General features: G+C 41.4%; 2 protein-coding genes across 8 annotated transcripts in view; both read right to left on the minus strand.

Moving 5' to 3' along the window:
- LOC129089342 (uncharacterized) overlaps positions 1–10876 on the minus strand; it is a 15320-nt gene extending 4444 nt beyond the window's left edge. The window contains exons 1-2 of the mRNA XM_054596755.1: positions 10771–10876; positions 9472–9599 (exon numbers count right to left, since the gene is read on the minus strand). Of these exons, the coding sequence (XP_054452730.1) occupies positions 9472–9599; positions 10771–10876 (234 nt within the window). The remainder of the gene's footprint in view (positions 1–9471; positions 9600–10770) is intronic.
- A 6730-nt stretch (positions 10877–17606) lies between these two features.
- On the minus strand, positions 17607–59761 carry st3gal3b (ST3 beta-galactoside alpha-2,3-sialyltransferase 3b). 7 transcript variants are annotated; one of them, XM_054623446.1, is made up of 14 exons: positions 59524–59761; positions 57293–57400; positions 52978–53125; positions 46698–46760; positions 46168–46209; positions 44854–44896; positions 43425–43517; positions 40055–40149; positions 35718–35781; positions 35530–35625; positions 35103–35289; positions 26393–26539; positions 24461–24607; positions 17607–21148 (listed from the first exon to the last, which is right to left on the minus strand). In XM_054623446.1, exons 3-14 carry the CDS (start codon positions 53084–53086, stop codon positions 21059–21061), a joined length of 1176 nt encoding a protein of 391 aa, XP_054479421.1. In that variant the 5' UTR covers positions 53087–53125; positions 57293–57400; positions 59524–59761; the 3' UTR covers positions 17607–21058. The 7 variants fall into 7 exon arrangements, with proteins under 7 accessions (XP_054479421.1, XP_054479418.1, XP_054479423.1 ...); XM_054623443.1 differs by having other exon boundaries at positions 57293–57466; XM_054623448.1 differs by lacking the exon at positions 57293–57400.
- Between the last annotated feature and the right edge of the window lie 1187 nt (positions 59762–60948).

Here is a 60948-nt window from a genome sequence, read left to right on the forward strand (position 1 = left end):
GGCATGCATGCGCATGTTTCTACGTGTTTAGAAAGCCCAGTGTGTGTGCCTTCCTTGTTTGGCTGATTAAAGCCTTTGGTTTGTCCATCAGGCTGGATGTCTGCAGCGCGGAGAGTTCTTGTCTCCTTCCATTCGCATTGTTGGTCCTCCGCGCTCCAGTTGTTCTTCACAGTCAGTTGAGTGGGAAAGCCCTCCTGAAGCAAGTACAACCCATAAAGCCAGAGCTAGCCACTATTTCCAGAGTTCATTCTGCTGCTCTGAATTGCTTTTACAAATACTGTTTAAGTGCTTGGAGATGATGGATGTGGATTTAGTTTGAGGGATATTAAAACAAAGATTGCCAGCACAAAAGTAACACGAGTTCACAGAATATCTTGAACACCGAGCAGCAGTTTTAACTAAAGCAGGGATGGTTTAGAAGAGAGTTTTTATCATCATTGCCAGCATTTGGACCTTCATCTTAAGCAGTTATTACATATTTGGTCAAAATTGAGAGCCAAATCAGATTTTCTGAAAATCATCTAGAATATACAGTATATGTGGTAGAAATGTGTGATTTTTTCAAACCGGGTGTCCAGAGTCCCTTCAAATGTCTGTGGAACATGCAAGTGTCCCCGTTTTCAACATTCACTCCCATTTAATCTCGTTTTTTTTTTACCAAAATTGATATAATTTTAAAATATTTGTTTTCAGCGGGATAAACACAGATGAGAGCTATCTGAAACGGGTGACTCAGGAGCAGTCTTTATTATATCCTATAAATGTATTTATAGTCCCAAGAGAGATCTGTACCAGTTTGCTTTAAGAATAATAGTTTGCAGAGAATCAGTCACAAGTCGGCGATACTTTTGTACCTGACACACAACTTCAGGCTTCCTGCAATAAAAAAAAGAAGATCCTCCAAAATAGCGATTCAAGTTGTTTACACCACATTTTATTAACCAACTGCTGAAGACTAGCAGCAGTACCTGCCGTCTCTGCAGCCTCTGACTCCAGTGATATTCCCATGATTTGTTGTGGTTATGCTTTATTCAGTCAAAAAAATTAATTTAAGATTTACTTATTAAACTAGCTTATTAGTCCAAAAACACATGTGTAGTTGTACCTTGTGCACTTTAGACTGTCCAATCTAAAAGTAAAGTCTGTCACAATGATTAATAATCAGCCTTAAATGTATCTTATTAAGGTCTTATAACTTATATATCTGTTACATGTTACTGTTCAAACTGTTGTTCTCAACTTCACAAGTGACTGCCTTTGTAAGTCTGTATCAATAATGCATTAATTCCATGTATATTACTTTCAAAGATGTAATTCAGACTGTTATTAATTTTGCTATTTTTAACAGAGACACATCTTTGCTACAAAAAGAAGCAGGGTGAATTAAGAAAAGTGTTTCTGATTAGTGATCTCAGTGCTTACTGTATACTATTACATCCTCAGACTACAGCTTTGCCCACACAGCCTCCATAAACCTCTCACGTTGTAAAGAAAAATGCAGAAAGAAAGAAAGAAAGAAAGAAAGAAAGAAAGAAAGAAAGAAAGAAAGAAAGAAAGAATGCTCCGAGCTCTCCTGTGTTTCGCCTCCCTCTAAAAGCCAAACTTCTCTGATAATGACCTACTATTAGAGACACACTCTGTTCTCTGCGGTGAGCGCGTGCACGTACGTGAAATGATCTGACCTCCAGCTTTAACCTGTCACTACCGCGCTGCCTGATTGCAGGAGCGAGGAGAAAAACAAGAGAACAGTAAATCACCTCTGGCTCAATAAAAGACACCTGCAATGTAAGAGGAGATGCAGGAGAGAAAGGCAGAACACCAGGAGAGCCGTCTGATCACTACCAGACACGGAGAAACCTGCGGAGGTCCCACAAAACGTGATGATATCTGCTGTACTTACATGTGCCCCAAAGCTCTGCATATATATGCATCCAGAGTAGTGTGAAAATGTGTTGTGTAACTTTGCTTTAATCTTGCATGCGAAGTTCCACTGATAGTGGTGGATTCAGTGTGTAACCCAGAGTCCTGGAATTCTGACTTGAAAACACTTTTTTTTCATTGTGGTTATAGACTGTTTTAGACATGAAAATTATGTTAAGGACTCATGTTCTCCTGCACTTTTGCTTTAATCTAATCCCCTCCTACTGTTTCTCATTTCTATCATGCTTCATTTAAAGCTTCATATACATTGAACGTCTTTTTCTCTTGTTAAATTTGCTCTCTTCCCCTTTCCCACTAAAGAAATTTCACTCTCCAACGGTTAACGACAGCCCTAACTTTTTAACCACAAAGTCAAAGGAGAAAAAGCTTGAGTAAGAGCGATAGAAAGAATGAGATAATAATAACTTTAAAAAATCACAAGATAAGAGTAAGGAGAATTTAAAAAAAGAAAATGGGTTATTGTCCAAGGGAAAAGAAAAAAGAGAAAAAGATAATTGAACCACTGAATGGGAGAAGTGTAAAGGCAGAGATAAGGTGAACAAAGCGAAGCGAGGGAATGACAAAATGAGAGTGGAGAAAGAGAGCGCAGACTGAAGCCCGGTCAGTCAGTAATCCCATAATCCCTGGCAGGCAGGCAGGCAGGATGTAATTGCTCGTTAGTGCCAGTTTCCACTCTTAGGCCTGTCACTGCTTTAAAACCACAGAGCGCGGTCGAAATGAGAAACAGATAGCAGGTCCCATGCCTCGGTTCAGATAGGTGGGGAGGCCCCCCACCCAAACACCCACATATGTGCACACATATGCTTTTCCTGTCAGTCGCTCCCTTTTCTGCTTCCTTTTTTCTCATAATCCGTTCTCACAAAAACACACAAGGTACACAACATCTTTGTCAGTTTCTCACACTTATTCACGCACACGCACACACACACACACACACACACACACACACACACACACACACACACACACACACACACACACACACACACACACACACACACACACACGTAGAGAGGGCTAATCAGAGGTGTGGACACTACACAGCCTGGAGGAGGATGGTGAAGAGAGGATCGGACCTGTATGACGTCATTCCTCTCGGTGTTTCTCCCACCAAGAGGTTTTTATTAACCGACTGACGGCATCTGAACCTGGAGGTGTCTGAGATCAATTTTGAGAGGAATAGTCTTTAAGGAGCAGGGTGACAGACAGATTGGTATTATTAGAATAACATGGGCCGGGCTGAGCTGGGTTTGACTCCATCTATTGATGACAATCTGTCGGTTGACTCGCTGCTTTGGTCCAGACAGAAATATCTCAGCGACTATTGGACAGATTGCCTTGAAATTTTGCACAGATGGTCAAAGTCCCCAGAGGATAAATCCTACTGACCTCTGTGATCCCCTGACTTCTCGTCTGTCTATCACCACCATCAGGTCAACATTTCAATCTGTCTCATATTTTAGTTTATAATCAAACACCTGCAAAATAAAAAATAAACAACAATTTCACACACCGCTGATCCTACATTCAGCCTCAGAGTCGCTAGCATGGCTGTAGAATCTTAGTCTTATTGTTGGGACTAATGCGCAAGTCAGACGGCAGTAAATTGCCAATGATTTTTATAATCAATTAAACGTTTAATTCATGTATCAACCAATAATGTGTCAAGTGTTCCACTTACAGTTTATAAATGAGAGGATTGGCTGCTTTAAAATAATCTAAATGACAAATGATATATATAAATGTAATATAAATGTTTTGGACAGTCTCGATTTAATGATTAGTACAAACTGTAGTAGTACAGTACATTATTGTATAAGTGTGAGCCATGCATCATTCACATAACCAGATTCAATTTTATTAATATTAAAAGATGCTGTATTTGTATATAAACCATATATCAAATGACTACAAGTAATGCGAAAGAGGGAGAAAGATCCCCTCAGCTTTACGGAGCGTTTTAATGTCTTTTAGCACATTGATTTGGTTTCACCTTCCTACTGTTCTGGTTCCTTCTCTCCGCTCTCATCAGGCTTTTTTTGGGCTGCAGCAGGCAGCTGTTTTTAACGATCGGACATAGGTAGAAACTAGCTGGTGAACATAATGGAGCATTTAGCAGCTAAAGACCAAGATATTTCCCTCATGAGGAGACGAAGACCAAAATAGAGCAAAAGGAGAGTAAATATTGAACCTACATTCATCAGGTAGACCGACACACAACTCCAAATGACATGTTCACCATATCAACTTTATGACATGATAAGATGTCGATGATGTACTTACAGCTTGTTGCTCCCAGGAAGCCAAACAAAGAAATACAATAAATACAGCTTTAAGATATATTCTTCAATATTATGGTAATTATTTTGCTGATTATCAGCTTGTGCAGGGATAGTTGGCCACATGTTATGGAGAACAATAGATCTTTCAAGCCTGCCCTGTAGGGTTAAACAGTCCAAACCTGGACCTCATTAAAACTACCTATTAGTGGTAAACTTATTGGTTGCCGAATGATAAACCTGAGTGATCAGTGATTTATCCGGCTGACTCTGCAGCTTTCTCTCCACACTAAATAGAGGAGCTCCAGAGAAACGTGTCTAATGGGTCTTTAGTGGGATAAAGGAAGCGCTTTTAGTGGGGAACATCGCGTTTGAAGAGTAACAGTTCTGGATTAACGCCCCTCACGCGTGAAAGTCCAAGTCGCCAAAAGGTGCTTTAGAGAGTTACTGCAGGTCATCAAAGCGCCGGGATCAGCGGGTCACAACAAGCTCGGTAAAATACGAGTTTCCGCGAGGCATTAAAGTGTCATCTGTGTCCAGCACATTAACCTCCAACTGCAACCCTGATGGCATTATTACTGCAACAGAGAGAGCAAGAGAAAGAGAGAAAGACCTGCTGTCTTCATCTCAGCCGCTAAAGGAAACAAGTTCTCACTATGAAGCTGCTGTAGATAAACCCCAGAGGGCTGAGGAGGAAATTGAATGACATACAGAACTACAGGGCTAGCCATGCATTTGGCAAATGGAGTTGGGAGTCCTGAAATGATAGTGTTTTGATTTATCTGCTCAGATATCTCAGACACTCCCCTGATGTTTCCAGTTAGCTGGTTTCAGATATGCAAATCAAACTCTTCCTTTGTGTTTATACATTTCTGTTCTTCTACATTCCTTAGCCTACTAACCATTATTTACTTGGTAAATTTGCCAAATAATAGCTGTTACTGCTGTTGGCAGATACTCTGACAACTCCTGCCAGGAGCTCTGGCTTCCCTCTATTCCTCCCATGACTGTTTCCATCAACCTGTCGATAACATTTCAATTAGACAAAAGTAAAACTGAACTACAATCATTCTTCCGACGGTGCATGACTCTAACTGGGCTAGAGTCACTGTAACCTCATAATTTATATAGATACTTATGTGATTGGCTTGTTTTTTTATATTGCCACATATAAAGATGAATGTGAGATATTTCAGCCGCTACTGATTTATATTACAGTATTACAGTATGAACAGCTGTAGTTAAAGCATTTGTTTTACTTATTTGTATAGATTACTAATAATATGTTTCTTACTGGTTATTGCGTGTAAATTAGTATATAGCAAAATTGCTAAAACAAAAAACAAAAAACAAAAAACAGAAAAATCTCAGATTATTTAAACCAGTATAATCTATTATTGTACTGCAAAACTGCATAAAACTATTGTACTGTCAAAAATGGTAAATTCAGCTAGCTCCAGAATTTGTTCTAAAGCTCCGCTAATCAATATCTTTATATTAACAATGGATCAAAGGACTAAATGTAAAGCATAAGGGTCGCTCGTAGTGACTGACCCTCAGAGAGTTACGACCCGACTCTGAAGTTCCCCCCTCAGCTCCATACTGAACATTTTACCGTCTTTTATATAACTATTTTGGGTTCTATTAACGCTCTCATCAGCCTCATTTAACAGTCTGCAGCTGTTATTCTGTTCTACCTGCTCAACACCAAATGGCAGACAAACTTTGTTACTAGCTGGTGAACATAGTGGAGCAATTTGCAGCTGCAGAGACAGAAATTTCTGTCAGGAGTTGGTGGAGACAAAAAACAGAGCAAAAAGGAGAACGAATACTGGATTTACATTTGTCATTTTTACACAAACATGACTTCTAAAGCTCTGCTTCTGCTGGATAGGTAGCCAATTGGTTCCTAACAAGGTTGCGAAAAATACGAGTGGTTATAAACTACAATTATGCTTGAATGCAAACTGAAAGCAAGCAGTGATAGATGTTTCTAATATGAAGTGTAATGACCCCGCTGTAGATTTTCCACATCAGCAGTACCTTCCCCAATGCACAAAGACCTCTACAAGATTAAGCGTACAGGGTCAGTGGAAAGTTTACCTAAAGTGCAGTTAGCACTAATTAGCCGCACAGGAACCCACAGTGCAACAGAGTTATAAGAGTCTTGTGACCCAATCAGCTAAATTCGACGGGGCACCACCATCAGTTTTCCCATGAGTGCTGAGACAAAGACAGCTTCCTGATGCGACACATCTGTGTCCTCACCGTCCCGCTCTTCCTCACTAAGGCAGTTTCCCCAGCGTCCCTGACCCTAATAACCCAAATTCCTGCCTGATTAAGTTGGTTTTAAAAGCCACGCCACACAGAGAGCGCTTGGGTGAGCCTCACCTTAAATGGGAACACATTTTAGCCGTGTTGGAGCGATGGTCAGAGGGTAGGATTTCACTTTCCGGTGTTTGTTAAAAGCAACGGCGCTTTAAAGGCCGCAGAGACGACAGAGGGAAAGAATGGAGAGAGAGATGAAGAGGGATAGATAGAAAACACACATCAAACACAGGAAAACTCTTAGTTACTGCCTTTCTTTCTCTTCCTGCCTATTTATTTCAAACACACTTTGTAAAACTAACGTACACATAACATATTGGCTTTCCACACGCACACGCATGCACAAAGAACCCCTCACCTTTGGTACAAAACCACATACACACAGTCATCCACTGAAATACGCTCTCCCACCCTGGCGACCTTTTCTTGCTCCCATCTTGTGTTGTTATTTCTCCAAATTAAGCCCACACTGAGCCCAGAGTAGCACTCAGAAACATGGCCATCTGTGACACACACACACACACACACACACACACACACACACACACTGGTCATTATTAGCGTGTTTTGTGGGTGAACCAGCGCTCTCCAAAGTGTTTCCGTGTCGCCCGCTCGCGCCCCAGACAGACTGGGTTTAATGACCTGGCCTGATAGTTCAAAGCAGCCCTCAGACGCTATGATTAATGAATCCAAACTGCTAATTTCAGAAGAATACAGCTTATTGTATTAAAGAACGCTCTCACAGACACAAACACAGCGCTGGGCTAGTTAACATTCTTCAGCGTTTTTTGGGAAAAAGTTGTTCCAAGGAGGGAGATTTTGCGATAAGGACAGGAGTTCGCTTTACGTTTCATCAGCGGCTCCAACAGTATTAACTGCAGCTTTGGTCCAAATAATTTAAGTTGTTTGAACTTGAAGAAGCCAAAATGATTAACAACAACAAAACAATTCAAGATCAGAGACTGAAATAATTCCCTCTGCGTACTTACACAAAATTGTCCACCGCTACAAAAAGCAAGGACCTAGAAAACGTAAGTAGCATGGGAGACATTTGTCTGAAGGAATACATCTAACAAATTGAAATTCCTTTTTGTCAGATCATGCCTCCTTCAATTTGCCCTGCAGGAATCACTGTGGTTCGCTGCGTACTCTAAGCACTTCCAGATTGGAGTTGCCCTGTGGCACTTCAGGTTGCATAATCAATCTCTCTCACTGCACTCTCTCCATTAGTGCTGGGACAAAACAACCAGAGTAACGTTACACACCGAGGCTGAGACACAGCTGAGGACGAGGCTCCCTGCGCAGCGCACACGTCTGTCTTTTAATGACAGATCTCCACTAATCTGAAAGGATCGTGCCCTCCTCTAACCGGGGAATATTTCAGGAGCAAAAGCGCTTGAATCTGTTGCTTACAGAATTGAAACCTGTCACTGTGTCTGATGATGTGCCTTCTACTTCTTCTTTTGGCCCACTTATTTTTTCTTTGTTGTTTTCTTTTACAGAGTAATTACAGTTATATTACAATATTCAGTACTTAATCTGATGTATCTTGTCTCGTAACAATCTTTAAGGTGGTATGAGAATGACTGATCCTGAAATGTACACACAATGCATTGTCAGATAAAGGTGCTCTCTGCCTTTCTTACTAAATGCATGTGTTGTGGGTGTTGAAAATGTTTTAGCCATCCATCTTTCTACAGTAGCCCATAAAGGACACACCAAACACTGGATTCAGAAAGCCATTCATGTTTCCTTGTTTTTGGGTAAGCCCCTGTGGTTTTCCTACACGCTCGGCACGCAAGAGAAGTTTCAGTTTGTTGCAATCTGTAAACCTCCCCGCTAGAAGCCGCCAAATCCTAGACATTCCTCTGTGAATGAAATACTTGACAAATTAAAAGTACTGAGAATTTCCTCATTTAAGTAAGAACTGAAGTGCAAAACTGACTATGTTTGTATTCACAAATACACAGTATTCAGATTAACACAACAATTAGATTTCCAGGGGTATCCCCAAGAGCAGAACTCTTTGGTGTACGATAAAGATAAATTAATAATTGAATGATTGAATGATTGAATGAATCCTGTGCATTACTGTCCTAAAACACTATTTACAATTTATTCTAACCAACAATTGGGTTCCAAGAGGACCTCTCCACATTATCCTCCACCACTAATGCACTATTGCTTGCCAGTTTAAGTCCAGTTTGATAATTGCATTAAACTGAGAGGTAATGTAAGTGTGATGTAAAAACAAAACCAGACTCTTCAAATGATATTCCCTCAAAATATGAATTGAATGAATTGAAAAATGGCAACATGATACTTTCTCAAATCAAGACATTGTGAATTTAGTTACAGGAAAACAAAGTCAGTCGAAAGATACATTATTATTTAGTCTTAAATATTGTTCTTTATCGTTTTTGGACTATCTGATGAGCTCTAAAAAAGTGTTTTTGTCCAATTAATTTCGCTTGGTCATAGGGTGATGTACAAGTTGCGTTTTTCTTGGAAAATTTGATGAGAAAGATGCAATCTCCAGGGTTTTATTTTTATTATGGCTCAGCGTCTTTAAGGAAACACATGAAAGTAATATTTGAAAGCTTAGTGTGTAATGAAGACCACTGGACGAGGAAGCCTTTGTTGTGTGTTCACAGCCACATTGGCTCTAAACATCTTTATGAGGATGTTTCTGTGTGAATGAGTGGCTATAAGGATAACTTATTTTGTCATTTTAATCACGAGTGGTCATCCGACTCTCTGAGCGTCTGACTAGCAACACAGAACGCCATGAGAGCAAGAAAGAGTTAAACCCATAACACCAGCAAACAGCACGCTAGCTCTCGTAAAACCACATGCCAGTTAAAACAAACCAGACCACACATCAGGAGGCCGCTGGTAAAGAGAACACGCTGGCCCGCTGTACCTGACCCTGGGCCGGGCCGCTGACCCCGTGACCTTTGACTGGAGGAAGTGAAAGCTGTGGCAGCGTGACGGGGGAGTGCGAGATGCCTGAAGCAGAGTCGGTGCTCTCATGTTCAGCCTGAGAACAAACTGGCAATTTTGAACGACACGAGTAAAAAATAACAAGGTTGTTTCACGGCATGTTTTCGCACAGATAAAAAGCAGGATTCAACTCTGAACATCAGAGGCCTGTCGTCCTCTGACTGAGCCTCGTCTGCGTGCATGAGTGACATTGTATGTACATGACTCAGTGAGTCAGTGGGCCTTTGAGTCAGAGCGAAGGCATGAAAGTTCACCGATGCATCATGCAGTTTCATTTACATCTTTTTGGGGACATTTTGGGAAGGAAAGTACAGAAAACTGGAGCTGTGAGTGTGCCAAACCCAGAGTTCAGAGTGTGTTCATGTTCACAACGCTGAACTAATTAACTGTTTAATTTGAAACTGAAAAGAAATGTGCCTGACTTCCAGCACGTCCAAACACCTGAAGATTAAAAGACTTGATCTGCCCCTGATTCCCTCAGAGGTATTTTAGAGGATAGAGATGGATGCAGCTAAATGTGTGTGTGTGTGTGTGTGTGTGTGTGTGTGTGTGTGTGTGTGTGTGTGTGTGTGTGTGTGTGTGTGTGTGTGTGTGTGTGTCCAGCACTTTGGTATTTAGATTTGCAGCCCACCACAGAGGAGGGTCACACTGGAAGATTTCCCGACTGCCACCGTTTCCTCCTCATCCATAAGAGAGCGCACACACACACACACACACACACACACACACACACACACACACACACACACACACACACACACACACACACACACACACACACACACACACACACACACACACAGCATCACTGTCACTTTGATTTATATTGTTCCACAATTCAGAGTCACCTCCCGGCACCTTGTAAAGACGTCAGACTATGAATCATAAAACTTCACTCAACCATGCCAACCCAGACTGCATTTCACAAAACGCTCCAGATAAACACTTCATTAACTCCAACACTGAGTCCGGGTCACAATGACACCCGGAGTCAGAGGAGCCCAAAAAACAGCTGGCAGGTGCGTGCATGGAGGTCTGGAGCTCAGCAACAAACAAAAAAAAGTGAAAAGAAATTCAAAGATCAAACAGCCATTTCCAGTGTTGTCACAGCAAACAGAAAGACAAGAAGAGAGCAGGTCTGCTTTCACCAGCAACGCATACAGATACCCAACAACATTCTCCTGAAAGGTATTGTCTTATATCTCTATAGACAACTTACCAGCCTTACCAGCTGTCCTGTGCGCTCCGGAGGGGACAGGAGCGCTTCTTCTTCCCCGCTGGACGCAGCTCATGTTTCTGGCTATCCATAGGCTGCGATGTGCCATGTTTTACACCTCACTGCCACGGCTCCTGGGTGTTCAGAGCAGGCTGTCTCCACTGAGGCTGAAGCAAACATGAAGAATCCATCTAAAGCTGTTCTGCTTCAACGCGAGAGGCGCCTCCTCCTCCTCCTCCTGGTTTTTTTTTTTTTTTTTTTTTTTTTTTTTTTTTTTTTTTTTATGTGGCCAAAAATGCTTTTTTTCTCTGGCCGGTCTCCTGTCACAGCTCCATGCAGAGTGTCAGCAGCCTGGACAAGAACAGAGAGTGGTGAATACAGACTGATGGCCTGCGAGCTAAAGTCATCTTATCCATCCCTCATGTTTTGTTATAACGGGTCTTTAAGTTTGATTTAAAGCTTGAGTGGAATATTTTAAAACAAATGTCCAACACATTTCCTGAAGCAAGTGTTTAACAAACCCGATGCTTCAGTGTGAAATGAATCATAGCTCTTTTCTTCATCCTTCACTTGTTATGTTGTTTCTCAAAAAAAAACAAAAAAAAACTGAATCATATCCAAATCTATTCTGGCAGTTAATGAAGTTCTTCAGTTTTTCAAATATATGTGTATTTTAAGAAAGAATATGAGACCAAGTGACTGTTTTAAGATGGACATTTTTTGCAGACGGAAGGCAATCCAGGTCGAGGGAATAAACTTTACAACTGAAGCCTGAATAACAGCTAGTTAGGTACAAGTTTGTTTGCGGTGTCATAAACACTGCAACACGGCCACCGAGAGAGAAGGAGAGACAGACAAACAGTCAGAAGTGTAAAAAATGTGTGTCCTCAATTCTGTCTCCCGGCTGACTCACGTCCAACCATCGTTTAATGAAATGAAGCCAGTTTTTCAGGCATGACTCCACTCTCCCTACCTCCAGTAACCTGTTCGGTCTTGCCTCCAAACAGCTTGTATGGTTAATGAGTAAATAAGTCAAGTCAAGGTCGAGAGAGCGTCAGGACGTCAGAGGAGAGAGACTCTGCACTGTCTCCTCATTTAGGACCAAAGTCTTGTATCCTTCGTCTTTTACGCGCCAGCTGGTGTTAAGAGGATTTAAACGTGGGGTTCAAAATGAAAAAAAAAAAAAAAAAAAAAAACGCAGCTATGTCGGTAACATGAAATCAAAATATGCTTCTTAAACATACAAGTCCATGCGGCACGCCTTTTACGCAGCTGCAGTCCGCGTCTCCAAGCCTTCTGCTTCTGGGTTTTTTTGTCCTTTTTTGTCGTAAATTCTCTTACTTTGGACTCAGGTATCCAGTTATCAGAGACTGTGCCGCTCCGGTGTCTTCTCAGGAGTCTACTGCTCAGAGACTCAGTGCCTCTCAGGACTGGAGGCTATGCGTAAAAGCAGCGCCGCCTGCCAGATACTTTGTGAAACCGGAGCACGGTGGCGGCTGTACAAAGTGCTGTGGATTTGTCTTCCCCATCCACAGAGCTCGGATGTCTTTTTGTTCCTGCGCTGGGAGGAGGGAGGGAGGGAGGGAGGGAGGGAAGGGAGTGATTGTCACACAGGACGGTCATGCAGCGTTTCTGGAAAAGTGTTCCAGTGGAAGAACATCTGTCCTCCAGTGAAACACACTCCCTGACTCATGAATATCGAGGATTTCACTGTATTCCACTTGTAGGTGCACACACACACACACACACACACACACACACACACACACACACACACACACACACACACACACACACACACACACACACACACACACACACACACACACACACACACACACACACACACACACACACACACACACACATGGATGGATTATGAGAAAATGGGCCCCTGGGTGCAGACTGAAAGAGATACAGAACGACAACAAAAGACTCTTTGTTGCCAATTTGTATCTCTTTGTAGTTTTTTTTTTTGGTGTCAATTTGTCATCGTTTAGTTTGTCTTTGGAGTCGTTTTGTGTCTCTTTATTGATTGACTTTCCAACAAGAAATATTATTAGTCACGTCAAACACAGGCTCTGGTCCAGTGGGTCACTGACCCCTTGGGCCCCTGGGCTTGGGCACAGTAGGCCCATGTGCACATGTATGATTGATTGATTGATTGCACTCACCTGTATGCCTACACACAAACACACACACACACACACACACACACACACACACACACACACACACACACACACACAACACACACACACACACACACACACACACACACACACACACACACACACACACACACTCATGTGTGTTTGCCACCCTGCTCCATATGTTTGCCCAGTCAGTCCTGCCCTGACCTCTTTACCAGAATGTGTCACCTGCTGTCGACCTTGAAGGATGGGCAAAGTGACTACTGGTGTATGTGAAGGTCTCCTCTGTCAAACCACAGACCCCAGCACCAGAGACCAGGAAAACCACTCTCCACCCTTCCACTTTGCAGGTTTGTCCAGTTTTGTTCTGCCACCCCACTCCACTCCACCCACCCACCCCTCGGCGCACGGAAAGGCCCTCCGGCTGAGGCACTCCCTGCAGGGCAAACACTGAGGCCCGCCAAGCACAAAGGCTGGGTAAACAGCTCCTTAGCTTTCCTCTCTGGGCCCACTCTTCGTACCGAGGCAGAGACAAATACAGGGAGGATCCCTGGTCTCTGCCTCGGGGCTATTAATAGTAGAGACCAACAATGCACACAGCTGAGGTGCATGAAGTGCAGGAATGTACCGTGAGATAATAAGTATGAGCTAAATAACAGCAGGAGGGAATCTTAAATATCTAAAATGTGTGAGGTGCTGAAATCCAAAATTAGTGAAAGAAGGCAACCTTTTTTTTCTCTCGTATTACCCAGAACAAGGAGTGATATAGACTCCTTAAACACACATTACCACACAGATCAAACCGACAAAAGTATCAGTCCTCTTAAAAAGATCGGATAATAACCTCCAGCGATAAAAATGTCCTTCAATAAAATGAATCACTGTGTAAACTAGAAGTCAGCAGGCAAGTGCCAGAGTTTCAGAGGACGGCGCCGCAGTTTAAAGGGAGCCACAAATTTAACAAGTGAGCCTACATCATCCATCATTGTGAGCAATGGCGATGAATTTGTTTGGCATTGTGAGAGGGATTTGCAGCATGACACTGTTTGTACACCCACAGTTAAACCCCATGCAAGCACAACACGCATATATCTTTAGTGCACACACACACACACACACACACATCGTTTGGTCTCTGGCGAGCTGAAGGAACATGATGGCTGTTGTTAGAATATTGTTAGAATATAGAACTGAATATATGACCACATTTTTCAGCAAGAAGATATAAAATGTTTCCATTTGTATCATTTGTTTGTGTCTGGTTAAAGTCAACTATCTTTCTTAAGGATGTACACATCTGTTTCAATGGATACAGAGTGCTGGCTTTGGACTGCTGGGAGCTGCTGAGTCCATCCCAGTTCAGGACCAGATGGGGGAATGGGTGGGTGGTTTTCATTTTGGGTGGCGAAACTAATGGTAGAAGGGAGAAACAGTAAGGGGAGTGACTGTTCCAGATGTGATTGACAGCTGAGGGGTATTTTAAAATCCCTCCAAGGTTTCTCCGGTTTCTTCTGGAGGCAACGGTCACAGCCCCTTCTTTTCCATCTCTTCTATCTCTTCTGTGCTCTCTACATCTAAAAGGTGCTTTTCTCGTCCTGGGCCTGCTCCAGTTTAAAACTTTTGTTTTCATTTTTCAAGTGGGAACTCCCTTCATCCAGCACACCAAATCTGTGGGACAAAGTCATACTGTAGCAGCAAAACAGTGAACTCCATAACAACGCGTTTCCACATTAGCTCAAAGGAGTGAATGAAGCGCAAATAAATCTGCAGTAATTTACATTTCATCAGAGTATTTCAAAGCTGCATGCGTTCCTGCCGGTGTCCTCCAGATTTGTTGTATAACTGTTCATACAAACAAATCATAAAGCAAAGTGTCGGCATGTGGCTTGATTAGAGGCGTTATTATGTGGATGGATGGAGGGTGAGCAGAGTACACAACAGGGAGCTACAACAGCGTGCTCTGGGGAAACTTCAGTGTGTCTCTCTGGCTTCAGCGTTATCTCAAGGAAGTACAGCTAAAAAAATAAATAAGTTGAATGATCCGAAATGATTCAGCGACATTCTGATAATCACTAAATCATTTAAGTATATATTAAGCAACAAGACAAAGACTCTACAGCCATAGTGGCTCTGTGAGGCTAAATTGAGGCAAAGCTACGTGCTAACGTTAGCATATATTTGCTGGCTAAGACAAAATTCAAAGTATAGCTGAGGATGATGAGAATTTAATTAGATATTTAGTCATAAACAACAGCATTGGACCCGCTGAACTTTTGACCTGATGGTGGCAGTAAATAAAAAGTTAGTACAATTCATCCAGACAGGGACATGAACGTCTGAATCAAAGTTGTCGTCTCGTCGTGACGCATCCCTAAAAGTTAGAGGATCACTGGTTCCAGCTTTTGCATGTGAGATTTTCTGCTTTTTGCTGTTTTATATCAATTAAAAATAAAATTTGGTCGACAATCATCTCACCGGAACGGTTAGTTTAGGAGCTGTTCTGGAGCTTTCAGTCTAACCAATGATCTTCTTCAAAAGATGGAGTTTGCCCAGTTATCATGGACATGTAGAATTTAAAATCAATTATTTTGGGAAACAGCTATTGACAAAGTATTTATACCATTTAGTGGCAAACTCCATCTGCTGAAGAAGTTCATGTTATATTATCAAAAAGCTCCAGAACAGCAGCTACCAAGGCCAAAAACTTTACATCTCACTTTGAATACAAACATGAACGAGAAGCCCTTGATGTCCAATTCCATGGCAACTGGAGAAACTGCATTTCCTGATGAATATAAGTGATACGAATGAAAGCTTGGTCTTTCGGTTTAGGATCAATTTGAAGATGTTACTTTGGGTTCTGGGAAGTTGTACTTTTTTCTGACATTTCTAGACTGAAAAGATGAATTAATTGTTCAGTCAATTAAAATAATAATTGACAGATGTAATATATTTAAGAATATAATAGTTAGTTGTAGACAAAGTTGTCAGATGGCTACATTTTATTTTATTGCTGTTTTTAGAGCAAGGTGTTGCAAAATGCGCCCTGCCAAAGTTGAATTTTTTTTTTTATTGGTATGTCCTCCTCATACTTCATCCTAAAGGCCACACATCTGACTGAGAAGTGTTTTCCAACACACAGATGTTTCTGTAAGTCTTCCCTCTGAGCCGTGTGAGTGCGTTTCCATCGTAGCAGGAAAGTCAATCATAAACACTGAAAACAAGGTCTTGTTATCTTGTTATGCCCCATTCTGAAACTACTTTTATTGATATTCACTAGTGATCATTGCACACTACAGTTAAGAGGCTGATGGGAAAGATCAAAACACTTCAGTGGTACAGGTGCATGACAGGCCTGTAGGTGTGTTACAACCACAGACAAAAGTAAACTGACAGAGTGTGGGACGCAGTGGAAAGAAGGGAATGTTGTTTTCCCTCATCTCAGCTGACCCGACATTAAGTAAACAGAGGGGAACAAATGGGTGCCTGAATGGGTGTTTTCTCTCCCCATTCCAACTCTTTTTACGAGGAGTTTGAATTTCAGGCCCCGGAGGTCGCGGCCCCTCCGTTCCAATCCTACTGAGAGGAGGTGGGGCGGGGAACCTGTCGCGGAGAATAAAAGGCCCGTAGGCTGAAGAGGTGCAGGCGTGCTCATACCCCTGTCTGCCGGATGAACAGGAATGACCGCCTCCAACCGGCCGACCCGTCCAGCTGCCTCGGAGAGATCCCAGGTGGCAAATATCCTCCTGCTGCGAAGGAGTGAGCTTTCAATCCGACCCTGTGGAGGTCAGGGAAATCTGTGGAGTCAGAGCAGCCAGAGAAAAGTGGTTTTGGTGATCGGCGAGGCGTGACTTGCGGGGGCCGAAAGTTTCTGGCACCCCATTAACAGCAGGATGGGACAGTCCAGCGGCGCTTTAAGGGCCTTCAGCGTCTCGTCCTCTTTCACCTCTGACCAATACCAAGACTTACAGCAGCCACAGCTGGACGGCCCGCTCTCACTTCTTCTCAGCAAAGCTCCTCTGGTTTAATTCTGGTTTATTGTGATGTCGTGGTGTGTGAAACTGAGTGAGAGATTCACGGCTTCAGCTGAATAGCTTGTGTGTTTATTGTGTGTGCGCGCAACAGGTCTCTAATGGGTCCCTCAAGGCTACAGCAATGAAACAAGATCTGCCTCAGAGTTGAGCAGGTGAAGAGAAAGAAATACACGGAATAGAGATGGGAACACGCGGCAAAAGGGGAAGAATGAGGAGAGAGGAGTGAGTGAGGGGAGCTTGGGAGAAAAGTGAGAGTCGGAGAAGGACACGGAGTGGGACAGATATAAACACAAAAAAAGGAGAGTACATTAGGGAGGAAGTCCGGTGGATGGAGGATTGAAAAATGATTTCCTCTGGCTCTGCAGGTACGAGATACTGAGTTCAGAGAAGGAGAGGAAATCCCCTTCTTCACACTCCTCCGTTTCATCCCTCCTTCGTCTTTATTGTGAGTTTGTAACCTCTCTAAGTGACAACCAGACAGTATAGTACCAGATGTGCGCTGCATAACATGAGGCCCTCCTCAACTATATGTGGCATCGAAGGCCACACTGGGCTTAGAAAAGCCATGTGCAAAGATGTTTAGGCCACCTGCTGTCACATTTTGTCTGTTGAGATAAAACAGAGACCAAATACATCAAAAATATTTACTATAGATAATGAAAATTCACAGTGTACAGAAATATGTATATACAAAAAAAGACAAATACAAAAAAGCACCAATCTGTCAAAAGATGGAAATGACATGCACAGGCAGATCTCCATTACAAACATATTTATTGAGTTGCAGAAAGCCATTTATAACTGTATATAAAAAAATTAAAACAGCAACACTTCATCTCTATGACTTCCTTGTGATGATGGTGAAATGTAAAACAGAAAAAAAAAAAAGTTTATAAATATGATGAATGGCAAAAGCGAATACATTCTGCTTTAACATGAACAGGTTATGAATAAGAGGCGATTTGGGTCCAATCCCTTTGAACTCCTCCAGCATGCGTACAAATTCAAAACCTAGAAGAAGAAATTAAAAAGTAAAAAAAGTCTCATAGCTTTAAAGACCATACTGGTGGTTTGGCGTGTTTTAGCCTGCTGACTACACGTTTTACTAAATGAATGACCATTTTCCAAAACATACAATGAGATTTTAGATTGATTTCCTGCTTTTCGAGCAGTCACTTTTTTCCAATGAATTCAGCACGCTATAAATCTACCCTCTTTGCTATAGATAATCTACTGCAGCCTCCTTTGTTTGTATTATTCGTTGTAGTTGTATGACCCCGCGGCAGACAGCAGGGACCAGTTTGCATTCAAGAATGTTCTAACATTTAAGCATTAAAGAGGTGGTCCAGTGATTTGGAATTGCACTTGCATAAAAATGGGTTTAAAATCAAATCTGAACTTCATGTGTCAAATCAGTGGAGTGCCCATTTCATAGCACGCTGCCAAAAACCATAGTATTGATAAGCAATGTTGCAGAAAAACAATGGGCAACCATGGACGAAGAAAAAAAAAAAAAAAAAAAAAAAAGGTAATTTTGGTAATTTCTTGTGTTGTAAAAACTGCTGTTAGTAGCAACATTTAACATACACTTGAGTATTTAGTTTATGGGTTAAAACACACAAAACAACCAGTATGGGGCTTCAGGTCTTCCTGAACTATATGCTCTACATACAGCACAGATATGAAACAGACTGGTCCCACTTCAGAGAAATGAGATGTGAGCTGTCCTGACCCGGAGCTGATCTTACATTCTGGATCAGCTGCGGTTACTTTCTCACGTTAAACTCCTTGCTACAGTTTTCAGGTGATGAGGTGTAAGGCACTGAGAGAGCCTCATGGTAGTGCAATGGTCAGCTGTTCCTTGTAACTTTGTTCTCAACAAAAGTTCTCCAAACAGGGGCGAGTTTCCAAAAAAGCGATCCATCTCTTCAAACCCCGTGAAGCCGTTCTTAAGGGACTGGGTAGAACACACTGCTGCACCATCCCATTGGTGTTTGTGAAAAATAATAGAAAACAGGAACGTTTGGAGCAGTGAAACAGATGCAACAGCAGCAGCTTACTGATTGAGAGTACTGGAAGTGAACCTGTGTGTTCAATATACAGTAAATATGCACTTCCAAAGAATAAGTAGAAACAGGAAGTTGGTGAAAACCTCAATGAATCTTCATCTGACAAAAACTGTAAAACAAAACCCTGCTTTGGTAAAGCAGTATCTAAATGCACCATCACTATATAAAAAGATGATTATCGCATTCATTTAATGAAATGACAGAAAAACAGATGTGACATTTTGACACATCGGGGGGGGGGGGCAGAAGGAGAAGCAAAATAATTTGTGTTTCTATGTTCATGCAGTGTTGACATACTGAAACGCGTGTGGCAGAACCTTCATTTGTAAAGTGCAAAGGCCTGATGAGCACAGGGATACCTTTCAGATTGAACACGCCAATTATGACCTCATAGATTTTCTCAATTTAAAGAAATTGGGTATTATTAACATAAGCTGCATACACCACAGAAATGAGGGTCTGCTGTCTAATGACGTTTATTAGTGAATTCATTGATGAATCTGTTCTATTTGGCTTTATCACAACAATGCTTCTGCCACAAACTTAAAAGATGATGCAGTCTCTGAGGAAACACACTGTGGTGATAGAGAAATTAAAAAAAAAACAAATAAAAAAAACTTTCAACAGAAAGCAGGCCTACCTGTGACCAAAAATGCTGGGACTTAGTAACAATAAAAAATAAATAATTCAAATTGACTTAAAAACAAAAATATATATATTTATATTCTACAATCCGAGATTTCACCATTTACCGAAGAACAAGAAAATCTGCAGCAACAGGAGGTTGGAAGAGGGATGGACATACAGAATCTGCTTTCCTTGATCAGGAGCCTGGAGGCTCCACAGCTGATGAAGTGATGAACACAGTACTGTGACAGGGACGAGCAGGGAGGAGGAGGAGGGATTTACAAAAGAAATGCAGTGTCCCTAATTTAACTTTTGGTCTCACCAGCCAGAGCGGGTAAACTAAAAACAAATGGTCATATGACTGAAATAATTTAGACTGACCAAAATAATAAATATATATTTTCCTGATATGTGCTTTCATGCTAACTCGTATAGGGCATCTTAGAAAGCATAATCTTTTCATTGAGCTCTCACCTGATATTAGCAGACCTATTTGGGGATAACACACTGCCGCTGTGTGTAGAGCCAGCTTAACAAGCAGAAAGAACCTGCTTTATAGCTTCACTAATATAAGTCCCATACAGACAAAGACTTTACATAGAAAACTGCAAAAAAAAACTGAAGTCTGTATATCACTTACTGTTAGTGTCTCAAAGTGTCACCAGGCTGGGTGGCAGGTGACCCTTGCTGATTTATCTACCGTCAACTGGCTTGGCAAGTTTGGACCCTGGACAGGCAGTAAAAAAAGGGAATGAATGAATGGACAAATGGTGGGTTGGGGATGGGGGGGGGGCTGCTGCAGCTTGTTAAAAAGCACAGTAAAAACCTTTGATATTTACACTGAAGAAAGTGAAAACATTCAGGCAGCAAAGAAAGAGGAGGACGGCCTCTCCCCTGTACGAGGTACGTTTGGCACTGCTTATACTCCTGCTATTACCTTTTTCCTTCTGTGCCTTCATTAAGTTATTCAGCGAGTCAAGCTAAATCCTGACATCTGCATGTAAACACGTCCCTTCTACTCTTTACTATTCATTCACGTGATACTCCAGGGGTTGAAGTGGTAAACGTTGAAGCGAGGGGGGCCGGCAGAGCTTTCCTGCGACCGTCCCTTGATAAGACTGGAACCGGGCAGATCCAGTCCCCCCCCCCCGTGTCCGTCCCTTTCTGCTCCCTGCTTCAATCAGCAGGAGTCTTTGGTTCAGAAGGCACATGTGTGCGTCACTCCACAGAAACCCTCCTGTATCTGTTTTTGTGTTTTTTTTAAATCTCCTTTGATATGAAAAACCCAGACAGTGTGCAGGCCACCCGGATTCTAAGGGTTCTTTCTCCCAGAGTTGACCCATTGCTCAGTTTCCTGTTTTGTAGTCCTTTGGGAAAAGGCAGAAGGAGACTGTCGGTGGGTGTAAACTCAGATGCCGTTGGTCAGGTCTGTGATGATGTTGGCCTTCACCAGCTTGCGAAGGAAATCCTTCTCCTTGGATATGTTGTGTGTCCACGACTGTGGGAGAATTGGAAGAAAAAACTAATTCAGTGACACAAAAAAATATCCCATGATCATTGTGAGAAAACGTCTACATTAGCATTCAGAAGAACTTATTCCAAAGGCATTGCTATTTGCACTAAAACCTGTAGGTTTAGGCTTTCCGTTTCCCAGTGTCTATACATGTGGGTGTTTATGTGTGCATATATATGAGCAAAGCCACTTTGGGTCAGCTTTCCTCCCTGCTGTGCTATGAGGAGTCCGTCCTGTGAGCCGAGATGTAACAAGAGCCCGTGGTTCCTGTGTGGTGCTTTGGGATGCAGAGACTGAGGAACAGCCAGAGAGCAAATGAAGGAGGCAAAGGGTGGAGGAAGAAACATACAGGAGGGAATAGGAAGGAGGAAAAAAAAAAGAGTGGCGAGCTAGAGAAGGTTGTCTCTGCAGCTGCCTCTGGTCTATCCTGCTGGTTCAAGATTCTCCTATGCTCCAGGCCTGTCTGGATCGGACCTCCTACCACTATACATGATCGGTCACAGTAGAGCCAAAAGGAACAATCAGATACAATTGTATTGTAAATGAACGTAATAAACAGGGCTGTGATATTTTTAGTCTTATTGAAATCCATTTTTGCGGTCAAACAACATTTTTAAATTGTTCAAATGTATAAATATATATTAAAGAAAAGGCCTTGAGAGACACATAAAAATTGAGCGCTGGCATATAGCTTACAAGTCAAGGAGAGAACGTGTTTAAGAATAAGAACCAACACCATTTAGCATCCAAACTGTGCGATATTAACATTTGCAGGTAAAGATTTAGTTTGCGTAGTTGCATCTGACTCCCCAATTAGCTTTCTAGCCTGCGAAATGACATCAGAAGTGCAGTTTTCCCCCACTGGAAGTTGGTTTGGTTGCTAGCAAGCTAAGGTTCAACACCAGACGTCTCTTTGTTAGTCGGAGGAGAAGGAGGAGGCTTTAGCTGGAGAGCTGATGTGCTTTGCATTTCACAGTTTGTATGATTGTAAGGCTTCTGCCTGGCTGTTAGTCAGAGTCACCATCAACAATGACATATGATCACCAAATAAGATAACAGCTGGTTATTTACTCATTGCGCAGACACAAAGCAAGCATTAAAATACATTTCAAGTCCTGTTTCTGGCCTCCTGATTAATCCCATTTTAGCTCCGTTTTCCTCTCCTCCAACATCTGAGGGACATATTTGACTCTTTAGCTGCTAAGTGCTCCACCGTGTTCACCTAGCTAGCCGCTAACTATGTCTATCTTTCTGCTAATTGGTGCCAAGCAGGTAGCGTACAGTGGATTCATCAGAGCTTTTCTTGTCAATAACCCGCCTGCTGCTGCTTCTGGAAATAAGTTTTAATAAGAGCTGTGAGATTGAATCAGAATGGAAAAAAAGCTCAGTAGAGCTGAGGGGAACTGCAGAGTTAGGTCATAAAGCTTTGTATGATCGCACTAGGAGCAGCCTCTTTTATGTACAAGTAATATTTTTGATCCATTGTTGGTATAAAAATATTGATCACGGCAGCTATGACTTAATTAATTCGTCACTATGTTTAATCAACTCTGAGATAACAGAATCTAGGAAAATGGAGCTTCACACACACACCACAGCCGATGACCTCAGTAGCATCACACTCTCCAGAGGGACGTATGTGACATTTTATCAACAATTTCCGTGGAGCTTTAAAGCATCCATCCGCTTAGGAAACAGGCTCTTCTCCAAAGCAGTGAAATAATCCCAGTATAATTTCACGTGGTTCCAGATAATCAAACAGCCCTAGAGAGCGGTCGTGGTTTAAAGTGTTCCAAACAGAAAAAGTATTCCCATTAATTAGCCATGTGTGGCTGATGACAATGTTGATGAAGATGATAATGATAAAGGCCAAAGGTTCACTGAGAGTTTAGACAAAGGTTATCATCATACTGAGCTCATGGTTTACACACGTCAGCACCCGGGTGACATCTTTGATTCCACTGGGTTTCAGTGTAAACACCGAGAGGAAGACTTGACTGATGGAGAGGAGGGAGATCCGTCATGATGGCGTTTAGAAAATGACTGCTCAAACGACGCACTAACAGTTAGCATGTTGATACAGTGACTGATGAAAGACCAGTGCCACTCCAGTCCGGGGTAATTAGATTTAACCTAATGCTGATTCCATTCTTCTGTTTTAGTTTTTATTTCGTTTCAGAGTCCCTCTTTTTAATTTCAGTGTAGTTTATAGTTTCATGTCCTCCTAAGGTAAGAGGATAAAAGAGAAGTTCAGAATATGCATTATGCATAACATATGTGCTTCATTAAAACACACTAACAACCCGATATAAATAAATACACCAATGTTTATTTGTCTTAACTGATAAATAATATAGCAATCTAAGCCACAACCTTACTTCAATTTAGTTTTGTTTGTTTTATCATCTTTTTTCTGATCACAGTAAAGAATAATGTTTATTAACCCGTTACTTGTGGTTATGCTTGCATGTTCACAATAAACAGTGTTTCAGTCAGATGTAATCATTGATGTTACCGTTACACGGCCATGATGCAAACATCTACACCGGCTACTGCAATTACCTTTCATTACAACTCCGTCAAGTTTAAAGCAATTTAAAGCTTTTTTTAAAAACAGGCACCTGAGCCAAACAAGCATATTTGCACTGACAGTGAAATGATAATAATAACAATAATAATATTAATAATACAACATGCTGCAGACATTTTTTCCTTCCAGCTTCACAGTTTTAATAACACCAACGAGCCGTCCATTAAACTCTCATATCTGAATAACCTCATCTGACGAAGAACAAGGAGCTGATCACCAGGAGAGACAGATCCAACTAGTGAAACTCCACACTTGTTGCCGCAATGTTCCTCAAGCTACATCATCAACTGCTCATCAACTGTCTTTGGATGCAAATACAAAAGCTGAGAGAAGTTCAATTCATGCACAACTCTAATGCTAATACCCTCACACTAAACAGTGAAGGCTTTGTGGTGAATGTATTTTGGCTGTAGGCCAGGTCACCTCTCCTCTCCCCTCCCCTCCCTCTCCTCCACAGGAGTGGTGGTCCCTCCTCATCAAAGATTGCGGTCATTTGTTTCTTCAGTTATTCTTCAGTGGCAAGAGAGAAGCCAGCAAATATTGATTTTATTAGCATGGATAGAATGTCACAACAGATTTCCGAAAAAGAAATCTGGTAATATAAGAGTGCTGTGATCATTTACAAATGTGTTTTAGAACAGAAAAGATTTTCACTTTTTGATGGACTCTCACCTGACAGCGCTGTGCTCAGATGCTCGAACACTCACCTCTTTAATGGCGGACATCTTGACAGTCTCGTAGTAGTGCAGAGGTGCATGGGGCTTGTTCATGTCGTAGCCGAAACCAGCCACCGCCACCTCATCACAGTTGTGCAGTGCCATCGTTATAGCAACTGTTCCCAAAGTTGGAATGTTCTGTAGTTGAAGAAACAGAGATGCAGGCTGTCAGAACATCTCAGCGCACACACACCAGGAGCATTTGTTGATAAAAAATGATTTATACTAACGCAGGGGTTAATGTTGACAAAAGCATGTGCAGTATTTTTTTTTTTTTTTTTTTAGACATTTTTGAAAACGATCATAGTTACTGACACAAAGTTCAAAGACATATGTCTGATCCCTGTCATGTATCTGCTTCCCTCCCGCCTTTGTACCTCCGTCTTTGTTCCGCTCCACCGCGGCTAACCAACTTTGAGCACTTGGTGATTAACTATTACGTGACCCCTGCAGACCCCTGCTACGACACACAGTGATCTACAGGGTTGAACTGTGCTTCCTAACTGCCTAGGGCAGCCAGAGATCTGGGGGGGCTGTGTGTGGATGTTGGAGAACAAGAGAGGGAGGGGGGGAAAGTGTGTGTGTTGAAAAGTGAGTGCAGAAGAAAGAGCGGAGGGAGGCCCCATTTAAATCATTACCCTGATTTGCAGCCCTCGGGGTAGGTGGAGCTGAGCCAGCAGCTGGCCAGCCCCCTACTGCGGGTTCTAATACAGATTAATTTACACACACATTCACATACACACTCAACATAAACACTAGTATAACAAATAGGCCTCCTCATTAATTTCCACATACATAAACATAAACGATGATGGTCAGAAGATAGACAGGAAAGTGTTCTGGAGAAAGAACGTGCCAAATCATACAACTCTGCAGCCTGTATTGTATGAGACAGCACTACAAACACCCAGACACAAACACAAATGTGCACACACACAGACACACATACACATACACACACACACACACACACACACAGGCCAGATGCCCACATGTTGAACACATGTTGCAGAGTGGGGTTCATGCAGGGGTGTTCTGGTGGCCCCAGAGGGCAGAGCTATAGTGATGCACTCCTTCAAGTCTTCTCCGATTCTCTAACAATATTCCTCTTTACTTATCAATAACACCCAACTTAATAATACATTAATAAATACACAATTACTTTATACAAGTCTGCCTTGTACTCCGGTTTCTGGTCACCAACTGTAATGTGCTCACTTTATATCTCTAACTAAATGTACTCTGGTCAAGACCTGATTGAGCAGTCTCAGGTCCAGACACACATGTTCCCTGAGCAAAGCACATACATCAACTTCTAACATTGAAAAAAACAAAACAATAGAGTACTATCAAACTCAGACTGGACCATGGTTGGAGTAGGTTTTCAACATTCAACAATTGTGTTGTATTTCCTCTTAACCTACTTTCATTCTCCCTCTTTTATTTTAATAAAGGTGGTTACACTGCCATGGTTAAAAAAATTCTTCCAGAAACGTGTGAAATGTGAAATATAAAAGTGAAATAAAACTGAAGAGCAGATCCTATACATCTTGACAAAAAGTACATTATAATTAAATGGCTTTGGTACAACTGTTCTCTGATCAGAGCTCCTGAACATACCTGATAAAATAAACGCCTCCAGAAACATTTAGTATTTTTCCTTCCACCAATTATTTTAAAAAGACAAACGTAATTGCAGGACAGTGCTGTAGGCATACAACCTTGGCATCAGAGTATTATTGCTGATAATGATCATTTCAGCACGATGTCTGTGCTGTGTGTAGAATATAAATGTAAAATACTTGTTGGCTGCAGCATACAGATTTCTCCGTTCGGTTGGTTCCCTTGAAAAACACAATCCCATTTTTTGGTGTGTGCCCTTTTTCATGATTTTGTTTCATTGATGGCATTGATGTGTCTTACCCCTTTGCCCATGAGGCCATTGTTGAAGGGCAGGCCTATGAACTGAAAGGCAGCCTCCTGGATGAAGTAGGGATTTAGGATTCTCATCTCCGTTGGCTCCCGAGGCACATAGTGAGCCACCGACTTCCAAAAGCCCTCTGTACCTCTCTGAAGTATTGGCAAGGAAATGGACAGTAACAGAGGGGAAAAAAAGAAAATCGAGAATTAGTCGACTGCTTTTTCTCTGCAAGGCAAGAGTTATGTGCATAAAACACAAAACTAACATTCACATGATGCCGCCTTCACGTTGGACAGCCAACAGCAATTTACCAACCCAACATCAAAGTGAGATTATCCTCTGTAACACTGACATAAAACACAGGAGCCAACCAGAAGCCAGACCCCTACGAGCATTGATTAGGGAAATGGCTTTGGGCCTTTAATGGATGAAGTCAGGGTGAGGGGTTCGCAGGACGTCAGTAATTGCGACTCCTGGTAGGAAGAGAATCAAGCAGTGGGTGAGGGGTGAAGCTGCCCCGGAGTGTAGAGTGCTTTACAGTCCCCCTCTTAGAGGTTTCATTAGTTGTAGTGGAAAAGGTTGGGGACTGATTAATATGAAAGATCTTATTATTTCAGCAAAATAGTCTTATCAAATTGATTTGTCTTCATTTTAGGGAACAAAGTTGTTCCAATGCACCTCAACACACATTTTACATTTTCCAGGGGTGCAACTTTTTATCTGTAAAAGTCAAAATTTGTTGACCTTTCTAACGCACTATTCCATCATAACCTCTGATCTTTTCTAGTGCATATCTTATAGAGCTTGAAAAATCAAACACTGATATTTATTTTTCCTTTCACAAAAGGCAATAAAAAGAAAATAAATAGGATATAACAAGAGGCAGATCCGTTGGCAGGGTACCAAAAAAGAACACATCTACATGCGTTTTACTGTATATTGTGGGGATAGATTGTTCTTTTATCTGCATTGGGGATACATTCAGTATCTGCCGTTAATGTCTACCTATCAAACACTCACGGTTTAATGACCTGAGGGTGTTCTGCGACACCTCCGGTCTTATTTCACAAAACAATAATTATCAGTCGTCAGGGCGACCTGTCAGACAGGCCATCAGTCATCTCAATATTATTATGAAACTCTGATGAAATGCACTTCTTCAACTCAGTCTTACCAGAACAGCCACTAAATATTATGAGACTGAGACACAAACTCAAAAAAAAGGTACCCTTGAAAAGTATAGTATCTACATCATGCTACTGTTATTGTCTCAATTAAACCTAAAAAAAAAAAAGAATCTTTTACAGCCTTAATGAATGTGCTACCAACTATGATTGACTCTCCTGACAGTGAGACTTCCTAAATGGCATGAAGCCAATACGGTCAGCAGATGTAAATGGAAATCACCTGTTCAAATAGTCAAGCATCAGCCGGGCTGCCTTTGATACAGCAATGCACAACTGTGCGTGTGTGTGATTGTGTGTGTTGGCAGAGGCAGTAGCAACAAGTCTGCTGGCTTTGTGGCTTCAACAGTGGCGGCTCTTTTTGAACTAGGGCCCTGCTCTGTGCCTTCAGCAAGCTGCGACAGGAACAGCAGCTCATCTCTCCTGTCAACACAGCTTGTGTTTGCCAAGAATCTATTTAGCCGCGCTGTTTGGATGTGTGTGCCTCTGTGTACGGCGAATAAAAGAGAGTGATGCATTTTTTTTCCTTTATTCTTGGAAGGAAAGACGCTAATGACACACAACACACGCCCCGCGCTTTACACAGAAATGACCCAACATGTAGGTAGACACAAATGTCACGGGGTGGGGATCTCTTTGAACATATCCAGACAACTGGCAAAGTACAGGTGGTTTGGAGAAATGTAAGAGCAATTAGTATGTAAAGATTCAGGCCTGTCAGGAGGGAGAGGGTTTGTGGGCACTGGTTTGAGGTTAGGAATGTGGGAAGTTGCTTACATTAAAAAGGTCACCAACTCAAACCTCCACCAGTTAGGATTTGGACAGGAGAGGGAAGTTAATGATAACACTCCATCCTCATTTAGCTCTCAAACTTCTCCAGAGGAGCTGTACAGTGTCAAGGTGAGTTTTAAGAAGAAGCCTTATCTCGGTAAATAACGGTTAAAACAAACAAATACATTATAAGCAACAGTGGAACCTTTTGTCAAAGACTGTTAAGCAACAAGTAGTACTCAAAGCTTGAAGCAAATGGCCTCCAGGGAACAGGATGCTGCTTCCACTGCAGACTGACCGCTAAGCTCTACATGAGTGTGCATTAGTTTGTCAAGAGAAACTCTGTTGAGCCAGTGGCATCTGACCATAAGAGAACAGGAAGCTGCAGAGTGCTGCTCCACCACGCACTCACACCAACCCCTGACACACACACACAAACTCAAAGTTGAACAAAAGTGTGGGGCTTTGGTGTTTGGGCTGTCGCTGGGCTGTGGAGAGAGGAAATGGCTGTTTCCCTTCTCCTACGACAGCTTTATGGATAAATTGGTCTGGATTATTAGATTTAAGTGAGTGTGCGAGGCCGCGTGCTCCAATAAAGCACCTGTTAAAACAACCTTGACCTGGGAGAGTTAATTGTTTGCAATGCAAGGAGATATACCGTAGAGAGGTCAACATCACTCAGTCCAAAGGAAAGTAAGCTGAGACGTTACAATTCCACTAGTGTTGACACAAGTTTCCATCCAAATTTAGCCCAAAAGAAAAATGTTAAATAATGGACATTTTAATCCACCATTGTTATGTAAATATTAGGAGTTGGGGTGCATCACGGACAGTTGGTGGCGCTAATTCTCCAGTCAGGTGTCATTTAACCATTGCCAAGAGACCAAGATGAGGGCCCAAGTGGTTTGGAAGCAAAATGAGGTTAATGCATCACTGAGAGAACACTAATACCATAAAGCACTCAGTTTCTCCGTCAGTGTTGTCAGTCACAACAGAAGCTTTGCGAGGGCTAAATATATTTGTCTTGTGATTTCACAGCTGTAGGAAAATCACAGCTTTACAAACCATCACTTTAGGAGCTTAAAGCACAGGATCAGAGCAAGACAATGACAGAGGGCGCGGACAAGACCTAACGTAAGCCAAGACAAGTGAGGGATCAAACCGATGGAAAAAGTGATGTGGAGTGTGAGATAAAGTAAATAACAATTATGACATGAATGCTGAAGTACAACAGTCTGAAAATGCAAAAATAGCTACCTTATATTTCACTAATGTAGCAGAGCTCAAAAGAGATAGGAGCTTTTAATGTCATGTACAAAACTACTACAAATTTAAGAAAGTAACAATGGGCCAGTGGTGGTGAAGAGTTAAATTAGGCTGAGTAGAAACGTGATGACATGCGTCCTTTACAGTTGCAGAAAACGGAAAATTAGACAGTTGCACTCCACAGCTGTAAAGATGCCTAAATAAGAAACTTATCATCCAGCCTTGTGTTTATGGTTTTCACTGTGGTTTGGTTTCAGTGTGGCCAATGAAACTTAACTCACCTTCAAACTGAAATGGTTCTATGCATTGAACGAAACGGATAGCTTAGTTTTAAACTTCCGTAGGGACAGAGGGAAAGTGTAGAAATATGGAGCACTGAACAGAACTGTAACATGAGAGGAAAGAACAAAAAGTTTCACATCTGCTGGGTTACTACAGGTGGCTTTAAAGCCCTTCAGTGTAAACAAACACAAACAAACCCCTCACTCTGTGGGCCACATGTAATACAGCCAGACAATGCTGTGACCAGACACAGTTTATTTCTGATTTCAAAGATTTGACCTAGTCTCATGTGTTCTCCAGAATAATCTCATAATACGGCTGGAATGACACAGATATCCGTCCTTCCTTGACAGGCTGCCATCCTAATATTCAGCTCTATCTGGCTGTTTGACGATGTGCTTGTGTTTGATGTTCAGTGAGAGGATGACTCAAACGAGGGGGACTGGATTCCGGAAAGCAGACTTAGAGCAATTTAGAAACAAAAACGGCAGCCCTGAACTGCTAACGATCACAATTAAGGTTGTTCTGGAGGTCATTAGCACTGTGTACATGTTATACCTTTGAGTTTACAAGTTGCAGTGTCTCACCACATAAGTGCTCGACTGAAGAGGAACCATTTCAGGAAGCGAGTTTGAAAAGGAGAGAGTTTTTCCAAAATAGCTGGTTAAATGCTGCACAGCAGGGGATTGCAATTTCTAAAATCCTAGAAGTAAAATTCTGTACAGCGTTGGTTATTTTATTGTCCTTTGTAAGCCAGGAATTTGAAGCATTCTCCAATTTGCCTTTGCTTTTCTTGACACATACCAAGACCTCTGCCCTCATTGAGGTCGCGGTGGTTTCTCTTTTCCTGGCCTCTCTTAGGTTATCCAGTGTGTGAAACCCTTGTCTCCACACTCCCATGACGGCAAACTTGAAAACAGCGCCAACACTTGACAGCATTGTGACCCTGAAGACGTGCATGTCCAACATGGTCCCACTGGCAGGGCCTGCTGGTATCTGACTCAAAAACTAATCAGTGCCTCTAGTGATCTATTTCTGACATGTCAAAGTTCCCTTCAACTTGCATGAAAGCTTAATTACCCAACATCCATTGCATCAGAACACAGCACTAACAGGAACCCAGAGTACAGATCTGAGTGTTGGTCATGAAAGGGGAGGTAGGTGACTCATTTTTGAAACACAACACTCATGGTAATCAGTGACATCCGGACCCTATGTTAGTCACTTGGATCATGTTCAAAATCCATGTTTACAAGTATGTAAATGTTTATGAATGCATGTATGCATGCTACTTTGGGCTTCTGCACAGATGTTCGGGCTTAAAATCGAGCCGTATAGCGGCTATTTCTATCCTACGGTGCGTCTTCAATGATGGAGTTATAATTAACTTTGGCTAAAATGACATGTGTATAACTGAAAAACCTGGTTGTTACACAGTGATTAAAATTAGGAGATGCTTCAAACAATATGCAAGCAGGAAGGAGATAATTTGGGAATTTTTCAGTGATGTGAAGCAATGGGCTATTTTGATCATTTCTTGCTCAATTTCTGGCATTTCGTAAGAGATGTGCAATGTTATTTTAAATATTGGCTTCACGACAATATTTTGATATTTCTAAAACCCCTCGCTGTATTTCTAATAGAGGAGAAGCACTCTCTTCCTAAAAATTGTCTCCATCCATCATTGATCTCTCTGTAAACAAACAGTAAGGATAGAACACCGGCACTCCACCTTCCAACCAGTGTTTACCACCGGCTGTATATCCTTCGCTGGCTCTGTTTGAAAATATCCCCCCATATACAAACAACTGCGGCTGTGTGTGCATGAACCGTGAGCGTGTGCTGTGCATGCGGGCAAAAATCAAAAAACTACAGAAATAGGTAAAACAAGAATATCGACAACTGTGGAAATCGTGTTTGAGCACATTTGTAAACAGCATGTAACTGGGCAATCAACCAGGCGGCGGCTTATGTGGGGTCGGACTTTACAGCAGAGTGACAAAGTTGAGTCGTAATCACGTAGACCTGCGGTAATGAGGGATTAGGGAAGCTGGAAGTCCTGTGATGCTGCAGAATTGTTATTGTATATGTAGTAGAGGGCTTCATTGATCTAAAAATGCAAGACATATTCAGCGAGAGAGCTGCGTCTGCAAGTCTAGGATCTGATGAGGACCAAGGTCAAGTTTGCAAATCTGGACTTGTGCGTGTGATCGAGTGAGTGGGAGTTTTCGAGTTTGTGTTTGTGAAAGTGTACAAAACACTAAATAACAGATTGGGAAATCTCCTTCTCTAATTTGTATTCTGTTCAACCATCCAAGACTGCGCTGTAGGCATTTGAAAAAAAAAAAAAAAAAAAAAAAAAAAGGCACAATAGCGCAGGATAGTCAAGCACTCTCACAACTGGCTGGATGAGTCACTGGCGGCTACACAACAACCATGCGTCACCCACTAACCTTTTAAAGGAGAGTAAAGAAAATACACTTTCTTTCATAACTGCAGAAGGAGAGTGAAAAGGTTTTGCATGCCTTGCAGCTGTTTACATATAGTGATTTTTTATTTCTATGATAGTAAATTAACTATTGCAGATGTAAAAAAAAAAAAAAAAAAAAAAAATATCGGTCAAAGGTTGAACCTTGCACATCTGTCAGTTCTCTTCTTCCATATCATCATCAAGGCTCTGACCAAACAAAACTGATTTTTTTTTTTTTATGTTCACTGATTTTTAACCCATGAGAAACATTCTTCCACCCTCAGCAGATCAAAGAGGCCTGAGTCTGACGCCAGGGGCCAGATCAATTATCCCGAGCAGCCATTTCCACTGTCCTCTCCTTCTGACAAGCCAGAAAAAAATCTGGGCCCTATCAAAGGCTGAAGGGGCCATCGGCCAGCCAAGCAAGCTATTTTCCTCCGTTTTACTTTACTATTACCTTCCACTGCTCATTTTCTTTTCCCCAGCTATTATCCCTTTACCCTATTTCACTTTATCCTTTCCATCTAGCTTTCCTCTATTCTCTCAACCTATAATCCATTTCACACTATCACTTAGTTTCAGCATGACATTGAATGCCCTTTTCATCCCCTATTATAACGGTATTGTCCTTTCCTCTTAATGTTTTCTCCCCCTTTCCCTTACTCACATGATTTTGACAAATGTCACCTTGTATAAAACCCCATCTGGCAGCGGCTCCCTCAAAGTCACACAGCTGTGCTGGATAATAAAGCAGGTTCTGGGTTGTCATATTAGACCGATGCATTCCTCATAGAGAAAGAGGTAAAACTGAGTTTAGATAGTCTGTCTGTGTACCATCTTTAAGGATTTTACAAGTGTTATTTAAATGTTTGGAAACCTCTGGTTTAGCCCAATTACTCCGACATACACACAGTGTCTTTCAAATTAACTTAATTTGCAGTTTCAAACCTTTTTGTGTTATTTTACAATATATTGCAGTGAAATTTAAAAGTGCCTGATAAACTTTTTCATAATTTAGATATAGTAATGCAAAAGTACTCTAATATTTTTAACGAATCTAAAAGGATGCTTTATTCCAAATTAAGAGCATATCTATGATTACGGAATCGACTCCACAGAGCTCTCAACATGGCCATAGCTACCATGGCGGCAGGCAGGTAAGGGTGCTAACAGTGCAAACAACGACAACAGTGCTGACAGAGCTAACAGTGTGTATCAGCATTATGGGCGCAGTGCAGAGCAGCGCAATTAGCTAGCCAGTGGGGCGCACACACACTGTGACTCACATGCACTAACATGCACACACGGCCATCCCGACTACGTAAACAAAGCACAGAGAAGCTCAGCTTACAACACACAGAGGGAGTGTGACTTCATTCGCTGCTCAGGAGGCCATTGCTCCACTATATCGTTAAATAGACAGTAGTTGAAGGCTGCTATAATGATGCTCTGAATTTGGAATTTAGCACCGTCACCACTCCATTCTTTTGCATCATTAAAAAAACTATAATAACGATTTGTAGTTAATGTGCTAAAGCGTTTAAAAACACTGGTATGGTTCTTTAAATATGAAAATCTTAAAATAATCATATAAAATATGACAACAAATTATTTTAATGACTATGAAGGAGCTTTTACCAAGTAATCCCACTGTCCTGGAGTTGAATGGACTCAAAATAATCTCAAAGAGATACTAGAGACTTTTCAATGAGAACAATATGAAAAGTGCATATGAGAGCTTTTTTAGTGTCAATGGATAAAGAAGAACACACGGGTCATTAAATATGACTAGCTGACTGTACTTTAAAAGATAAGGGAAAGCCAGCCTGGTCGTTCAGTCTGAGCGTTGCGATTAAGAGGCCAATTCACATCCACTGCGACAATCATATGGTTCTGAAGGACACCCAGATGATTTGTTAGGAAGTAAATAAATCACAGTGGAAACGGTTAAAGCGATCAACCATTTATATGGATCAAAACGCCTGGACAGAATAATTCCCATACAAATTCTGTTTAAATAATAAGCCTGCATATATGACAAAATGTGGTCTGCCAGCGTTATCATTTTTTGCCGGAGTGAAAGTCAGCCGATCCATCTACATGCAGAAACCTGGCGCCCACCTCCCGCCATTCCATTCATCGAGTGAGTGAGTGAGCGAGAAGCCCCGACCAAGGGGCGCCGTTCATCTGCATGCACCGCGCACACTGCAGTGAGACATAGCTAAACAAAAACCAGCAACAACATTTTCAATAATTTATGAGGAAAGTATCATAAAGAAATTTGACAGAGGAAAAGAAAAAATAACTTGTGTGCTAGTCGCTGGTTTTTCTCAACGGTCCCTTCCACATTAAGCTTTCAAACCATCTAAAACTTCCCCATTACATAGTTAGAGATTCATGTTGTTCTCCTTAACCTTTTGAAAATACATTTTACACTTTCACAGGAAGGAATGTAGAGAATGTGATCAGAGATTAGACTGCCATGTTCTACTAAAGCATAACACATAACTCAGACATTCAGACAGACACCCAGAGAAGTAGTAAGTCTGTGCAGTGCGTGCAGGTCAAGCACATACAGGCATAATGTGAGAGAATCCTAAAATAGAAAGAGTCCGGTGAAACGCACATGAAACACCTTGGTCGTTCAGTATTTGTGAGCTGCCATTCCTATATCTTTCAGGGTTGTGTGTCTGTCAAGATTTTCACTTTCATTCTTAATCATTTAAAAAGCATTCTTACCAGTTTCTCCTTGAAGACCATCTGTCTAAGCCACTTGAAGTCCAGTGGTTTGAAGGCGGAAAAGACAAATAGTGAATCTTTTTCATAGTTGTCGGGCTTCTGGATAGCTCCCTCTGGATAGGTAATCCTAATGGTGGTTTTGGTTCCGACATCTTTGACATAACCGCTAACTGGAGCTTCATTCAACCTGCCAGCACAAAAAAAAAAGCGAGTGTAATTTGGTTTAAGAAAATTCCTTGGCACAAAAGTTAAGCACCTGGGATGTTTTATTGATTTATAATCTACTTGTTTATGCACTTTAATCAAGTGTTATTTGAATAAGGATGTATTAAATATCACAAATTGTACAGTTTTCTTCCTGTTGATACTGTTTTTGTTGTGTATTGTATAGTTTATAGATTACAAATTGCTCAGACATTCATCTTACCTCACTACGACATCGTAGTCATCTATACGGGAGCCCAGAGACTTGTTGAACAGGATTCCACCATTGCCCACAATGATGCATCTTTTACAGCTGAGACTGAAGGGCAGGAGGGTCGGTTAGTGACATTAGGAAGTGATGGATAGACCAAACAGGAACACCTGTTGATGTGGCCGAGTGGCAATAATTACCTGTCCAGCTCCTCTCCAAGTCCATAATTTTTCGTGGCAGTTAAAATGCTGTCTATGACTCTCTCTGCAGAGACAAAACAAAGAAAAAAAACACAATGAGGGGACAATTAAGATTACGTAAAGTTGTCACTTACACTGCACGTCTTACATGACCATTCTAATTGTAAATACTTTTGTAGGTTGGTTTATTGCCCACAGGGGTTTGTGTTTATTCACATGGGTTGATAATTGCTTTCTTGGCAATGAATGGTGAGACTGGATAAATACAACTAGTGTCAATTCAAAAAACAATTGTCAGGGTGTGTCACTGAAGCAGTGTATACGTTGAAAATCACAGAGGAGGTGATGTCAGCTAATAATGAAAATGATATATTTCAAAAGCTGAAACTAAGGGAATGGCTCCTTTCAGACACTGCCAAGGACTTGGACATACCACTAGAGATATAGCAATCTAGGTGGTCTTAAGACAGTGGGGAGGAGAGAACACCTCTCTCCGTTTATTCAGTCACAGATAAGGAGTGACCAATCAGCCCTCGGGGATAGCAAGGATGGGATTATGGAGAGAAAAAAGCTGTTGTGTTCTTGGGAGGAGTAAATCTGGTAGAAACAGACATACAGGGTTCAGGATGGTATGCGTGTGTATGTAGAAACTCTCCCATAAAAGCACTCAGAGAGGAATGCTGTTTTCAAACAAGCACATTCTCCTGGTTAAGTGGGCGATGTCGAGCTCGTCTCCCAGCGTGGCCAGCATCTCTCTGATCGCAGGGTGAGAAACGGGGATGTTTAGCCATAGCACACATTCCTGCCATGTTCTACGGGGCATTCTGCTAGAGTCATGCTCCCTGCATTAGATATTACATATATTTATCTCTTCCCCTGACCATTTTTAGGCCTCCCATACTTCTCTCATACATAATTCATAACAATGACAATCCTCAATGCGCAGATTCCATTACAGCTGTTACTATCTTTGATCCACGGTACATTTGTAGTTATGTGGAAGCACCATAGAAGGAATACTTGGATTGAATGATGGCAGTTAATCATCTTTGCTTTAATTCAATCTCACTCGATAAAAATAGTACCTGCTGTGTCATATTGTTAAAAAAAATTAGTGAGATTTTCATTGCCCTCTCTACTTCACTTAATATAATGACCATATAGCACATACTCCGTGAAACGGGGCCAAGAGAAACAGCGAGAGCGAGGGAAAAGGGAGAGTGAGAACAAGGGAGTTTAGACTGGGGCCTCAAAGCAGTTTGTTAGACATATTACAGCCCCCATTCACCCTGGCTAACGATCCTAATGATTAACCTGTTGAGGGGAGGCGAGCAGAGCAACAGCCCATTGTTTGGATGTGGTGTCGATGTCTGGCGTCAAGCATCACCCTGAGAAGCATAAACACAAGGCCGAGGACCACACCTGGATCCAAGCGGGTGAGAAGTGAAAAATCACAATGGGCAGGACTCTCTTCCAGAGGAAGACAGGGAAGCTAATTATTATAAGTACCCGGGGTAAACATTTCAGCAAAGTATGTCTCGTGGTAGAGCCAAAGACGAATGGCCGTAGGTTCAGACATTGGTGCAACATGAAACTCTTGAAATGACAAAAATCTTTACTGGTAACATTGAGGAAGGTCGGCAGCATCGTGTGACACATAAACACAGACACATTGTTGGGAAGCATGTAGCCTAAACAATAATAAAAATCATTTGATGAGAGCGGTATTCAGTCTGGCACATAAGTACTTTTTTTTTGAACCAGCATCAACATCTATGGTAAAAAGGGAAAAGTTATAATGTGATTTATCAAAGTAAGATGACTAATTTATAAGGATGTTGATAACTGAACAATCCTGAAACACAGATGTAGGGATCAATGTGGTGTCATCTCAATTACCATGTTGCAAACCGAAAATCTGTTGGCACCAGTTTGGTTTGTCTTTTTGGCTGAGTCATGCATGTCCTAACCATATTTCAAGTTGCACAACGGTGAGTGTGCCTTCAGTGGGTGGGCAAGTGAGATGAAAACAAATACGAGCACAATGAAAACGCAATGGCCCAGTAATATGATTAATCACTCTTTTGACTTGGCTGATGAGGGCACAACTTTACTTGCAAATAGTTCCAAAAATCACGCTTCAAGAGGATCAATACACCTTTGTCAAAAGCCTTCTTATGTTTGACAAGACTCTTTAAGACTGACATTATATTTCACCAATGTGTTCATACTTTTGTGCACCTGCTCTTGTCTCATGTTACAAAGAAGATAGAGCAGTGAACCACATCAATGGTGTGATCATGTGACTGAGGCAGAGCATGTGTAAACATCATAAGTCTGGTTATGTTGATGCAACAATATTCATAATCAAAGTAAATTAAACATTTGTACTGCTCTAAATTAATGTCAATATCTGTCATGAAAAAGCGCAAAGGAAATATTGTAAGAATTCCTCTTTCAGTTCAATTCCCCTTTAGGCAACCATTTAAAGGGCTGTGATATTTATTTTAAAAGCATTTTGCAAATGTTACTATATTTCATTTTATATACAGTTAGAATAATATTTAACAATTGACGCAAAATATAGGGTTTTTCTCAACACTAGTTTTTTTCTCCCAGACCAAATCAACACAGCTTTACTGTTCTCTACTGTGGTTGATGTGAGCCAAAGATACCTCCACCACAACTACATGTTCCCAATTTGGAATCCTTTGTGGCGCTCTATTCAAGATCCACACGTATCATCTCTCCACATGACTAACACTAAAAAGGAAACCCGACTGCCATTGCAGTCCATGGAGAAAACAGAAACCAGGTGTAACACTCACACAAGGAACGCTCTTTTGATGGCAACTGAGACTGTGTGTAGTTGTGTCTGTGTGTGTGTGTGTGAGAGTGTGTGTGTGTGTGTGTGTGAGTGTGTGAGAGAGAGAGTGAGAGTGAGAGTGAGTGTGTGTGTGTGTGTGTGTGTTCATATGACAGCGGAGAACCTGCCAGAGGACAAAGGTAACATTCACTGTACCTTCTGCTTTTAAGTATTGGAAAATATGTGACAGAGCATGTCACTGAAGCCAGCTTAATGTTATCTCTTCACTTCCCATGGCATTGTGTTCTAGTTTGATATCTGAAGTGTGCTAAGTTCAGGGAACCAGGACAAGCACGGTGAGTGGAAACATTAAAGTTGGAGTGTTGGGAGACGTACGAGTTCCCTGGTCCCAAGATAGAATTCATCTCAAACAAACAAATGTTCAAACAAAAGAACACCACTGCTTAAGTTATTATCGTGACAAACACGGAAGCCTACGGTGCCTTCACTGTAAATAAAATGACTACAATATATCCATACATTCTGACCTATGGGCATGGTACAATAAGAGGGTTATGAACTCAGAAGGTTATAACAAAGGCTGAGCCAGAGTTTGATGCTAAAAACCAGATGAAGTGATCAGCTACAGAAGGCGCCTTTAACAAAGAACTATTTCAACCATTACCAAATAAATGTACCGGCTGCCTATATGTTTTCCATTGGTCTTTGCATTTAGAAAAGAGTGTGGAGAGATAAAAAGTTTGATAAGAGATTTGTTAGTTTAGTATTTGTTAGTATTTTGCCAACCAGGAACTGGATCCATAATGGTTCCAGCTAACCCATTCCTATCCAGAGGTCAAACAACAACAACAAATTTCTTGCATTAAAAAGGCTGCCATTTAGATATTGCTTCTGGAATTTATAATGTTGGAAAACAAGGGATAACAAGAGTTTTCAAAACTAATCCAAAACTTTGGCAAATCATGGTAAAGACTAAAGGTGACTAAATGTACACTGATGGATTACCTTTCTCACTTTCTCTCAACTCAGGACAAGACAGAGTGATAAACCTGCCTATATTCTGCCATCGCCAAATGATGAAGAGTGTAAAGTGACACAACATTGGCATTATCCACTGCTGAACCATTAAAGTGAAACTATGCAGAGTTTTTAAAGAGAGCAGGTATTTGGATGAAATAACTAAGTTGGTTTCATAGATCTAGTTGCTGCCCATATCTTTGAATTATTTAAGCAACTCACAGCTGAGCGACTAAATGACAATTCAGTGTGGATATCAGGCTACAGGATAACTGGTCTAATAAGAGAAGTTCACAGTTTGTTCAGGAGTCTAGTTACATCAAAGATGTAGATACAGTATGAGAAGCCAGCTGATGAAGGGAAATAGTCTGGCAGCCCTTACTTTTTATCTCATCACCTTTTGTTGAGTTGAGTGTCAATTGGAAACTTAGAACAAAACTGTAAATCATCTGGGCAACATAAGAAAAACATGGATAGAATGAACTGTTCTTACCTTGTGTTTTGAATCCAAATGGAGGTAAGTAATTGCTGACTTTTGCTAGACGTTTGAAGTTTCGATCAAGAAACATGGGCGCTGGTTTCATGAACCTGCAATGAGACGCAGGAAAGAAACAGAAGGAGAAAGAGAAATTATTTACTTTGTTGTGAATTCCCTTACCAAACCTTTTTTTTTTCTCCTTTCTATAGTGAGACACTATGGCTTTCCATAAACCCTGCTCAACCTGGGACAGTTACAGTGACATTAATCTAACAGCATAACCACCTGCTGCCCTGATAAAGGCTCCCAAACAAAGACTGCACACAGTTTTGATACATCTGCTGGGACACTACACTCATACCAGAATGCTTTTCCTCAAATGAACCAAATCAGTACCAAAAGACAGAACAGACAGCAAATCATTCCTCCAAATTAAAACTTATGGAGTTTAATATTGAAAACTATTTCTGTTCTGTGTCCAGTGTTTTTAATCCCCTATGAACTGCTCCCCCAGTATTGCCTCTTCCGTGCCTGTATGAGTGCGAGTGTGTCCTGCCTTGATTAATTGCAGCTCTAAAATCAAAAGAAGCCATTTCCTCTTAGTCACGCCTGCGACCCGGATGCTGGGCTACGTGCCACTTCTGCAAATGTGGCTCCACGATGAATGTGTGTTTTTATGACCTGCTGTCAAACTGAGGGTGTGGGGGCACGAGAGGAGAGAGACAGCCGCTCTCGTTGTCTCTTTTCTGACGTTAACATGCATGGAGCTCCATGTGTTTCCGTGTCAAACCTAAATAATCAATCAGGAGACAAACACACGCGCACGCACACGCACACACACACACAGGAGAGACAATGCTAGGCACCTTGGAGAGATCTATAGAGCTTAGTAGAAACCAGACCACCAGCAATATAACCATTGCATCTTGCTGAGGGGCTGATCGCTGTCACACACACACACACACACACACACACACACACACACACACACACACACACACACAGCACACACCATACAAAGTTGTTCCTTCTCACCAACCATAAATTATGGCTCCCACCGCCAACAGACTACAGTGTCTAACAAAGGCATCTTAAACTGGAATCAGGCGATGACACACAAGCAGACATCACACTCCCTTGTTTCTCAGCAGGAATCTTGGATAGCTTGTTCCCATAACACTGAAATATGTGGAGCCCTGATGCACAATGACCAAACATGGCAGACATTATTGTGAAGGCCTTCCGGTTAAGTCAAGAACTCTTCCAAGCACCCTAATCGGTCTTTGATACCCTCATTATCCTCCAGGTTTAAAGCATGAAAGCAGCAGGAGAACTTGAGAGGAGAGGCGGTTATGTACGACTCTCTTTCCTCTTCACATCACCTGACGGACACACACGGACACACACACGGACACACACACACACACACACACACACACAGACAGAGACTTCTGTCCTGCCAAAACAAATGGAGATTCATTAAACCCAAGACTTCTGAGGCCAGAGGGGGCTATAAATAACACAGGACCGTTGCAAGTCACTGAGCCCTGACCGATAGTCAGTCACTGACATCCTGACAAAGCAGACAGACAGGGGGCTGCTTGTTGTTAAATACAAAAGTGAGGGCTACCAAAACAGCCACAAGGCAGGGACGCATTGTGCTCATTTCCTTTGCTAGGTCCATCTCTCACTGGCAATATTTTCATAACCGTGCCGCTTCAAGTTCACTGCCAACACTTGATTTAGGGCTCCAATGCAAACAGTTTTGGGTAAGGGGGGGGAGGTGTGGAAAATAAATGGGATTCTGCAGGGCAAGAGGCTTCAGAGAAGACAAACATGGAGGAAGCAGGAGATGATTAGAGGGAGAGCCACAAGAGGACCTCACTTCTAGAGGTTAAGTAGGTTTTCTCTAACAGCTGAACTTAAGGCCACACCTATTTAAACAAAATGCTAACAAGAACTTTTAAATTGGTTTGTTTTTGCGTGGTAAACATATGACGCAGACTGAGTTAACAAACAAGATGTTAATTGGTTAACTTCTTTTCCGACAGGACGCGATTAATCAAAAAGTCCTCGGTTGTGTCGGTTCAACCATACACTTACACTCACGCATGCAAAGTTACACAAAGTGCGGCATTAATTGTGGTAATTGACCTATGTGTGGCTGGGTTGAAGGTGGTAGTAATCATTGGGCTCCCGCTGGGGTTCTGTGTTGTACAGAACTTTGATCCGACACGTGCGGCTGATTAGAGGAAGTCATTAAGAGGGAGGACATTGTTACACACAGTTCCTCAGAAAGGTAGAGAGGGCAGTTCCACAAAACTACTTCGTCTGTCTTGTTAAGCAGCCCTGCAATTTACTGCCGACAGCGCGGTTGATTGTTGTTTAGAGTTAGTTTGTCAATTTATTCCTGTACATATTATGCCATATGGTTTTGATAGCCTCACTTAAACACTTAGAGAGCATCTTATTTTAACTGAATATTGGGGCAGATTTATCACACAGGCAGGGAGAGAAAGCCAGCTTTACTCAATGGGAAGGTTGGTAGCAGGATTGTACATAAAAAAAAGTGAACTAAATATTGAAGTATTTAAATATATAAAACAAAGTTTAAAAGTTTTTAATGTATTGGAATTTTGTTTAACTGGTGAGTAGAGCTTTGACCTTAACTACGCATCCTTATGCAATAACTAACTGGGGTTTAATACGGACTCTTGGAATGGGTTGGCGAATTTGTCCCACAACTTGTTCAAGTACTGCATTGAAGTGCCATTGGCTATTGTTCAGCAACGTGGTAAATTGCCCCTCTATTAGCTTAGCTCCCAGAATGCTGTTGGGACAATGCCCTATAGATCGAGCTGAGATGGGCGGCAAATAGAAAAATCAAAAGAGCCAATGACATCAGAGAGGGCCATGGAGGATTGTGTGGGCTGGGTACCAGGAAGCTCATGATGAGTCAGGACAGGAAGTTGGTTGGTGTCGTTCACAGAGAAAGCCTCGAAGGCTCTAGGATGTGATAGGAGAAAGATGGGAGACCTTGTACTCGGGCGACAATGGTTCTTTTGTGTAAAAGGGGGATCACAAGGACATAGTCAGGGTTTTGTGGCGGGGTAGAAGATTATAGAAACATGATAGAAACTGGGAAAGATTGGAGAGGAATGTTCGGTTTCTCTGTTTCTGACTCAAAGCCCTTAAGGCCAAGTTGGATTGAGGAGTGACATCATGCATCTTGGTATGCTTGAGCTTGAGCTGACATCCAATAAAAAGATATGTTTGTGAAGCTTGTGATTGTGCATGAGAGGTTCTCAAAGAAAGTTTTAAAAAGAGGAATCCAATAAGTCTCTATGCTGTTATATAAAACTCAAAGAAAAAGTATCCTTCTCACTTGGGATAGATGGCGGTCATCTTGGCTGCTGCGTATCCTGGCTTGCACACTCCTTCGCTGAGGTTGCCATACTTGTATGCCAACTCTGGTGGCCTGTACATTAAAGAAGAGAGGGAGCTATTAATCAAACACATTGTGATAACTGATAATCACTGACACATTTCTAAGCCTCAAAAACTGAGCTTGTCAAACAATGAGCTTGAGAGATAGGTGGGAAAAACGGGGTGCTTAGAAAGTTGGAGAGCTCGGCAAAAACTCAGCAGATCACCTGTGTGTGGCGAGACAAAGCAAAGGGGCCTTGTTCAAATAATCACGCTGGCAGTGCTAAAACTAGAACGTCCCGATTACTAGCATGTCCATTAATAACCTGATGAATGCCGTGAATCTAGTTCAAATAAACAGAGAGAAGGGAGGGAGGCCCAAGTCTTAGCTCCATGTGAGGCCGAAATCTGACTTGGCAGTTGGCTGGGGCCTGTTGTGCAAATTTAAAACTCTTCTGCACTAATATAATACCTTTTAACATACTAGAATGTTGGTCATTTGCAGCTTGGCCTTAAATGGCCTGAAGTTGATAAGTGATTTAGTGGGAATAAAATCTAGGGGCCAATTTTCAATCAGACTACCAGCTGGTCACTAAACGAATTACTAGCTTTAAGATGAATTGCACTATCGTACGCATGTGCTCTAATGGAGTAATTAATGACCCTGAAGATATAATGTAGGGAGCTGTATTATATAAACTGAACCCATGTGAAAACCTCCTTGAAGTGTGTGCTGACGTAGTGCTTACTGTGTGTGTGCAGAGTGTGGACAGACGTAGCCTGTGAGAGCCGGGTTGGTGATGGGAGCGTATGATTATTGCCTGCATGGTACTGGGAGGGCCAGGGAAAGGGGCCTTATCATGGCAGTTTAGAGCAAACCAATGTCAAACCAATTCAGGGAATTGTACACATATCAACAGACACGCTGACACAATGACAGCCGCGTAATGACTCAATGTAGCATGTTCTCACCCTGACAAACCACAGCCGCTCTGGAATAGAGGGGAAAATACCAGCTACATTGAAACTCACACAAATCTCTTAACTCAGACCACCAATTAAATCTGTACATTTGTCACCAGGTTTTGGTTAGGTCCCCATTGAGATGTCATGTGTATATTTAACAAAAATCAAGTGAGATTAATTGGTAGGGTTTATGTTTTCATGTTTCACGTATCCAAATTGATCAACCCAAACCTGTATGAATAAGTATTCATTAGAACAAGCTGTAAAACAAATGTAAACCAATGGGAGTCAGAGTCTAACTGGGAATTCAGCTGTTCTAAATATAACAAGTTGGACATAGCCCATGCCGTACATGATGGAGAATTGCTAAATGCGTTACAATAAATGACAGAAGTGTTTACTAGAAAAAGACTAGTACTCACAGTTTTGTGTCCAGCTGCAGCAGAAAGCCCTGCTTATCATACACTGGAAAAAAAACAAGAACAGAGATGGAAATTTCTAGATCTAGAAAGCATAAATAGAAAGCACGGCATCGGGAAACTTGGTATAGTTGGATCATTAGTACTGGTCATCCAATGTACATCATTTCCAACTATCAGCTCATTGGCTGTAGTTGTAAACAACCTGTGCATTGTTTACAGGGAAAATAAAATGGCGAATGTGAAAGAAAATAAAAGCATTAGAATTGAGAATTTGTGACAAACAAGCAAGGTTAGGGAGAAGCCAGCCAAAACAATCTGTTGAGTTTAAAATAAAAGTTAGAAAAGAAGTTAGAGATCACCTATGGACAACCAGATGGGCAGCCTATAGGTGCCTGGTGAAGCGTTGAGGTAGAAGACAAAAAAGCACAGAGGTAAATACTTATGGAAAAATGAAAATGTCAATCTCAGTGATGTAATTTGCGCATCTGAATGATACTTGCAGAGTCTATAAAACAGTCATATTCATATTATTTCCTGTCAGTGAAATGCTGTGAGTTGCACGAGAAAGGACTAGGTTTAACATGAGCCTTAGTTGAAAGTAGGAAGAGCGTGGTATTACTCCTGTGGTTGCAGATCTTGTCTTCACAGAGAAGCTGGAAGAGAAAGATAAAGAAAAGGACAATGGGAATGCGTGACGGCGGGTTAGGGAAGGATCCAAGCACTGCCCTGGATGATGGGGACTTTGCCATGGCAGCTGAGATGAGCGAGTGAGAGAGCGAGCGAGCGAGCGTGTGTGCGCATTATGTTTCTGTTGAGAAGCATAAAGCAGCCAAAGGGCCAAGTCGAGGAAACAGCTTGGGACAAATTAAAGTGGCAGGGTCCTACCAGTAAGACGAATGCTGGGCTGTGGAACCTCACAGTATAATGTACAAAAACTCCTGCAGACCGCTTCACTTGCCAACCATTTGTTACTGAGCCCAGACAACAGAGGGCAGTGTTGTATCACACTGCAGCTTCATGTGAAGGACGGTGACTGAGCAGAGGTTAAACTCCTCACCAGTTGTCATGGGTACTAAATTTTGTAATTTATTTCAACAACAACAACTTGAATTTACTTTACTTTTCCCAGTAACACATCTGGCTGACAAAGGTGGCTGAATACTTTTTTGAAAATTGCTAACTTTTCAACCAAAATGTGGCTGTTGAAGTATTGCAGGGTTTTAAAAGGTTCCGTCATTTTTTTATTTTTTTTTTAAAATGCTGGAAGGCAAAAAGGATGGGTAGGGGGTTCGGTTGGCGGGGCTGCAGATGTACCTGAGCCTACTATTCGTCCCACGGTGATGTCCGTTTCCACCTCTGAAACACAAAATGGTCAGTTAGCACCTTTTGAGGCAACTCTGTTATGGCAGCATTGAGCTTGAAAACAATGCCAACTGCAAATGTCAGACATTTTAAGAAGAGGAGAATTAAGAATTATAATTCTAACTAATGGGATTAAAGCTACAGAGTCGCAATCTGTAGTCAAAGGCGGAAAGCCCAATGAGGTGGAAAATTAACTGCAGAAAGCCCCCATTGTGATTGAGGTTATCATGGCAGTAATATATTGACATTTGCCTTCAACAACTGAATGAGTGAATGAACACAAAAAATTATTGGTAGTAAAACATAAGAAAATGATGATAGGTTGATGAAAGTGGTCAGAATGGAAAAATGTCATTGTTGAGTTAGCAGAGATATATATTCCATAAAAAAAATAAAAAAAGAACACCCCAGTGTAAAATCACCCGGCTGACAACAGTGTGACGGTCACCCCGTATAAATGGGCGGAGTCTCAGTGCCTCTACCTGTGATTCTTTTCCCTTCAGCCCCTTTAGTCAGGACAACAGTTGTCTCTTCTGCATCACTCTCTGAAAACAAAAGGGGGTTAAGATACTGTACAAAGAACATCACTGTAGAGCTGTGGGAGCAACTCATAACCAAGAACCAAAGTACTCAGATTATTTAAAAAAAAATATGCTTAACATCAGCGAGCGTCAGCAAAACACAGACCGTGGCTACGCACATAAACAGATGCACACAAAAGGCAGACACAGAGACAGAAAGAAACAATAACAACAACAACATGTTAATGCTGCTCCTGCACAGAGTATAGTAACAATGCAGTATTAATGTTTAGGGATTTACAATAATTACCTATTACCCAAGCCTGTTTTATTACAGTTCCACGGTAAGAGACAGCAGTGACTGTGACTTGCTCTGAACGTACTTAAAGCCGAGTTTGTTTTGCTAGAAGATTTTGACAACTGCTGCACATTTCAAGTCTACGTCACCTTTAAGATTAATAATTATAACTCGTTTTACCAAATAGATAAAACTATTTAATGAAGAATAGGGTTAGCTTCAGACAAAAACCCACACAGGTTTAAGAAAATGTCTCTCTTACTTCTATCAAACAATCAGAGGACAGCTACTATGTTGTTTCAGCCTAACTCTAATGACTAAGCTGAACAAAACCACAAACTCCTCTTCAAAAACAGAACAAGAGCAAAAGGCGCTTCTTGTGATAAAAACACAGCATCTAATTCTGAAAATTCACATTGTTGTACAGAACTTTGTTCTTTTATAATAGGCTGCAAGGACAACACAGCCTGCCCATGTGAAGGCTCCTGGCTGATCAAATTCTTCAATTAGTGAGCATCAAATTCTGGTCCAGCACAAACTGTATAGGCGTATCACTGATGACCAAAAGACAAGACGATCCCTAAAGTTGAAACCGAGCTGGGTCAGGACTACTTAAAGCACGCTCCTTAGAGTAACTGCTGATCTCACCGCTAATCAAGCATCGACAGTGGGAAGAGGAAACCTGCTTGGAAAGATCATGCATCGGTTGCTGTTGTTTTTGGTTTTTTTAAAAGGCAAACACAGATTATCAAAATAAAATTAAAAAAAATTCTGAACTGATGCAGTGTTTTATTTTAGAAAAGCAGTTTAGTGGTAAAATCAAGAGGGTTGGAAGTTGCGGCTTCTCGGCATAAATGTGAGCAGCTTGGCTGGTGGAACACATTCGTTTCACATCCTGCAGGTGTTCATTTTGAGTGGGATTTAACACCCTGTAACTGCACTGTAGGGAAGCTCTGAATTCAAAAGGAAGTGTGCTGCAACTGCATTTTACACCACACCACACTTTGATGGTGTTGGTCAATCAATTTGGAGCACTCTTGGAAAAGTGTTATTGTGTTATCCAACAGGCTAGACATTAGCCATGTCCACATTACGTAATAAGAAATCTGAAAACCTAATTTACATATAAAAACAAATTTTCAACTATTTTAGTTCTCCATCCACACTGCAATCAAAACAAAACAATGTGGGAAAACAGCAAAAAATTGGTTGGTTAAAAAGTTGTTTTGCTTAAAGTTCATTGTTGACCTTGAAAATAGTTTGATGCAATCTTCCTAGCAAAAGGTCATTATACCACAGTATACTGCCCATATACTGCCTGTGTATTTCCAAAACACAAAAACCTGTTATCCTGTTACCAAAATACCATACTCAGGTCATGTGATAACCAGTGAACCATTTTTACCCAATGGTAATCAACTTTTACTGGCACACATTGTTTTGTACACAGCACACTGTAAAATTGAGCTACTGCAGTTTACCCATCCTGGTACAGAAGTGGGCAGCTACGTTACAGCTGCCCAGGAAATATTTTGGGGGTCTGGTGTCTCCGGTGCCCAGGGGGCCAACTAGCACCTCTGCAGCTCCCAGTCCACACTCCTGATTGGCTCCGAACTTGAGCCTGCGACCCTCCGGTTCCCAACCCAACAATGTACAATTTAGAAGCTGGCTACATTGGATAGAAAAAAGAAGTCTCTAAAAAGGTAAAAGAACAGAGGTTAGCTGAAAAGGGACCACCCATCACTCCAGCTGACAACAGTCACATTAACCTGCCCTGAAATTGACATCCCAAGGAGGAAAAAGATGGCCTAAAACAAATAGCCAAAAGGAAATGCTGCCTGTCCACTGGCTAAAAAACAGATAATAATAATAATAATAATAATAATACAGGAAACAGGAATACAGCACTAATCTAATCAGTGGCTACAGGCATCATTACGTTAACAACGCTGGATATATCACAACACAAGGGCTAAAGAAGAAGAAAAAGACAGGGCCCAAACCCACTGACTGTGCTGGCCATCAGGTGGATCTGCATACAGCAGCTGGTTAAACCCAGCTCCAGTCACTGCCCACTGTGGCAAGCACCACAAACACATTTTTTTATAGGACGCCAGCTTGCCATTGCATGGATCTAACATCACATTGCACCTCAAACATGTGTTTTCTGCTGCAAGAAGACAAAAATGAATAAGCATACATTAGATGTCTATGATGAGCAGGTTGTACTGGTCATTTTTCCGAAAAATCAAAAGCAAGCTTAAATCAAAAGGGCCACTGACGCATCATTGGTTTATTGTTTACACAGGCAAAAGAATGCGTTGTGCTTACACGATTCCGTTTTCCTCATGATTTATTTTGAAAAATAAACAAGGAAATCCTATCGCTGCCTCTCCTGTTCTGGTAAAAAAACAAAACATGGACATACACCGGTGCATGCTGGTCCTGTACTTGCCTACTCCTATATATAACCACAGGTGCCTACAGTGTGATCCAATTCATATGCAAACAAACAAAAAAAACTGAACAACAAATAAGAATTTAATTAAAAAGCTGAAAAAGCTATCTAAATATATATATTAAAAAATCAAACTTAAATAAGAAAACACCAAGAACAGTTAAACAATAATACTTATGATTAAAATTACTTAATACTAACTCTATATGTTAAATTTGTCTGTGACTGAGTCTACAATTCATGAATGAGGCAGAGGGATCATCCAGATTTGATCCTCTCAGTGAGACCGCATAGCTTAGCTGACCAGGGCAGAGGGCAGGAGAGACCATCCACATGCTTCTCTCTGTCCTTTGACCGTCTTACAGCCAAACATCTGGCACCACAGTAAGGCAGAGAGCCAATATTTCCCGCTGCAATCAAAGCTCCTCTCTTTTAGCTTTGTGCTATTGAACTGCAAGTCAGTAAAAAAATATAAGCTTCATTCTTTTCGCTCTCCTCTCATCAAAGGGTGTCACGCAGTTATTAAAATAAACTGACTCCATCGGTAATCCCATGCAGGAGACGATACAAGGTTGAAAGCATTTCTCTTCACTGCTTTGGAGTATAGATGTTTAGACAAAATTTTGACAAAATGGAAAGTTTCACAACAGACAACAAGAGCCTTGTTAAACAGAGACCTTGTTCCCAGCTTGAGAAATCCCTTTGAAATGGACCACAGCCAAGGTCATCTGCTGCTCAGGCGTACGGTCAGTGATGCAACACACGAAAAAGAGTATTTTATATCGAAGACAAATGTTTAGTTTAGCAGACCCAGCTATGTGGGAAAACAGAGAAAGTATTAACTATATAATAACAGTATATAGTACAACTTACAGGGACTAATTTATGTCATGGCAATGGTACGGCAACCACAATGTAGACAGACTGCAACAGTACAACACATTCTGTAAAAGGGTAGAAGTGCAGATCACGTTCAATAATACAGACAGTTTGAAATACAGAGGTTTACAAAAATGCATGCACCTTGGATTGCACAAGAGCCTCTGACTGTGAGCCTGCTAGAACAGGGATGGGTCAGTTAAAATAACAGGAGGCATGGCAAGAAACTAAATTGTCGTGTGTGGAGAACCTGATTTTAACAGCTGTTTCAAGGCTCCAAAACAGTGTTAAATAGTAATGATATGGTAGAGCTCCATATTCAAACGTACCAGAATACTTGTACAGGTAGAAAATCAATGCTTGTACCACTGGCACATGAGACAAGGGACATTTGAGGTCTTATTTATTCCCACAATGGAAGCAATGCTGGAGAACAGTGATGAGATGAAAGAAAAGTAATGACACCTAGGAAGAAGAGAATTCTCAGTTTTCTCACAGAGATCAGTCATTTAGCAGTATAATGTTTATCTACTTGGCGTGACTGCTTCAGACGTCCATCAGCTGTTTAAGCATCAATACATTTTCTTATCAATTTCTTGATTTACCGTGTATATTCAGATATTTAGACGGTATCATCAAATTTGAGTCAAGGAAATGTTTTTATTTAATACTATTGCCCCATGTAGGCAAATTGTTAGAGTAACTTCAATGTGGAAATAATTATTTTCAAAACATGACATCGCCATGTCTAGGTGTGAAATACATGTCTAAATGGAGCTCATGACAAATATATCCAATGACAATAAGCTGCTGATATTTGGCCCTAAGCAAAGAGTGGTTTGAACTGATGAGCCATTAAGCCCACACCAGCGCAGCAGCCATGGTTTCAAAATGCCATCCTGAGTCATCATATTGCCGACCACAAACATAATCCTTTTACCAAATATCAGTATTGCACATTACTTTATATTTAGCACACAGACACGAGTTGGGAAAGCAGTGGACCTGACAGGAATGGGCACACTGCTATGTCAGGCTAATCCAAACTGGTTATGGCTAGGATTACGCAAAAACACTTCCAACTCCAGTAGGGCTGTAAATTGGCAAGAATCTTGCGATACCATAGGTACCATGATACAGGGGTTACAATTAAATATATCGAGATGCTGATTTTGAGAAAAACCGCCATAGTATAATGAAGTAATCTGAGTATCTGAGCGTGACACTGATACTGAGCTTGTGAAATCTTGGCCACCGTCTGCCACAAATCTTTGCATGTAAAGCATTCATTAAAAATCAAAAACAAGAATATGGCAATACTCAAGAGTATCAATATTTTCTTACACCCCTGAACTCCAGTTCTATAGCTGAATTAGGCATTACAGCCAGTGTGAAGATATCAATGACACAACACAGGGGGGATAAAAAAATAAAAAAATCTGCAAGTTTTACACTATAGAATGCTGTCCCTCTAGCTATGCTCTTAATCAAAACAAAATTCAAAACAGCGATATTTGTGTTTTCTGTGTCAAAAGCTGCCCCCTGAGAATGTTTTCCAAGAAAATATTCTCTGTCGGAGACACAGGCAAGAAAGTTTCAACATCTTTCGAGAAATCTTCTGGCCCCCTCTGCTGGATATTAACAGCTGCTTCAGAGCACCGGCACAGTGTGACATCCCACCCCCCATCATCATCACTTTGATCAAATATATAAATGCTAAAGAAATATCTATATCATCAATAATTCCTATATTCTTGTGAGCCAAATAGTAACAGTATCCAAAAATCCAGGTCCATCCGCTGTTGTCGGGATATACAACATTACAAGGAAGTCCCACTGACTCATAACCAACACCCAAATATATCATGACTATTTTTAAAGCAACTGTATTTAATATTCTCATTTAAAGTTAAGCAGCTGTGTGACGCCAGCCTTGTTGAGAGAATTCAAACGCTCCCAGCTCAAATGTTGAACTTTTGAGTAGGAAGTGGAAGACGTGCCGTCTCAGTACAGTATGAAGGGTATTGCAAAACCGCATATTCAGTTTTGTGTGTTATGGTTTCATCATCCAAGTGTGTAGATCTCAAAATGCTATTTCCTCTGATCTACCAGAATAGACAGGAAAATGAGTATGCTGCCTAAAACAGAGTAAGAAAAGGCTTTCATCTGTTTGGTTAACGCAGAGGTATTCTTACTGAAGTCAAGGTAGAGAGCTGTCAATAGCTTTCCATTTATGAGACAACCTGCATGGCCTGGTTTTCAGTGGCGGATATGGAGCAACTAACACTGGCTGTACAAGAAAATCTGATTAAGCTCTCCTCAGCACATCCAGCGCTCTGGTGAAGTGAATAAAAACCTAATTTGATTTCGGAGACAGATATATAGGTTTGGAGACACCAACACACAGCTTGACATACTAGCGGTTCAGCAAAGAGACTGCAGAATAAAACCAAAACAGATAGAGGAACGGTTACTTGGCAGTCAGCACAGAGGCAAAACACAGACACATTTGCGCAATAATGTGTAGGTTTCAAAAGAATTATGACAGATGGATGATCAGGTGATGAATCAATGTTACAAACAGTCAGACTGGTGATGTAACTTACGAGGCTTCTGGCCCCATACGTGTAGATGTAGCTTCCCAGAGGAGTAGTAAATAAAGCCTAGGACCAGCATGGGGCACAGGACGAACAGCAGCTTGTGTGTGGGCTTCATGGTCTTCAGTCATTCACATGGCACCATCCAGGTCATCACCTGAAATGACGAGAGGGTACAGGCACATTGTATTTATACATCACAAAAGAGAAACTCATCTGTCAGCAGCAAGAAAACACTGACAAGGCGATTAAATACAGTGAGAGAAAACACACAAACACACAGTCACAGAGTGTGGCAAGAGGGAGAAGGTGGAGTCTTCATTTTGTGGCCCAACTCAGAACAGGTTGAAACTGAAATCTCTTCTTGTGGGTATATTGTAATATTTAATTGCATACAGAGGGAGGCAATCAACAAAAAAAGGAAGAAGAAATAACATTAGCCGTCTCATTTGTTTTGGAAACTTGATCAACTGTAGAAGCTTCAGAAAGGAGACTCAGAAAGTTCTTATGGTGGTTTTGGTGTCACGAGAGTGAGTGGTGATGGGGAGTACACACTGCTACTTATCAGTTGTCCACACATCCGTTTAAAATGGCCGTCTCCAAAACAGTAATGTAACTAGCAGTTTACAGGAAACCCCTCTCTCAGCGCTGAAGACAGCATGACAGTTTCAAGGTAAAAGGGGTCAATACTCTCCTAGCATTGCTGGTTCGTTCAGTTTACGGAGATACATAACTTCTGCTCCATTCAATTAATGTGTGAATCATGTCCAGTCTTCGTGTCACCTGACAGCTGACAAGAACACCCATTAGTCACTGTGTCAGTGTGGCCTGGCCTGTGTTTTTTTCAACAATCTCTGCTAATTAGCTTAAGTGGTCTGTGTAACGGCTTGCAATCCCAGATGTTTCATAAAAAAAATAGGCCCTGTTGAAACCCAACATGCAGTGCAGAATTTCTCAGATGTCACATCAAAATATTTATCAATTTCCATCTGCCGCTTTTTAGTATCATCATGAGAATGTAAAACAGCCAAGTGCAAATGAGAAACTGTAAAGCTTTAGTACAAGGAGGAGTCTGAGTCCAGCTTGGATAAGGCTGTAATGCCTCTGTAAAACCATGCATTATGTATTTCATAATGGACAGATGCTACTCACCAGGTTGAAATGCAACTCCTTAATACTCCCTTGATCCCAACACATGAAATGCAACTTAACAACCATTGATTCTATAGGTTGACTTAATAAAGAGATAAAGAGGTTTTTTATTGTCATTGTAGTGAACAACGAAATTCCGTTTGGCAGCTCTCAGCTAGCCAGCAGCAGTGTATAATAGTAGTAACAACAACAACAACAACAACAACAATGTACAACATAAAAATATACAAAAGGAATAAAAAAACGTTACTATGTACAGCATTTAAAATCTACTGCATATTGTTAATAAGCTACCAGACAAACAGCCGGACGGTCAGATTGAACATTGCATTTGACTAAGTTTGTAAAAAAACAACAAATTAAATGACAATAGAGCCATGTAGAACACATTCAACTTTTCTACAGATATTGCATTTGTTGTTTAACAAGTCTACTTGAGACATAACCTTAACCTATATTTAAACAATACGCGTTAAATGTAAAATACAATATATATATATATATATATATATTATATACATATTCATGTCAGGGAAGAGAGCAAACAGGGTGATTTAGCGGCGGAAAAACCTATGTAATGGCCCCACAGTAGCTTTAAACGTTTGGTTTCAACTCACCACATCAGTGGTTTCAGTGGCTCAGTGGCTTTCATGTCTTTTGCACCGTTGAGTTTCAAACCGTGACGACGGTTGGCTCTCCACGTCCACGTTTAACCAACGGCTCCAACGGCTCCGAGCTAGCAACGTTAACGGCAAACGGAGTTCAGCAGCTACACGGGACTAACATAACGGAACTTTGAGGTCCCGCAGCTCACCGCTAAAAGTTCGGTCACCTCCGCCTCTCCGGGGTCTACTTACGTTTATCTCTGGCTTTACCGTAAACTCTGCTCCCGCTGACGTCGTGATGCGACATTAACAGCTACCGGACGCTACATGTGTACGAGCCGTTGAGTGGACGTAGATAAACGAACATAACGCAGCCGACCGTTACGTTAGCTTAGCCGCTATGCTAACAGCGCTACGTTGGCAGACGTTGGGATATTCGCCTTGATCCGGTCGGCAGGCCCGCGGCGTAGGGACACCTCTGGTGGGGAAGCGTTGCGGCGGATGCGAGCTTGGGTACGACTGCAAGCGATACCCGTGGCCTAGACGGTCCTCACACGTAGGATGAGGAGCACCGTGACCTGACAGGAGAACAACGCGGAGGTAACCCGGCGGAGGTTAGGATCATGTACCACCGGTTTGCCAACACCACCCAGCACCATCATGTCGACTAAAAGGCGGCGTAGCAGCGGCTCGTTGTCATTGCCGAGTGAGTGGTGTATCGTAGACATTACCTTTTCTTTTCTTCCCGAGTCCCCGGAGCAGAAACGATATCCGTCTCAGTGTAAATAACAGGGTGGTCGATACAACGACCGTGTCCTCCCTCCTCTCCACGCCATCCTGGTGAACGGGTCTGTAACGTTAACACGGCCGGTCTGACTGTCTGTCTCCCTTCTGTCTGTCTCCCCAGCTCTAGTTCACATCAAGACAGGCAGAAAGATAAGCACCCCCTCCATCAACAAGGTCATTATCAGCGGCGGCAGCAGCCGCAGCTTTCTGATCTACAGCAACACAGTTTTTCAGCCAGTCACATGGGGTATCTCCGTGTTTTTCTATGTCTCCCCCCTCCCTCCTGGTTTAACAGAGTTTACATGAATGCACCTTTTCATCTGGTCCTACACGTGGTGCGCCCTCTCTGCACGTCAGCTGCTAAACACCGCGCTGTAGCTGGGGTTGCCTGTGTATTTATTGCAGACACGTCGACCCTCCACCCAGCCGTCAGAGTCCATGCTCAGCAGCAATAGTAGAGCTGCAGTTATGTGTCGACCTCGATGAACTATAATGGTATGTGCTCCTTCAGCACCATTTATTGATTGGCTGTACAGGTGAGGGGCTTACTTTCATTCTGTAGTGATGGTTGAGTTATTTTTAAATCCAAAGACCTAATTTATTAGTGGTTTAAATAAGGCCAGTCAGTATCCAACAGACTATAATAGTTTTGTCAGTTGGTATATAGTCTAAATATAGAACACACCACCATCAAGTTTGCTGCTTTTCAGTTTGTCAAGTGTTCAGCTTTAATTATGCCCTAGAGGACTACAGATAATCATTACTTACACAAGTGTATGCCACTTTCCTCCTTGAATCATTCTGATACCTTCCGGGATGATACAGTTCACATCCACTTAAGCCATAAATTGTTTGTCACAAGTTGTAATTTGGACTCTTGTTGAGTGTAAATAGATTACTTGTATCCAATGAGGTGGTTTCTATGGTTTCGGCCATCATGAAGTGAGAGAACCCAGGGGGTCAAACAGAAACACTCGTGAAAACTGACTGCAAAGAAAGAAACGCATAAAACGTACACAGGAATTTATAATAAAAAAAAAAGAGAGAAACTAAGTTAATGAGGAACCAAAGGTAGTCAACCATTAAAGGTTTTAATGGTGTTTCTATCTTAAAGTATCAATGAGTAGAGGTTCAAAGTAGGATGGGTTTGGACACTGTTCCCATTAACAATTTAAAATCAATTGGATGAATGAATATTTTGTAGATATGATAACAAACTGTCTATAATAATGTGTATTAGGCCTAGTCAAGGATCATAAGATAAAATAAGATAAGATAATCCTTTATTAGTCCCATAAAGGGGGAATTTGCAGCAGAGTGGATAGTGCAAAAAAACAGATAAGAGACAAAAGTAGAAAAAGAAGATCAAAGTAAGTATAATAAATAAGTAATCACGCAGTAAATGTATAATAAATAAGAAAAAAAACACTTTGATATAACTGGACAGAATGATATTGCACAGTGGATTGCAAAAGCATCACACACCTACAGGAGCAATTTACACTAATGTCTACTGGAAAACCACCTATCAGCCAGGCTCAGGCATGCATCCACAGACATGAAGACAGCAATGAAACGCTTCATGTATATGAAGTAACGAGAATCACTCACGTACCAACAGCCACTGTCAGGGTTGTGAAAGCACAAAACTCCCTCACTGCATACGTCTTACACTTCAAATGCCATGGGATAGATGTTTCAAACATGATCCCAACAACAGAGACAACAGTTTAAGTTTCAGACAGATTAACCAAAATGATATTGTGATAACACATACATACCTTAATACCTGGTTATCACCAAATTCTTCAAATGATTGATTGATAAAACGACCGTGTTCTCCCTCCTCTCCAAGCCATCCTGATGAAATCCGTGAAAGTGTTCTGGATCTGTAACGTTAAGCACAAAACGGCCGGTCTGACTGCCTGTTTCCCCTTCTGTCTGTCTCACCAGCTCTAGTTCACATCAAGAATGGCAGAAAAAGAAGCCCCCCCCTCCATTAACATTCTCATTATCAGCTAGTTCAAGCGTCTAAGAAAACAAGTACTGATTTCAATATGGACATAACTTAAACTCTGATAAGAAACTTAATAAACATGGGTCCTGTATGTCATCCTCAATACCAGTTGGGAAATATCATGTGGCTTCTCACAGCAGATTGTTGTATGGCAGCAAATCCATAGTCGTGCCCCTCCTGCTCAGGTTACTCTGCTAATTTAGTTTTCCTCTTGTATCTTACTTTTTTTTTTTTGTGCCCTGGTATTCACAAGGCCTTGAATCCTACATAAGCAGTTGTTGGGCAGAGAGCCAAGGTAAAGGGAGGGTGGGTGGGTGAGGGATGAGGGGGATGCAGTCTTTCATTTTTACCCTGCAGAGTAGCATGCCGATCTATTAATATTGAATCAAGCAGGAAATACAATCTGCTCGCCCACTGTTCTCCATTTGGGGTCAGGAGATTAGGAGGAGCCGTGAGAATAAAAGACATTCAAAAGCATTCACCAAGATATGCGCACACACACAATTTTTGTAAGCTGGCGTGGGATGCCTGTTGAGTTGGCAGCACTTCATGGCCTTTGGGCCACAGATCTTTCATTTACATCACACTTACGAGGGAATGATCAGTAACTGCAGAAAACAGGCAATATAAGGAGCTGAAATGTACTGTTATTTGTTTGTCAACCGGTAAAGAGGGGCTGCACGGTGGTGTAGTGGTTAGCACTGTCGCCTCACAGCAAGAGGGTCCCGGGTTCAATTCCCAGGCTAGGCAACCTTCTGTGTGGAGTTTGCATGTTCCCCGTGTTCTCTCCGGGTTCTCCGGCTTCCTCACACAGTCCAAAGACATGCAGGTTATATATATAAAATGATATCCTTCGTGCCGTATGGCATATCCTTCATGCTGCTAGTGGCACCTTCAGTGCCACCATCAAGTCCATCACTGGAATTGGCACTTCATCTTCGAGTGTAGTCAGACTCCTACTTAAGTCCACTCCAGGAGCTTAAAGGTACATTGGATCAGTGGGTGATGCATACAAGGGAAACCATGTCATGTGCTTGTATTTATTGTGACAGAAGCACAATTTCTGTCCTTCATGCTTCAATAAAACTGTATATTTCTATGTAAGTGATAAAAGCGGGAGACAGCTGTGCAACCACTCAATGGCAGTAAAGTAGTTCACCAAAGATTGTAAACTGCATGATAAGATCTGCGCTGCACCTGTAGCTTCCAACCTTTCTATCTATAAAAGCTAAATTTGTGTCGTTCACCTATGTTGCAAGTTACATCCCATCATCTAACTTAGCATGCATAGAAATTCTATTGAGCCATACCATTACCAAGTGTATTCTTAATGTCCGCACTGCTTAACAGAATGACTGATATCTTTAAACAGACTTTGGATGTTTGATCACATAATCTGACCCAGGGAAATTCCAGAGTAGAGTTAGATATTACTGTGGCAATATAAAAAATTGATTGCTGTCATCTGAATCACAGAAGAAGTATTTGCTCAATTGAGTGGCTTTATCTCTTGCGGGTAGACAGCAGGAAATTGAAAAAAAAACAAGTGCTAATGGGATACTAATAGATCCCATACAGAACAGACTGAAGTAAGTGCATCTGAATGAACAACACTTTCACGTCACAATTTTTCAATATATTTACTTTGCTGGGCAACATCTTGAACACAGCCAAGACAAAATCTTGTCTAAGATCGGCTTATTGTAATTCTTCCTTAATCAGAAGGAACAAAAAAAGAACGTTTAGTGTTGCAAGAACTGTGGGGCATGGCTTTAAGAGAAATTATGTTTTTAGACTTCTGTTATTTCTTTCAACACAGTCACTTGTTGCTACTCAGTGATCAACATGTCCAAAAACTTAAACTGTTCTTTCACAAAAATAGAACAGACTATTAAATCAGAAATCTAACTGCATATTAAGATAATTCAGATAGATATAGATGTTTTCCCTTTGGTTTATGACCTATGGATTTCCAGAAAAGTAGAAACAGATTACCTTTTTGGCTGTGGCTGTCAGATCCTCAATCCAGAGTATAAGTATCAAACAGACAGGTACCACTGAAGACTACTGGGAGAATGAATGACCATAGAGCAGTTTCTCCAAAAGAGAAAGAAAAGCCACAACACAGATTGTATGTGGTCAATGTCCTTTTTGCCCTCTCTGCAAACATTAGTTAACTAATAACAGAAAAGGACTTGAATAACGGAAAACAGTGCTACATTCTTTAACAAAAGCAGCACAGACAAGCAAATGTTAACCAATGACAATGTAGGAACATTTACCTGGCCTGTTACACTTTAAACATAAAGAAAATAACTGCTGTATGGCTATCCAGTTTTATATCGTAACACGTCTAGGGATGTACCTGAAAACCAAGAGACAAAAGGAGGAGTTATGACCTTTGTACCAGAGGTTAGCAAGCATACTGCACACTTTTTTATATCAGCATATATCGTGATAGATATTTTGTTGGATTAAGATCCTTTAAACAAATACTGGCATATTTGTCTAACTGACAAGGTTTTGTGCAAAACATAACAAATCAGTCTCATAAATGATAAGGTAAATGCATAAAGCTGAACATGCGTTTTAATTGCTATCGAATATGAAGACATTTTCACAAACTCTCTTTCAAAAGTCAAACAAAAATATATTAATACACACCAGTTATATTACTCCTTCTTTCATAAAAATGAGCACGAGACACAAGAGTTATGTTTGTTGCAGCAAAAATAGCATTTGGGTTATCATGACATTTCCCAAATGGTAAATGATTTACCCCCCAGCCATAACTCCACAACCCACAACGCAGAACAGCAAGCATGAGACCAAAGAACTGGGTCATTCAGACCACATGTTAACCAGAGAGGGTTTCATCATCAATTTAGAATTGCTGGATGAAAACTCCTTTTAACAGCTCCTCTTTCTCAAACCGCCACTGTCTTAAAAATTAGTGGAAGGATTAGTATCACACAATATATTTCCAGCCTTGCAAGAACAGAGCCGGGAAATATTGTGTGTTTGCAGACAAAAGATTGCTAAGACGATTATGGGCTCGATCCATCATGTGATAAAGTAGAGCCTGGGGGAAACCTATAGGCTTACATTGCTGCAATCTGCTGCTTAATGGTGTGCAACAACAGGAAGTCCCATTAGAATGAAAAAAAGAAAAGTGCTGTACAGTATCTCAATGGCAGCACCACACAGTTTGCATATAAAGCGGAGAACAAAAACAGCCCTGTTTTTATTCCGACAGGAGATCATTCCCTCGTTAGCCCTGATATTAATACGATGATGTTTTTCAGGAAAAATATGCTTATAATAAAGCCAAAAAAATAAGTTAGACAGCAGAATATAATTGAAATATATAGTACAGGTTCCATAAACAGCAAAGTCTAAAAGGGCTTATGTGTCAATATG

Source organism: Anoplopoma fimbria, chromosome 3 (assembly GCF_027596085.1).
Source record: "Anoplopoma fimbria isolate UVic2021 breed Golden Eagle Sablefish chromosome 3, Afim_UVic_2022, whole genome shotgun sequence".
In the NCBI taxonomy this organism is placed as follows: domain Eukaryota; kingdom Metazoa; phylum Chordata; class Actinopteri; order Perciformes; family Anoplopomatidae; genus Anoplopoma; species Anoplopoma fimbria.

Coding starts and splice junctions, on each gene's coding strand:
- st3gal3b (XM_054623448.1), bottom strand. CDS start 53,086: ATGAAGCCCACACACAAGCTGCTGTTCGTCCTGTGCCCCATGCTGGTC. Junction 35,782..40,054: donor ATTTGGATTCAAAACACAAG/GTAAGAACAGTT, acceptor TTGTCTCTGCAG/AGAGAGTCATAGACAGCATT. Junction 24,608..26,392: donor ATGGCCTCATGGGCAAAGGG/GTAAGACACATC, acceptor CTTCAACTACAG/AACATTCCAACTTTGGGAAC.